Source organism: Bos indicus x Bos taurus, chromosome 15, assembly GCF_003369695.1.
Source record: "Bos indicus x Bos taurus breed Angus x Brahman F1 hybrid chromosome 15, Bos_hybrid_MaternalHap_v2.0, whole genome shotgun sequence".
Taxonomy (NCBI): Eukaryota; Metazoa; Chordata; class Mammalia; order Artiodactyla; family Bovidae; genus Bos; species Bos indicus x Bos taurus.
This window is the reverse complement of record NC_040090.1, coordinates 70,749,283-70,821,371: the sequence shown is the minus strand read 5'-3', so window position 1 is coordinate 70,821,371 and position 72,089 is coordinate 70,749,283.

Genomic DNA, 72,089 nt, shown 5'->3' with positions numbered 1-72,089 from the left:
ACTGGAAACATCTCAAACGCTAATTAACAAGAGTATGAATCAACAAATTGTTGTATATTAATTCAATGGAATACTCAGCAATATAAATATCTCAAATTCCCTGTGTTGATTAAAAGAAACCAAACAGAATGGATGCATGTATATGTACAGCTGAGTCCCTTTGCTGTCCACCTGAAACTATTATAACATTGTTAACTGACTATACTCCAATATAAAATAAAATAAAAATTAAGTGAATACTATATGGATTAATTTTTATGTTGAATAGTAGGCAAAGTTTAATCTGTGATGAAAGAAATCAGAATCACATGAAAAGAATTATATCTATGATAAAAGTTAACTAAGTGATGAATGTTAACTAAGCTTATTGTGATAATCATTTTGAAATATACACACAATCAAATCACTATGTTGTATACCTTAAACTTATAGGATGTTATTATATGCCAATTATACCTCAATAAAACTTGGGGGAAAAGGATAGGTTTCCTAAAGGGAACTAGGAAATTTCTAGGTGATAAAAATGCTCTATCTAGACTGGAATGTTTATTATACAAGCAGACACATTTGTCAAACTACATAATGTACATCAGACAACTTAAAGTTATCATGTACAGAGATTCAAAGTATATGTTAATTTTACCTACATAAAAAGAAAGTTCTATTTCTTCAAGAAGCCTCCTTTAGATGATCCTGTGCTATGCTGTGCTTAGTTGGTAAGTCATGTCTGACTCTTTCGTTACCCCATGGATTGTAGCCCGTCAGGCTCCTCTGTCCATGGGGATTCTCCAGGTAGGAATACCAGAGCGGGTTTCCATGCCCTCCTTTAGGGGATCTTCCCAACCCAGGGACTGATCCCAAGTCTCCTGTGTTGCAGGCAGATTCTTTACCATACGAGCCACCATGGAAGCCCATGAATACTGGAGTGGGTAACCTATTCCTTCTCCAGGGTATCTTCTCCAACCAGGAATCAAACCAGGGTCTCCTGCATTGTGGGCAGATTCTTCATCAGCTGATCTACCAGGAAAGCCCTTAGATGATCCTAATCAATTCTAATGAACAATTTGAAGTTACTAGTTTACTTCTCACCTCTAATAGAACCCAAATTGTGCTTTTGTGAGGCTTACATTCCTGTATCTTCATATATGAAATGATACAGTGATAGAATTGGAGTATATAAATTGATAATATAAATTTCTGGTATAAAATTGTATATGTCTAAAACTTGTTCAAAAGTTGAATAAGCCAAGTTGAATGATCCTAGACTGTTAGTATCAGCTATGTCATATAATTTTAAATATAATTTTAAATTTTATATGATAATTTAATACTACCAAAAATAAGCTTTGCTATGAGAATCATAATGGAGTCTGGTAATATATGACGGTGTATTTTCATCTGCCTTTTCCCATGTATGGAGAACATGTTGGTAATATGGAAAAAGGTGAGTAAAAGAAGCACATCCATCAAGAGTGACAAATAAAGTGGGTAAATAAGCTTTGAATTGCAGGAAACTCAAGTTTAGAAAACTAGATTTGTGGGATATGGTGTGAGAGACACCATAAGTGAAATATGTCTTTTCCATAGCCTTTGCTCTAATTGCAGGGAATATTAAGAAATATTCAACAATTATATTTTAATACAGGTATCAAAGATGTCCTTCAGATTTCCAGGAGACATTTGGTGGAAGTGTATAATCACACAAATCTGCTTGCTGCACAAGAACAACTTAACATCGTTTATGTTAATTCTATGAGATTTTGTGTGATCCTAAATTGTAATTTGACCTCGGTTTTATTTTGACTTGGGCTTTCCTGGTGGTTCAGATGGTCAGGAATCTGCCTGCAATGTGGGAGACCCAGGTTCAATGCCTGGGTTGGGAAGATCCCCTGGAGAAGGGCACGGCAACCCACTCCAATATTCTTGCCTGGAGAATTCCATGGATATAGGAGCCTGACAAGCTACAGCTATGTTCAGGACAGTATAAATAATTTTATTTTTGCATTTTATTCAACTTTATATAACACATTGTATAAAGAAATAAAGTTTGAGAAAAGAATGATGTATTATTTTACATTTAAACAGACTGTTGAATTGGTTCTTCATGTTTTGAAAACTTTTTTTGCCTCTTAGTACATCCTGTTTAGGGAGAAGGCAATGGCACCCCACTCCAGTACTGTTGCCCGGAAAATCCCATGGATGGAGGAGCCTGGTAGGCTGCAGTCCATGGGGTCGCTAAGAGTCAGACACGACTGAGTGACTTCACTTTCACTTTCCACTTTCATGCACTGGAGAAGGAAATGGCAACCCACTCCAGTGTTCTTGCCTGGAGAATCCCATGGATGGAGAAGCCTGGTAGGCTGCAGTCCATGGGGTCACACAGAGTTGGACATGACTGAAGCAACTTAGCAGCAGCAGCAGCAGCAGCACATCCTGTTTATTAAGTGAGAAAAGTGTGATTTGCCTGTATTCCTTCTATCTTTGTGTATAACTCTATTAACTGTATAACTAGGATCTTACAAGCATAAACTCTTATTATAAAACAATTAAGGAAGAAAAAAGGAGGATTAATATTATACCTTTTTGAACTTTTATAATTGGAATCCTGCAGTATACTCTCATTTTTCTTTGTTCAACATTGTATCTTCAACTGTGATTTCGTGACTAGTACTTGGTGGTTAATTTTATTGCTGATTACTATTCTATTGAAAAATATATACTTTACTTACCCATTCTCCTGTTGATGGGCTTTTGGGTTAATTCTAGAGGTTTTTTGTTTTTGTTTTTGTTTTTTTTTCCTATTACATGTGATCATGCTATAAACATTCTAAGTATTTTTTGTTTGCCTAGATGCATGCATCTCTTTGGAGTATATACCCAGTTATTAGATTGATTGGCCACAGGATATGCTCTTGCTTAATTATGGTGGTGGTGGTGGTTTAGTCGCCAAGTCGTCTCAGACTCTTGTGACCCCATGGACTGTAGCCCGCCAGGCTTCTTTGTCCATGGGATTTTCCAGGCAAGAATAGTGGAGTGAGTTGCCATTTCCTTCTCCAGGAGATCTTCCCAATTCAGGAATAGAATCTGGGTCTCCCGCATTGCAGGCAGATGCTTTACCGACTGAGCTATGAGGCAAGCCCACCTAATTATGATAGATAATGCTAAAGAATTTTCTTAAATGTTGGTAGCAATTTACACTCTCATCAAAGAATGAGAGTTACAGCTGCCTCACATCTTTGACCCTTTGGTGGGTTGAAGGACCACTGCAACTACCAGGAGGGCAATGGGAAGCCTTTCCACACATGGGCTTCCACACATGGGCTTGCCTCCAGGCAAGGCAGAAAGAGGTCTGCTCCAGCAGCTGCCTGGTTTCCTGCAGACCACCTCAGCAGGTACCCCATCCCTACCCCTACCCCAGCAAATACTCAGGCTTCGTCTCTCTCCATGTCACAGCACATGGCACTCTCCCCACTGGTAAATGGCGCTCTCCCCACTAGTTTGTTTTCTAAATCTGTAAGTCTGTTTTCTATATATATTTGTTTTGCTTTTAAATGCCACAGAAAAGTGATATCACACTGTATTTAACTTTTTCTCTCTGACTTACTTCACTAAGTATGATATTCTCTATGTACATCCACACTGCTGCAAATCACAATTTGTTCTTTTTTACTACTGAGTAGTATCCTGTTACATACATATATATATATGAAGAAAAGAAAATGTGGTTTATATATACCACATTTTCTTTATCCATTCATCTGTTGATGAGCATTTGGGGTTGCTTCCATATCTTGGCTATTGTAAATAGCACTGCTGTAAATATTGGGGTGCAGTATCTTTTTGAATTAGTGTTTTTGCTTTTTCAAAATACATAGCCACAAGTTGAATGGCTGAAAATATGGTAGTTCTGATTTCAGTCTTTTGAGGAACCTCTATTCTGTTTTCTATAGTGACTATACCAATTTACATTCCCTCCCACAGTGTACAAGGATACCCTTTTCTCCACATCATTGGTGACATTTGTTATATATAGACTTTTTGATGATAGCCATTCTAACAATGAGATGATATTTCACTGCTTTGATTTGTAAGTCTATCATTTTGTAGATAATCACCTATTTTCTGTTAAAATGTGACAAAACTTCTAAAAAGCTATGTATCACCAAGTAAGCCTAATAATAGCCAAATATCACATACTGATGATAAAATAATCTATATGTAAACTATTCCATACTGCACTAAGAAAATAATATGACTAATACCTAATATGCCATCTTAAAGCCATATCCTCCTGAGAAAATGGTGTAACAATAGGTAATTTCTCCAACCTTTATGCCCTACCACAGATTATGTTCTATTAGTTTTTATTGTTCTTGTTATCAGATATAAATGGAAGGAACCAGATGATTAATGAACTTTTGTGCACTTCAGTAACCAGAGTAATTCATAGTGGCCCCAAAAGACAATCATAATGTCTTAATACATTCTGTTTTTTTTTTTTTTACAAATTTTATTTAAAGCTATATCATGGGAATTTAGCCTAAAATACTCCATGAAAAAATTATTAGTCTCTTTAGGACTCTGTGTCAATTTCCCAACTAAATATGGACTTTTATTAATGTTCATTATGATTTCACATATGCATGAAGAAACTAATGTTTTATTGCAATTTTAATGGAGAAAAAAGTAAGAGCAAGTATCTTACTCAAAACAACCTAAGTGATAGTGGTACTATGAGGATAAAGTTATTATCATTTTCTAAAACTATACACTTATTCCCCATATTTCAAATTCATGCAATGAAAAGCACAGATAATCAATAAATGCTGACTAATTATGGTGATGATGCTACATGTCAGAGACAAGGCATTGAATGAAAGTTACATGTATACATGTTTATTTGACTGTGTGTGTGTGCATGCATTTGCAAGGACATTTTATAAAATGTAGGATCGAAATAGCTACACGAGATCTTTTCTAAGAGCAAATGTTTATTTGATCTATTCAAAAACACCAGTTCCTTTGAAAGCATCTCTATCAAAATAAACTACCATGATTGAAAATGTTTGTAGTAAGAATACACTTTTAGATAAAACCTCCAAAAGTTGCAATGAAAACAAACATTTTTCCCTAATCGGCTGAATACAAGTCATGTTTATTTTCTGAAGGAAAATGGATTATTTAGCAAATGCTTTCCAGCAGGAGCCCAATAAGGTGATAAGCTGATAAGTGATGGAGTTGGAAACAAAAATTAATTTTTGAAACCTAGTTCAAAATTGAATGTGATAAATCACATAGCCTTTCCAAAAAGGCCGACTTCTCAGAAACAGAATGAAATCAGTTTACTTAAATGAAGAAAGAAAACAATTTTTATTTATAGCTGCATCTATCTCTCCCAGCCCACTCCTAATGTCAGGGGGAAAGAACTGAATGTCAGTTTCAGGTACTTTCATACTTACAACGATAATAAGACACTACTTGTGATTGCCTACTATGTACCTTGTGGGGAGCAAGCTCCGCCCCTGGCAAAGGTCTTGAGGAAGGAGGCTTGGCATACGCAAAGGCGGGATCAAGCCTCAGGAGTCTCCCTGGAAATTCTTGAGCATCTACCCCCAAAATCAGAGTCTGCCTACTTTCTGCTTTTTGCTTTCACCTACACCTCTGACTTTATGGGGGGCTGTCCCCCACTACCTCTCTCTGAAAAAAGAGTTAGCTTACAGCTCCAGTTAATAATTCCTGGGTGTGACAGTGTTTCAACCTACAAACTCCTTTGGAAGTCCTCTAGCCTGCCTGAATAGGTTTTTCGGCCACATGTGATTGCTCAGAGCCTCCCAACTGTGAGAGGCATGAGATGTTCTAAACTGTCTAAATACAGATTCCTTTGAGCAGTTAAAAGATTGATTAGAAATTGTATTGGTGAAGGGATTTTCACTTGTTGGGCCCATGTTTGCTGCTAAGTTTCCATATCCCTGGCAGTGTATTGATTAATATAATTGGTGTAAGTAGTAGCTTTAATGTTTGTAACCTGGGACCCTTGAGTTAATTCTTTTTCTTGTTATAGCCCACCACACCTTTGCTCTGTAGGAATGCAACTTTATCTAATGCTTTTGGAGGGTGGCGCTTGACTTATCACCTTTAGAGAAAAATAAGTTTTCTGAAGAAAGGGTCTTAAAATGTTAACAGGCCAGAAAATGATGCAAATCACCTAAACTTTTGCATATGATAAGTTTGCAGGAAGAAAGCCTGGCTTACTGCATGACTCTACCCCTTCCCCCATTATCCTCTATGCATAACTTAAGGTATAAAAACTACTTTGGAAAATAAAGTGCGGGCCCTGTTCACTGAAACTTGGTCTCCCCGTGTGGTTCTTTCTCTTACCTTCTGGCTGAATTATTCAGCCTCTTTTCTCTACTGAATTTCCTCACTGAGCTATCCTTATTTCAGCCTCTTTTCTCCACTGAAATTCCTCACTGAGCTATCCTTATTCTATTACTCTGTATATCCTTAATTGATGTTTAATTAAGCAGTTGTTTCCTGATCCTCGCCGACGCCGTCCCCGCTTCGAATTCCCTGGATCCACCGGGGCTGGACCCCGGCAGTACCTGGCACTTTATTTCACATTAAAACCTAGAGCAGACTAACTACATTGCTGCTGACAGGACAAGGCCAGTTGTCATACTCTTAACTCTTACTGTACTGCTAAGTGGTTAAGCCTTGGTTTACTTGATATCTGAAAATGTTACCACCACTACCTCCACTTCCTGCCCTGATACCAAGCAGAACCCTATGGGCTCCTGGGCACAGAAGCCTTTCCATGTCCCACATTTCTTGATAACAGAAAACAGACTTCGTTCAGCCTCAAGGTCTTCCCTGAGCTCAGTTGAGCAGATTCAAATAGTTGCTAACTAGATACGGGAGGTGGATGTAGAGAAAAGCGTGGAAGAGTCAAAAGAAGCAATAGTTCAGCCTTGGGGCAGTCTTTGTTCCCCTTCAGGAGATATACATAATAATATATTTGAGGGGTTTTTCAGACCTTGAAACACCCACCAGATTATGTGCTATTCACAGGGCTTCCCAGGTGGCACAGATGGTTTGAAAAAAATCTGCCTGCAATGCAGGAGACCCGGGTTTGATTCCTGGGTTTGGAAGTTCTCCTGAAGAAGGAAATAGCAACCCACTACAGTATTCTTGCCTGGAGAATTCCATGGACATAAAAGCCTGGCCAGTTACAGTCCATGGGGTCACAAAAAGTTGGAAGTGACTGAGTGACTAACATTATGCACTGTGCTATTCACAAGCCCCTTAGACCACTGGAACCAGAAGACTGGATGATGTGAACTCGCAGTTACCTCACCACCAATGAATGAGAAGAATGTCCACAGACTGATCACTCTCTCTTTGAGCGATTATTATAAAACTCCTTGCTTCCCCCTCCAGGTTGGGACACATAGTTTTAAGGGTATTAGTTTATTGTGGGAAATTCTTAAAGAGATGGGAATACCAGACCACTTTATCTTCCTCCTGAGAAACCTGTATGCAGGTTGAGAAGTAACAATTAGAACCAGACATGGAAAAATGGACTGGTTCCAAATTGGGAAAGGAGTAGGTCAAGGCTGTATATTGTCATGCTAAATGACGTATTACATTTAGCAGAGTACATCATGCTAAATGATGGGCTGGATGAAGCACAAGCTAGAATCAAGATTGCCAGGAATAATATCAGTAACCTCAGATATATAGATGATACCCCGCTATGGCAGAAAGTGAAGAGGAACTGAAGAGCCTCTTGATGAAAGTGAAAGAGGAGAGTGAAAAAACTGACTTAAAATTCAACAGTCAAAAAACAAAGATCAAAGCATCCGGTCCCATCACTTCATGGCAAAAAGATGGGGAAACAACGGAAACAGTGACAGACTTTATTTTCTTGGGCTCCAAAATCACTGTGGATGGTGACTGCAGCCATGAAATTAAAAGACGCTTGTTCCTTGGAATAAATGCTATGACAAACCTAGACAGCACATTAAAAAAACAGAGATATTACTTTGCCAACAAAAGCCTGTCTAGTCAAAGCTATGGTTTTTCCAGTAGTCATGTATGGATGTGAGAGTTGGACCATAATGAAGGCTGAGCATTGAAGAATTGATGCTTTTGAACTATGGTGTCAAAGAAGACTCTTGAGAGTCCCTTAGACTACAAGAGGATCAGTCAGTCCTAAAGGGATTTCAACCCTGAATATTCAATGAAGGGACTGATGCTGAAGCTGAAGCTCCAATATTTGGCCACCTGATGGGAAGAGCTGACTCATTAGAAAAGACTCTAATGCTGGGAAAGATTGAGGGCAGGAGGAGGAGGGGATGACAGAGGATTAAATGGTTGGATGGCATCACCAATTCAATAGACACAAGTTTGAGCAAACTCTGGGAGATAATGAAGGACAGGGAAGCCTGGTGTGCTGCAGTCCATGGGGTCACAAAGTATCAGACAAAACTGAGCGACTGAACAAGTCCATTGTGGCCCCCTTTGCCTGTCAAAGCAATAAATCTATGCTTTTCTACTTTACCTAACATTCTACCTCACAGAATTCAGTATTGGGGTACAGAAGCCATTTTTTACTTCATCCCCACAATCTACACTATGGCTTCTCTTAAAGATTCACAGAAATCAAAATGTGTGATCTCAACCACCTGTCCATCATTATCTAAATAAGAACTGTTTAATTTCATGAAAAGGATATTTGTTATGATAATAACATTGTTTCTATTGATTTAAGATATGATCTGGGACACAAACAATGGGAATCTTTAAATGTGGACATCACATTTAATTTACAGACAATTTTCATGGGTCAAAAACTACTACTTTTTCTTTGAAATTTTTTACCAACCGAAGAAAGTGAAAGAAAATTAATCTTACTCTCAGGACATACAAAATCAGGCAGCATGCTCACATTGGCCACTGGGCTTCTGTTTGCCAAGCCGTGTCCCAGAGAACACATTGAAGGTTAGTAAGCAACAAATCAGGGAATCCATTTAAAATACAATTATAGAAATCTACACAATAGTTGATGGTAGTTTGAACTAACATTTCAGTGTAATGATGAAGGCAAGTAAATGAACGTTAGATAAATTTCAGTTAAACAGAAGAGACCTGGAGATATGTATCAATTTTGAAGAAACAATATTCTATGCTTTATTTTTTCCCCAGTGAAGATGGTTCACATTTAGAATGAAGAAAAAGTCTCTTAGGATATTAGAGAATTTCATGTAAGTTTCTTGTTTCTTTTTGTTTTTATTTTAATTTTGTTTGCAAATTACCCATGATACTGCTGATCTTGAAATTAGGGCCTTGTTTCTTGTTACAAACTATATAGGATCTAACCTTTAGGGATAAAGGAAATAGTTGGTATTGGGGAAGGTCTCATAGTGGACATGGTATTTGAACTGAATTTTGAAGGTGGAAAAGGAAAGACCTTGCAACTAGAGGGAATCAGCTCAAGCAAATATGTAGTTATAAAAATATGCTGTATTGGGGAATTTTCAAATAGCCCTCCAAAGAAAGAGCTATAAAAGAGTGAGGTATGAAAGATAATATTGAACTTGAGTATAAAATGATTTTTTTAGGCCCTGCTAAGGAGTTTCTGTAGTTTTGTTAGTTTAAATCAATTTTAAAGTACGGAAAATGCACTAAATACTAATAAGAAAAGAAAAAGTCTTCCTTTCCTAAATATCTGCTCTGGTGAGCTAAAAATTCATAAAGCTCATAGCCTGCCTGAAGGCAATAATAAAATAGAGCAAAAATACCAGTAAGACCTCATTATAGCCACTCTAGCATTTAGAACCTTATTTTATGGAACAAAAATGGAGCATTAAAGCCTCACCAGGACAATTTAAAATGCTGCTCTTTTTAATTTTGTAGCGCTTTTCTAACTATTTCAAAAATTGAGCTAGCTGATCAATTCGTGATAATGATTGTCATAATTTATAATATCAACATATTGACTTTGCATAAAACATCCCACCACCCAAATTTCCATAAATGAATATTCTACATTTAAAATATGTTATGTGTTCTAAAACATAAAGAACTCTGTTCTGTTTCTGTATATTTTGCTACATATCTTGATTTGCTCCTAATATTATAGCTGCATGTCTGAAATCAACATATCCAAGATGTATCTTAACATATTCCTATTCAAACATGTTGTTCTTTTTCTCTGGCAACAACAGTGATACACAAGACAGTATGCTACCAGTTATGTTAAGCTTTTTCTCACTTTTAATCTGATATTAAATTCTCCTGATTTTCTTCCTAAATATATATGCGTCAAACATTTTTTTTGTGCCTATCCTATTGCCTGTGATCTACTTCAGATCCTTTTCCAATGAAAAAATGCAAAAGCCTCCCTACTACTCATCTCCTTCATTCCTGCTTCCGTCAAGAGGCTCTTTAGTTCCTCTTCACTTTCTGCAATTGGAATGGTATCATCAGCATATCTGAGACTGTTGATATTACTCCTGGCAGTCTTTATTTCAGCTTGTGATTTATCCAGCCTGGCATTACACATGATGTACTCTGTATATAAGTTAAATAAGAAGAGTGACAATGAGCCTTGTTGTACTCCTTCACCAAATAATTTCTGCAAAAATAATCCTTCTGAAATACAAGTCATGGCATATCATTCCTTTGTTAAAACACTCCACTACTTTTGGCTCACTTAATAAATTACAAGATAGTACTGAAAGAGATGGATTTAATGTAACTGACTTGATCCTCATTATCAAGAATTTTATATCTTAATAGGGGGAAACAGAAGAAAACAAACAGATAAGAAAGCATACATGGCAATGAGGACTAATTTGAAGATAAAGCTGGGTGATTTTTAAGAGAATTACAGGGTGCATTTGACGCACTTCTTAGAGATTGTGTGACAGAAGATTGCTTCCCTGAGGAGGCCACATTTAAGTCAAAGTCTGAATGATAATAAGGAATTAGTCATGAACAACTTTGGAGACTAAAACTCCAGAGAAAACAACAGTGAGTTCAAAGTTCATCTGGGAGTAATGAATTTGTCATGTTTAAATAAAAGAGAGGGCCCATGTGACTGAAGCACATGAAGCAAGAAAGAGCATTATAAGATGATGGGAGAAGTAGGCAGGCACCATATCATGGAAAATCCTTCAGAACAGAGAACAGAATTTGGCTTTTATTTCTACACAATGTGAAGTTGAGTAGTTATATGATTAACATATATTTAATAAACTCTTCTGGCTAATAAGAGGAGAATGGATGCAAAAGGGGGGAAAGGGAATTATGGCCAAGTATCAAAGAATGGTGGTGTCTTAGATACACACAGTGAGGTGCAAATGAAAATATACAGATAAATATGAAGGATGTTTAGAGGTACACTCCATTGAAAGAGTGAAAGATGAGTGTGTAGCATGAGGAAAAGGAAAAGATCAAGAACAAATTCTAGATATTTGCTTATCTCATGGAGGAATTATAATGCCATTTATTCAGGAAAAATAGGTTTTTTGATAAGTGGGAAAATAAAATATTTTGAAATATAGTTTATTTAAATGTTGCATTAGTTTAATGTGCACAATGGAGTATGAAGTCAAGTGGGCCTTAGAAAGCATCACTATGAACAAAGCTAGTGGAGGTGATGGAATTCCAGTTGAGCTATTCCAAATCCTGAAAGATGATGCTGTGAAAGTGCTGCACTCAATATGCCAGCAAATTGGGAAAACTCAGCAGTGCCCACAGGACTGGAAAAGGTCAGTTTTCATTCCAATACCAAAGAAAGGCAATGCCAAAGAATGCTCAAACTACCACACAATTGCACTCATCTCACACGCTAGTAAAGTAATGCTCAAAATTCTCCAAGCCAGGCTTCAGCAATACGTAAACCGTGAACTTCCAGATGTTAAGCTGGTTTTAGAAGAGGCAGAGGAACCAGAGATCAAATTGCCGACATCTGTTGGATTGTCGAAAAAGCAAAAGAGTTCCAGAAAATCATCTATTTCTGCTTTATTGACTATGCCAAAGCCTTTGACTGTGTGGATCACAATAAACTGTGGAAAATTCTGAAAGACATGGGACTACCAGATCACCTGATCTGCCTCTTGAGTAACCTATATACAGGTCAGGAAGCAACAGTCAGAACTGGAAATGGAACAACAGACGGGTTCCAAATAGGAAAAGGAGTACGTCAAGGCTGTATAGTGTCAGCCTGCTTATTTAACTTATATGCAGAATCCATCATGAGAAACACTGGGCTGGAAGAAGCACAAGCTGGAACCAAGATTTCTAGGAGAAATATCAATAAGCTCAGATATGCAGACGACATCACCCTTATGGCAGAAGGTGAAGAGAAACTAAAAAGCCTCTTGATGAAAGTGAAGGAGGAGAGTGAAAAAGTTGGCTTAAAGCTCAACATTCAGAAAACTAAGATCATAGCATCCTGGTCCCACCACTTAATGGCAAATAGATGGGGAAACAGTGGAAACAGTGTCAGACTTTATTTTTGGGGGCTCCAAAACCACTGCAGATGGTGATTGTAGCCATGAAATTAAAAGACGCTTACTCCTTGGAAGGAAAGTTATGACCAACCTAGATAGCATATTTAAAAGCAGAGACATTACTTTGCCAACAAAGGTCCATCTAGTCAAGGCTATGGTTTTTTCCAGTGGTCATGTATGGATGTGAGAATTGGACTGTGAAGAACACTGAGCACCGAAGAATTGATGCTTTTGAACTGTGGTGTTGGAGAAGACTCTTGAGAGTCCCTTGGACTGCAAGGAGATCCAACCTGTCCATTCTGAAGGAGATCAGCCCTGGGATTTCTTTGGAAGGAATGATGCTAAAGCTGAAACTCCAGTACTTTGGCCACCTCATGTGAAGAGTTGACTCATTGGAAAAGACTCTGATGCTGGGAGGGATTGGGGACAGGAGGAGAAGGGGATGACAGAGGATGAGATGGCTGGATGGCATCACTGACTCAATGGACGTGAATCTGAGTGAACTCCGAGAGTTGGTGATGGACAGGGAGGCCTGGCGTGCTGTGATTCATGGGGTCGCAAACAGTCAGACATGACTGAGTGACTGAACTTAACTGGACTGAAAGTGATTAATTATTTGTTGCCGTTGTCAATCCCTAAGCCATGTCCAACTCTTTGCAACCCCATGAACTGCAACATACGAGGCTCCTCTGTCCTCCACTATCTCCCTGAGTTAGTTCACGTTCATTCAGTCTGTGAATGAGCCATCTCATCCTATGCTGCCCTCTTCACTTTTTGCCTTCAATCTTTTGCAACATCGGAGTCATTTCCAATGTGTCAGCTGTTCACATCAGGTGGTCAAAGAATTGGAGCTTCAGCTTCAGCATCAGTCCTTCCAATGAATATTCAGGACTGATTTCCTTTAAGATTGACTGGTTTGATCTCATTGCAGTTCAAGAGACTCTCAAGTCTTCTTCAGCACCACAATTTTAAGGCATCAATTCTTCAGCACTCAATTTTCTTTACTGTCTAACTCTCACATCCATACATGATTACTGAAAAATCATAGCTTTGACTATAAGGACCTTTGTCAGCAAAATGATGCCTCTGCTTTCTAATATGCTGTCTAGGTTTTTCATAGCTTTTCTTCCAAGGAGCAAGTGTCTTTTAATTTCATGGCTGCAGTCACCATTCACAGTGATTTTGGAACCCAAAAAAATAAAATCTGTCAGTGCTTCCTCTTTTTCCCCAGCTAATTGCCATAAAGTGATAGGGCCAACTGCCATGATCTTAGTTTTTAAATACTGAGTTTTAAGCCAGCTTTCTCAGTCTCTTCTTTCACCCTCATCAGGAAGCATTTAGTTCCTCTTCACTTTCTGCCACTAGACTGGTATCATCAGCATATCTGAGATTGTTGATATTACTCCCAGCAGTCTTTATTTCAGCTTGTGATTTATCCAGCCTGGCATTACACATGATGTACTCCATCAGTTCAGTTCAGTCTCTCAGTCATGTCCAACTCTTTGCGACCCCATGAATTGCAGCACGCCAGGCCTCCCTGCCCATCACCAACTCCCAGAGTTCACTCAGACTCATGTCCATCGAGTCAGTGATACGATCCAGCCATCTCATCCTGTCATCCCCTTCTCCTCCTGCCCCCAATCCCTCCCAGCATCAGAGTCTTTTCCAATGAGTCAACTCTCCGCATGAGGAGTTTCAGCTTTAGCATCATTCCTTCCAAAGAAATCCCAGGGCTGATCTCCTTCAGAATGGACTGGTTGGATTTCCTTGCAGTCCAAGGGACTCTCAAGAGTCTTCTCCAACACCACAGTTCAAAAGCATCAATTCTTCGGCGCTCAGCTTTCTTCACAGTCCATACATACATGACCACCGGAAAAACCATAGCCTTGACTAGATGGACCTTTGTTGGCAAAGTAATGTTTCTGCTTTTGAATATGCTATCTAGGTTGGTCATAACTTTTCTTCCAAGGAGTAAACGTCTTTTAATTTCATGGCTGCAATCACGATCTGCAGTGACTTTGAAACCCAAAAAAAATAAAGTCTGACACTGTTACCACTGTTTCCCCATCTATTTCCCATGAAGTGATGGGACCGGATGCCATGATCTTCGTTTTCTGAATGTTGAGCTTTAAGCCAACTTTTTCACTCTCCTCCTTCACTTTCATCAAGAGGCTTTTTAGTTCCTCTTCACTTTCTGCCATAAGGCTGGTGTCATCTGCATATCTGAGGTTATTGATATTTCTCCCAGCAATCTTGGTTCCAGCTTGTGCTTCTTCCAGCCCAGTGTTTCTCATGATGTACTCTGCATAGAAGTTAAATAAGCAGGGTGACAATATATGTACGCCATATATAAGTTAAATAAGCAGGATGACAATACAGCCTTATCATATTCCTTTCCCAATTTTGAACCAGTCCATTGTTCCATGTTTGTTTAATTCTAACTGTTGCTTCTTGACCTGCATTCGGGTTTCTCAGAAGATAGGTAAGGTGGTCTGGTACACCCATTTCTATAAGAATTTCCCACAATTTGTTATGATTGACACAGTCAAAGGCTTTATAGCATAGTCAATGAAGCCGAAGATTTTCTCAAATTCCCTTGATTTCTCCACGATGCAACAAATTTTGGGCAATATGATCTCTGGTTCCTCTTTCTCTTTGAAACCCAGTTTATACATCTGGCAGTTGTTGTATCATGTACAACTGAAGCCTATCTTGAAGGAACTTGAATCCTATCTTGAAGAACTTTAGGCATTACCTTACTAGCATATGAAGTGACCACAACTGTGTGGTAGTTTGAACATTCTTTAACACTGCCCTTCTTTGGGGTTGAAATGAAAAGTGACCTTTTCCAGTCATGTTGCCACTGCTGAGTTTTCCAAATTTGCTGACATAGTGAGTGCAGCACTTAAACAGCATCATATTTTATGATGTTAAATAGCTCATCTGGAATTCCATCACCTCTATTAGCTTAGTTCATAGTAATGCTTCCTACTACCCACTTGAGTTCACACTCCAGGTTACCTGGCTCTAGGTGATTGACCACACCATCATGGTTATCTTGGTCATTATGACCTTTTTTGTATAATCCTCCTCTGTATTCTTGCCACTTCTTCTTAATCTCTTCTGCCTCTCTTAGGTCCTTACTGTTTATGTCCTTTATTGTGCCCATCCTTGCATGAAATGTTCCCTTGATATCTCCAGTCTTCTTGAGGAAATCTCTAGTCTTTCCCATTCTGTTGTTTTCCTCTATTTCTCTGCATCATTCATGTAAGAATTTAATGCAGATGACTATCATGTCTACTATCGTGAGCAAGAATACCTTAGAAGAAATGGATAGCCCTCATAATCAACAAAGAGCCTGAAATACAATATTTGTGTGCAACCTCACAAACAGAATGATCTCAGTCCATTTCCAAAGCAAATTATTTATCATCACAGTAATCCAAGTCTGTGCCACAACTACTGATGCCAAAGGAGCTGACTAATTCTATGAGGATCTACAAGACCTTCTAGAGCTAATATACACACACAAAAAAAAGATGTCCTTTTCATCATAAGGGATTCAAATGCACAAGTAGGAAATCAAGAAATACCAAAATAACAGGCAAGTTTGGCCTTGGAGTACAAAATTGAGCAGGGCAAAGACTAATGGAATTTTGTCAAGATAACATACTGGTCATACCAAACACCTTTTTCCAACAACCCAAGAGATGACTCTACACATAGACATCACCAGATGGTGAATTCCACAATCAGATTTGTTCTTTGCAGCCAAAGAGGGTGAATCTCTGTAGAGTCAGTGAAAACAACACCTGAAACCGACTGTGGCTCAGCTCATGAGTTCCTTATTTCAAAATTCAAGCTTAAATTTAAGAAAATAGGGGAAATCCCTAGGTCATTCAGGTGTGACCTAAGTCATATCCCTAATGATTATGCAGTGGAGTTGACAATTAGATTCAAGGGATTAGATCTATTAGACAGAGTACCTGAAGAGCTATGGATGGTGGTTCATAATGTTTTACAGTAGGCAGTGACTAAAACCGTCCTCCCAAAATAGAGATGCAAGAAGGCAACGTGGTTGTCTGAGTGGCTTTACAAATAGCTGAGAAAAGAAGAGAAGTGAAAGGCAAGGGAGAAAGGGAAAGATATACCCAACTGGGGTTTCCCTGGCGGTTCAGATGGTAAAGAATCTCCCTGCAGTGCGGGAAACCCAGATTCAATCCCTAGGTCAAGAAGATCCCCTCAAGAAGGAAATGGCTGCCCACTCCAGTATTCTTGCCTGGAGAATCCCATGGACAGAGGAGCCTGGTGGGCTACACTCCATGGGGTCACAGAGAATAGCAAGCAGAGATAGAAGGCCTTCTTAAATGAATAATGCAAAGAAATAGAGGAAAGCACAGAGTGAAAAAGACTTCATTCACTTATACACACATCGTTTTTTTTCCAGATTCTTTTCCCTCATAGGTTATTACAAAATATTTAGTATGGCTTCTTGTGTGATACAGTTGGTCCTTGTTAGTTTTCTATTTTATATATAGCAGTGTTTATGCTAATTCCAAACTCCTAAGTTTTCCCTCCCCTCCCCTTTCTCCTTTGGTAAGCATAAGGTTTTTTGAACATCTTAGTTATAAAATATCTATTAGATTATCAAAAGTATATTTCAAATAGGCAATTGTATACACAGCTTTGGGATTCTACCGGGACATTTGGATGAAGATAAAATATGGAAATAATAGATGTAAAGAAATGTGAGTCCATGGGATAAATACAATTTCTGAGACAAGAGGGAAAAAAATCCCAGTTTTGAGCACTGGAACAGTCTAGTAATTAGGTTAAATAGAGGAGAAAATAATCTTACCCCTCTTTGTCTCCAGTACCTACCACAATACCAGGTAACCAGTGGTTACTGAGTTAAATTATTCCTTCTCCATGTCACAGTAAGAACAAGCTGTAGGATAACCTTGGCTATGGTACAAAACTTCTATTGCAAATTATCATTCTTGGGAAGACATAAAGATGAGGAGTAGGAAGACACTGGGCTCACCTTCCCTCAGGAACATGTCTAAAGCTCAATAGCACATTGATCTATTCTCACTGAAGTCACCATGGAGACTAACAAAACAGCTCTTCTACAACCAAGGCTATAAAGAACCATCCACAAGGAGTCTAATAGGAAATGAGGAGAACAGAACAGGTAATATGACCAATATTTTATAATAACTTTAAATGGAGTATAATCTATAAAACACTGAATTGCTATATTCTATACCTTAAATTAGTATATAACATTGTAAATTAACTCTACTTCAGTTTTAAAATAATAATGATTTTTTTAAACTATCATTCCTCTTACATTTCTTAGTAGAATTATCATTTTAGCATATTCTGATTTAGGAGATAAATTGTGTTGTTTTGAAATGTTACATTTTTCTATACCATTAATGAAGCCAGTACAAGGAAAAAATAATAGACTCTAATTCAAAAGCAATCCACCATATTTGTGCCAAATAACAAAAATCGAGCAGAAACAAAGATCATAATATGGGATGATTTTTCTTAAAACACAATTGAATGAATATATACAATGCAAAGTTTGTTCCAGAAGTCACAGATTTCATTTGTGCCTTTTTGGTATCCTTTTTCATTGTAGGTAACAATAAGTTACTTGCAAATCAAATAAATGCATAGTTACCTCAACAATATATTTACCTGTTTCTTATTCTAGAATTATAGACTGTGACCTCTTTCAAAATAAACCTTGCTGATACTCTTCAGACCTACAGCTGGCATAGAAGAGTCCCTCTATAAAAGTTAGGGACTTCCATTGTGGTCCAGTGTTTAAGAATCTGCTCCCCAATGTAAGGTAAATGGGTTTGATCCCTGCTCCAGGAAGATTCCAATCAGTTCAATTTAGTTGCTCAGTCATGTCCAACTCTTTGTGACCCCACGGATTGCAGAGGTCAGGCTCCACTGTCCATCATCAATTCCCAGAACTTATGTAAACTCATGTCCATTGAGTCAGTGATGTCATTCAACCATCTCATCCTCTGCCATCCCCTTGTCCTCCTGCCTTCAATCTTTCCCAGCATCAGGATGTTTTCAAATGAGTCCATTCTTTGCATCAGGTGGCCAAAGTATTGGAGTTTCAGCTTTAACATCAGTTCTTCCAATGGATATTCAGGACTGATCTCCTTTAGGATGGACTGGTTGGATCTCCTTGTAGTCCAAGGGGCTCTCAAGAGTCTTCAACACCACGGTTCAAAGGCATCAATTCTTCAGTGCTCAGCTTTCTTTATAATCCAACTGTCACATCCATACATGACAACTGGAAAAACTATAGCTTTGACTAGATGGACCTCTGTTGTAAAATAATGTCTCTGCTTTTTCATATGCTGTCTAGGTTGGTCATAGCTTTTCCTCCAAGGAGCAAACATCTTTTAATTGCATGGCTGCAGTCACCATCTGCAGTGATTTTGGAGCCCCAAAAAATAAAAGTTGTCACTGTTTCTATTGTTTCCCCATCAATTTGCCATGAAGTAATGGGACCAAATGCCATGATCTTCATTTTCTGAATGTTGAGTTTAAAGCCAACTTTTTTACTCTCCTCTTTCACTTTCATCAAGAGGCTCTTTAGTTCTTCACTCTCTGCCATAAGGGTGGTATCATCTGCATATCTGAGGTTATTGATATTTCTCCCTGCAATATTGATTCCAGCTTGTGCTTCTTCCAGCTCAGCATTTCTCAGGATGTACTCTGCATATAGGTTAAATAATCAGGATGACAATATACAGCCTTGACATACTCCTTTTCCTATTTGGAACCAGTCTGTTGTTCCATGTCTAGTTCTAACTGTTGCTTCCTGACCTGCATACAAATTTCTCAAGACGCAGGTCAGATGGACTGGTATTCCCATCTCTTGAAGAATTTTCCATAGTTTGTTGTGATCCACACAGTCAAAGGCTTCGGCGTAGTCAGTAAAGCAGAAATAAATATTTTTCTTGAACTCTCTTGCTTTGTCAATGATCCAATGGATGTTGGCTATTTGATATTTGGTTCCTCTGTCTTTTCTAAATCCAGTTTGAACATCTGGAAGGTCACAGTTCACATACTGTTGAAGCCTGGCTTAGAGAATTTAGGCATTATTTTGCTAATGTGTGAGATGAGTGCAATTGTGTGGTAGTTTGAGCATTCTTTGGCATTGCCTTTCTTTGGGATTGGAATGAAAACTGACCTTTTCCAGTCCTGTGGCCACTTCTGAGTTTTCCAAATTTGCTGGCATATTGAGTACAGCAATTTCACAGCATCATCTTTCAGGATTTGACATAGCTTAACTGGAATTCCATCACCTCCACTAGCTTTTTTCATAGTGATGCTTCCTAAGGCCTACTTGACTTTGCATCCCAGGATGTCTGGCTCTAGGTGAGTGATCACACCATCATGGTTATCTAGGTTAGGGAATTCTTTTTTATATAGTTCTTCTGTGTATTCTTGCCACCTCTTCTTAATATCTTCTGTTTCTGTTAGATCCATACCATTTCTGTCCTTTTTATTGTGCACATCTTTGCATGAAATGTTACCTTAGTATCTTTAATAAATAAATGTCTTATAAGGTTGTACAGTTTGTAGCACTTGAGTCTAGGTTCCTTCACTTAGTAATTATTCCAAAGAAATTGTTTAAATACAAGAAGTACACATCTTGGATGCTAAGAATCATCCACAGGACCTACAACTTTGTGGCTACTAATATCCTTGTGTCATGATGCCTCTTAATGCTAATACCATATTTCTGGGGTCCAGCTCCCGTGGATCCAGGGAAATTCGAAGGAGAGACGGCGTCGGCAAATACACTGGCTTTAATTAGATATTAATTAGAGATATAGAGAGTAATAGAATGAGGATAGCTCAGCAGGAAAATTCAGTGGAGAAAAGAGGCTGAGTAGCTTGGTTTACATGGAAAACCAATAAAACTTCAAGCCAAGAAGTTTGCACCACTTACATAGGCCACAGGCGTCCTTCCATTCTCCCAAAGGAGAGGAGACACTGAGGCCTCCCTGGTCGGATCTTAGAAGCCCAGGCAAAATTGGTAAGCTTGGCGGGCCTCTGTGCTCCAGATGGAAACTCAGCCAGAGGTTGAGAGAAAGAATGACATGAGGAGACCAGTATTTTGAGGAATTGATCCCATTTTTTATTTTTCCAGGGTCTGTTTTTATACACTGAGATGTTATACAAAAGTCACGTGGGGTCAGCAGTCCTGACTTTTATTAAAGTCAGGTGCTTCATACAGATGTATACAGAGGTCTTAGAGGTGTTACATCATCTTCTGGCCAGGAGGCCTGTTGACAATTTATGACCTCTCCTTGTGACAGCAGTCAGTCAACACTTATTTCTTCAGGTGTGATTATTCTTAAAACAGAGGCCACCTTCTGAAGGTACCAGATAAAGTTACATTCCTATAGGGTGGGGGTGTAGTGGGTTTTAATTAAGAAAAGAATTTACTTAGCCTAAGGTCTAATGTGATTAATATCAAAGGTTAATACTTATTTCTTCTATGTATTCATTAATGTGTATAAGGGCAGGGGATGTGGAGACTTAGCAGCAAACATTGGCTCAACAAATGATAAACCCTTCACCAATACAATTTTTAATCAGCCCACTATACTATACTAATAGTTTTCTAACTTCTCTAAAGAACCTGTTTTTAGAAGGTTTAAAGTATCTCGTGCCTCTCATGGTTGGGAGGCTGTGAGCCGGACAAGCCTGTCAGGCAGGCTAGAGAACCTTCTGAGGAGTTTGTAGATTAAAACACTCCTGTCACGCCCAGGAATTATTATTAACTGGAGCTCTAAGTTAACTCTTTTTCCAAAACAGGTGGGGGATAGCCCCCCGTAAAGTCAGAGGTGTAGGTGAGAACACAAAGTAGTAAAGTAGGCAGACACTGGTTTGGGGGGTAGATGCTCGAGAATTTCCAGGGGGACTCCTGAGGCTCGATCCCGCCTTTGTGTATGCCGAGCCTCCTTCTTCATGACCTTTGCCATGGGCGGAGTTCCTCACGTTGGCTCCCAGCACCATATGGACTCCTACAAGGGACATAAGTGTCACAGCTTTGGTTGAATTTGGTCTGGGCCCACTTCCACTGTCATGTGCTGTCCCAACTATGGGAAGATATCTTTCCATCCTGATCCAGTTTTATTTTCCTAGAACAATTGCTGAGCTTCTCTGCATTTGGACAGCCTTGATGGATTTAAAGCAGACGAGTTTTTCCCAGTGAATTTCTCTGTGATCATATCCCACAGCATCGCCTTTGCTACATGCTTAACTTTGGGCCAAAACCAAGATGGTGGAGTAGAAGGACATGTGCTCATCTTCTCCTGAGAGAATTCTAAAATTACAACACACTGCTGAACAACCATTGACAGAAAAATGTTGGATCCCACCAAAAAAAGATAGCCCACATCCAAGAACAAAGGGGAAGTCTCAGCAAGACAGATCCAAAGACCCCACAGAGACTGGGCCAGAACTGTGTTTGAGTGTCTCGTGTGGAGGTAACAGTCAGCAGTGGACTGCTGCAGGGCCAGGGGCTGCAGCAGACATGGGTATGGCACAAGCCCTCTTGGAAGAGGTCACCATTAACCCCACCATAGAGCCACCAGAACTTACACAGGACTGGGGAAACAGACTGTTGGAGGGCAAAAACAAAATCTTATACACACAAGGACCCAGGAGAAAGGAGCAGTGACTCCAAAAGAGACTGATCCAGACTAGTCCATGAGTGTCCAGGAGTATTCAGTGGAGGCATGGGTGGGTGGTGACCTGCTGCAGGGTTGGGGGCATTCGTCAAAGCCCTGTGTGCATGGGACCTTTTGAAAAAGGTCACCATTATCCTCATTACCTCCACGATAATTTGGCCTCAGGTCAAACAACAGAGAGGGAATACAGCCACAGCCATCAACAGAAAATCGGATTAAAGATTTACTGTCATGAGAAACGCTGGGCTGGAAGAAGCACAGGCTGGAATCAAGATTTCTTGGAGAAATATCAATAACCTCGGATATGCAGATGACACCACCCTTATGGCAGAAAGTGAAGAGGAACTAAAAAGCCTCTTGATGAAAGTGAAAGAGGAGAGTGAAAAAGTTGGCTTAAAGCTCAACATTAAGAAAACGAAGATCATGGCATCTGGTCCCATCACTTCATGGGAAATAGATGGGGAAACAGTGGAAACAGTGTCAGACTTTATTTTGGGGGGCTCCAAAGTCACTGCAGAGTGTGACTGCAGCCATGAAATTAAAAGACGCTTACTCCTTGAAAGAAAAGTTATGACCAACCTATATAGCATATTCAAAAGCAGAGACATTATTTTGCCAACAAAAGTCCGTCTAGTCAAGGCTATGGTTTTTCCACTGGTCATGTATGGATGTGAGAGTTGGACTGTGAAAAAAGCTGAGTGCCGAAGAATTGATGCTTTTGAACTGTGGTGTTGGAGAAGACTCTTGAGAGTCCCTTGGACTGCAAGGAGATCCAACCAGTCCATTCTGAAGGAGATCAGCCTTGGGATTTCTTTGGAAGGAATGATGCTAAAGCTGAAACTCCAGTACTTTGGCCACCTCCTGCGAAGAGTTGACTCATTGGAAAAGACTCTGAGGCTGGGAGGGATTGGGGGCAGGAGGAGAAGGGGACGACAGAGGATGAGATGGCTGGATGGCATCACTGACTCGATGGACATGAGTCTGAGTGAATTCCGGGAGTTGGTGATGGACAGCGAGGCCTGGCGTGCTGTGATTCATGGGGTCGCAAAGAGTTGGATACGACTGAGCAACTGAACTGAACTGAAATGAAATGAGCATGGCCCTGTCCATCAAAACAAGACCCAGTTTCCCCCTCAGGTAGTCTCTGCCATTAAGAAGCTTCCATGAGCCTCTTATCCTTCTCCATCAGGGGGTAGACAGAATCAGAACTGCAATCACAGAAAACTAACCAATCTGATCACGTGAACCACAGCCTTGTCTAACTCAATGAAACTATGAGCTACGCCAGGTAGGGCCACTCAAGACAGACAAGTCATGCTAGAGAGTTCCGACAAAATGTGGTCCACTGGAGAAGGGAAGGGCAAACCACTTCAATATTCTTGCCTTGAGAACTCCATGAACACTATGAAAAGGCAAAAAGATACGACACTAAAAGATTAACTCCAGAGGTCAGTAGGTGCCCAATATGCTCCTGGAGAAGACTGGAGAAATAACTTGAGAAAGAATTAAGAGACAGAGCCAAAGCAAAAACAACACCCTGTTGTGCATGTGACTGGTGATGGAAGTAAAGTCTGATGCTATAAAGAGCAATATTGAATAGGAACCTAGAATGCTAGGTCCATGAATCAAGGCAAATTGAAAGTGGTCAAAGAGGAATGGCAACAGTGAATATCAACATTTTAAGAATCAGCAAACTAAAATGGACTGGAATGGGTGAATTTAACTCAGATGACTATTAAATCTACTACTGTGGGCAAGAATCCCTTAGGAGAAATGGAGTAGCCTTCATAGTCAACAAAGGAGTCCTTTGATGCAGTACTTGAATGAAGTCTCAAAAACAACAGAATGATCTCTGTTCGTTTCCAAGGCAAACCATAAAATATCAGAATAATCCAAGTCTATGCCCCGACCACTAATGCTGAAGAAGCTGAAGTTGAATGGTTCTATGAAGACCTCCAAGACTTCCTAAAACTAACACCGAAAAAAGATGTCCTTTTTGTTATAGAGGACTGGAATGCAAAAGTAGGAAGTCAAGAGATACCTGGAGTAACAGGCAAGTTTGGCTTTGGAGTACAAAACAAAGCAAGGCAAAGGCTAATAGAGTTTTGCCAAGAGAATACACTAGCAAACACCCTCTTCCAACAAGAGAAGACTCTACACATGGACATCACCAGATGGTGGATACTGAAATCAGATTGATTGTATTCTTTGCAGCCAAAGATGCAGAAGCCCTATACAGTCAGCCAAAACAAGACCAGGAGATGACTGTGGCTCAGATCATGAACTCCTTATTGCCAAATTCAGACTTAAATTGAAGAAAGTAGGGAAAACCACTAGACCATTCAGGTATGACCTAAATCAATTCTCTTATGATTATACAATGAAAGTGAGAAATAGATTCAAGGCATTAGATCTTATAGACCTAGTGCCTGAAGAACTATGGATGGAGGTTTGTGACATCATACAGGAGACAGGCTCAAGACCATCCCCAAGAAAAAGAAATGCAAAAATGAAAAATAGTTGTCTGAGGAGGCCTTACAAATAGCTGAGAAAAGAAAAGACACAAAAGGCAAAGGAGAAAAAGAAAGATATAGCCATTTGAATACAGAGTTCCAAAGAATAGCAAGGAGAGATAAGAAAGTCTTCCTCAGTGATCAATGCAAAGAAATAGAGGAAAACAATAGAATGGGAAATACTAGAGAACTCTTCAAGAAAAGTAGAGATACCAAGGGAACATTTCATGCAAAGATGAGCACAATAAAGGACTGAAATGGTATGGACCTAACAGAAGATTCCAATGCTATGGGACAACTAAGCCCATGTGCCACAACTACTGAGCCTGTGCTCGAGTCCATGAGTCTCAGTTACTAAGTCCATGCACTGCAACTACTGAAGCCCATGTGCCTAAAGCCCATTTTCCACAGCAAGAGACAGCCCACATGCAGAACAGCCCAATGAAGAACCAGTACAGCCAAAAATAAATAAATGAAATTGTTCTTTAAAAATATTAACTTTAGCTTTCTTTTCACTTATTAATGTTTTGGAATTCATTCTCTCTCTTTCTCCCTCTTCTCTGTGTTTCTTTCTCTTTGTCTCTTCTTCTTCTCTCTCTCTCACTCTCTCACTCTGTCATTTTAACCACATTATTTACATGCATATGTTTGCAAGCTTCCCTGATAGCTAAGTTGGTAAAGAATCCACCTGCGATGTGGGAGACCTGGGTTCAATCCCTGGGTTAGGAAGATACCCTGGAGAAGGGAAAGGCTACCCACTCCAGTATTCTAGCCTGGAGAATTCCATAGACTATACAGTCCATGGGGTCACAAAGAGTTGGACACGACTGAGTTACTTTCACTACACACCCACAGGTATAATTCATAAATATATAGATGTAGATGTGACTATATAATTCTTCTCATTCTTAGGGGGAAAACATATATGTCACTAATAATTCTTTAATATGAAGCTACCTAGTGATAGAAATTGTACAGTTCTTGTTATCTCTAAAAATGGAAATTAAACTAAATATAATGGTGGCTCAATAATAATAAAAGAATATGAAATAAAGACAATATGGCTTATAGAATCTTTGGAAGTTTTAAGGCTTTATTGGCTCTGTGACGCACAAGAGTTTTCCCAAAAATAAGCAAAGTGGTATCTCAATCTCAATTTCTCAATTTAAAAAAGTAAGCATTTAGAATGCCTAAGTAACCCAGTTTCTCCTCAATTTGCAGCATATTTCCATCACAACCAAGTTTAACACACACATGTGCACTTACACACACGTATTCACTCCAATATCATTTCAACCAGTAGGCTATAATAAGCAACGATGACATTCCTAACACTTCACTGGTCCTGCTTGCTCATGGATACTCACACAAATTGGGCAAAGAGATCCTTACTCAGGAGATGTGGAAAATACAAAAGGTGTTACCAGTGCTTTGCATCTAGCTGTGCATGGATTTTACACAGTGACTAAATTTTAACCAGGAAAATCTCATCAGAAGTCTCATTATTGTTTTGACAGTTTCTTTCCAAAATGTTTGAATATATAGGTTTGGTGCTGTGAACTTGAATATACCCGAGAGTATATTCATAGCAACTCATAATTTTCCTCAAAGAATAGCAGCTAACCTTCAAATACATAGAGATAACTAGGAACTTATAGACTCTTGTGGTATGGATAAAGAATTTTAACCATGTCATAATTGCTCAAAATGTTATCAATTATTTTCAAAATAATAAAACATTCAATCATGTAGAAAAAAGAAAACATGGGCCATAAAATTAATCCCAGTAATGAATAAAAAAACATGACATAGAGGAGCATCATGTGACCAAAATAAAGAGATAAATTTAAAGCAGTTTATATTCTTGACATTTTGAATCAATTTCTACACAATACGTTTCATGTAAACCTCTTTTGAAAAGACCCTGATGCTGGGAAAGATTGAGGGCAGAAGGAGAAGGGGAAGACAGAGGGTGAGATGGTTGGATGGCATCACCAACTCGATGGACATGGGTTTGGGTCGACTCTGGGAGTTGGTGATGGACAGGGAGGCCTGGTGTGCTGTGGTTCATGGGGTCACAAAGAGTCAGACACGACTGAGTGACTGAACTGAACTGACTGAAACCTCTTTAGCTTTTTATGTTTTGTTCCAAGCAAGGTTAAGTGGAATTTTTTTAACCTAACAATAACTCTTCTTCACAAAATTAATATATAAACAAATTTGATATTCAGTTGTCTTTTCTGGGAGCTATAAAATTTTAAAATAGACTTATTAGCAAGAAAGGCAAGACGTATACATTGAAATCACAAAAAAAAGTATTATCAATTATTACTGACACTGAAGGGCAACCAAAAAGATCAACTGGAAACTAACCACTGAGGATGCAAAAAATGATGGTTTAAAATGGAAAGACAGAAAGAAAGAAGGTCAACATGGCTCTGTCAACAAAGGTTAAAGGTGAAACTGTAAAAAGTTAGTTTTTAGAAAGAGAAACATTTGGGCTACTAACAAGGGGAAAAAATTGTGGATATGGAAATAAAAATTAATTTCTATGGTTCACATGAATCATATCTTCATAATGTGGTCTCTCAAAATTCTGAGTACCAAGGTCAACATACACTGATCTTTAATCTGAGTATAACGGGGTAATTCCTACATCCTAAGGTTTATTTATACTCCATCACATGTTCAGCTGTTCCTTCCTTCATGCGTTTAACCATTCATCAGTCCATCCATCCAGCCATCTGTCCATTTGTTCACTCATTCATTCAGTTTATCAAATACCTAGTCAGTGTGTTAGTCATTCAGTTGTGTCTGACTCTTTGTGACCCCATGGACTGTAAACCACCAGGCCTCTCTGTCCATGGAATTTGCCAGTCAAGAATACTGGAATGGGTTCCCATTTCCTTCTCCAGATGATCCTCCCCATTCAGGGATCTAACCTGGGTCTCCCTCATTGCAGGCAGATTCTTTAGTGTCTGAGCCACCAGGGAAGCCCAAGGTCAATATACACTGATCTGTAGTTGCCAGTAATGCCACCTGTTATTCTCCACTAATATGTATTTAAAGATTCAATGACAGTCTTTCAACATTTTTTAAAAGTGTTCGGTCTTTCAAGAGATCATAGTTGTAGTAAAACAGAAACTGTTTTCCTGAACATACATTGAGTAGCACATAAATACGAACATATGTCAAAACTATGCTCAACAAAGATATAAATTGAGTCTCAAAATACTGTATGGATAGGGCTTCCCCAGTGGCTCAGTGGTAAAAAAAATTTCACCTGCAGTGTAAAAGAAGCAGTTTTCAATCCCTGGTTTGGGAAGATGCCTTGGACGAGGGCATGGCAATCCACTCCAGTATTCTTGCCTGGAGAATCCCATGGACAGAGGAGCTTGGCAAACTACAGTCCATGGGTTACAAAGAGTGAGACACCACTGAAGTGACTGAGCATGCTGTGAGCACACTGTATGGATTACATAAAGGACTTCAGAATTCATAGTAGAATGGTGATTCTCAGCTTATGGAACAGGTGAAGGAAAAGAGTAATATTTTTCAGCAAAGAAACTTTTCCAAATAGCAAATGAACAAGCATACACACCATCACACATGTGAATGCACACACACATACACACACATTCACACATATTAGATTTAGCAATATTCTCTTATTAACAGTCCTTTGATGTTTCACAGAAGCTGTTAAATGAACACCTACAGGGCAAGGAACTCACTGTGTCATCAGGTAAATCTTAGTTTTAAAAAAAAAAAAAGCCCTAATAGTAAGATTGGGCTCCCTGGTGGCTCAGCGGTAAAGAGTCTGCCTGCAATGCAGGAGATGCAGGTTCAATACCTGGGTTGGGAAGATCCTCTGGAGAAGGAATTGGCTATCCACTCCAGTATTCTTGCCTGGGAAATCCCAGGGACAGAGGAGCCTGTGGGCTATAGTCCATGGGGTTGCAAAAATGTCTGACATGATTAAACAACAATAGTTAGTAAAGTGTATATATATGTATACATATATATATAAAACAGTGGTCACAAATGTACTATTTCTGTACTATGAGTCTCTTTGTAATAAGACTATTCTTTCTTCCACATGACCTCATTAAAAATGTGAAGAGAACAATTAGGCTTCAGCAACAATTAAATAATCTTATCAACATTTTTTAAAAATACATTAAAGATGGAGAAATAATATAAAAAAGAATATATATGTATGTATAACTGAATCACTTTGCGGTACACCAGAAACAACCACAACATTGTAAATCAATTTTATTTCAATTAAATAAAGATAAAATAAAATAAACTACATCAAAGAATTACAAATTGTTTCTAAAGAAGTATGAACAATAAATTTGAGGATAAGGATCAGTCAGAGTTTGCTCAAAGAAACAGCAGAACATCACACACAAATAAACGTATATGCACATGTGTTTTACTAGCAGAATTTGACCTTGTACAATTGTATAAACAGTCTCTGTGATTCTGACACAGGCTAGGACTGGGACTCAGGACCCTTGACTGTTGTACTTACACCTGATCAAACATCTCCTCCAGTAACAGAATACAGAGAAACTATAAGGGACTGAAATAACTGTATACATGTGCAGTTGGAGCAAATTATGAATAAGGTACAAGAAGGCCAAAAACCCAGTTGCTACTTCTGAGGTATGGGGAACAAAAGCAGGATAGTGCGCATGACTAATGCACATACCACCACCAAGGGTGGGCTAACCCTTGAATCTGCCCCTACCCTCACCCCATTTAAGGGACCAGCTCAGGTACCCCTCAGAAGGTGAGCAAGGGAACTTGTTACTTGTTGTTGCTCCCTTATGCGACAGAATGATCTCAGTCCATTTCCAAGGCAAAACATTCACCTTCACAGTAATTCAAGTCTATGTTCCAACCACTAATGCCAAAGAAGTTGAAGTTGAATGGTTCCATGAAGACATACAAGACCTTCTAAAACTAACACTATATATATAATATATATATTATATATATATAATATATATATATATACATATATATATCCTTTTCATCATAGGGAATTGGAATGCAAAAGTATGAAGTCAAGAGATAACCTGGAGTAACAGGCAAGTTGGTCTTGGAGTACAAAACAAAGCAGGGCAAGGGCTAACAGAGTTTTGTCAAGAGAATGCATGGGTCATAGCAAACACCCTTTTCCAACAACACAAGAGACAACTCCACACATGGATATCACCATATTGTCAATACTGAGATCAGAGTGATTGTATTCTTTGAAGCCAAAGATGCAAAAGCTCCATACAGTCAGACAAAACAAGATCTGGAGCTGACTGTGGCTCAGATCTTGAGCTCCTTATTGCAAAATTCAGACTTAAATTTGAAAAAGTAGGGAAAACCACTAGGTCATTCAGGTAGACCTAAATCAAACCCTTTATGATTATACAGTGGAAGTGACAAGTAGATTCAAAGGATTAGATCTGATAGACAGAGTGCCTGAAAGAACTATGGACACAAGTTTGTAACATTGTACAGGAGTCAGTGATCCAAACCATCCCAAAGAAAAAGAAATGGAAGAGGGCAGAGAGGTTGTCTGAGGAGGCATTAAAAATAGTTAAGAAAAGAAGAGAAGCAAAAAACAAAGGAGAAAGGGAAAGATATACCCAACTGAACACCAAGTTCCAGATTACAGCAAGGAGAGATAAGAAAGCTTCTCAAGAGAACGATGCAAAGAAATAGAGGAAAATAATAGAATGGGAAAGACTAGATATTTCTTCAAGAAAATTGGAGATACAACGGGAACACTTCATGCAGAGATGGGCACAATAAAGAACAGAAACAGCATGGGTCTAACAGAAGCAAAAGAGATTAAGAACAGATGGAAAGACTGCACAGAAGAATTGTACAAAAAAAAGGTCTTAATGATCCAATAACCATGATGTTGTGATTACTTACCTACAGCCAGATGTCCTGGAGTGTGAAGTCAAGTGAGCCTTAGGAGGCATTACTACAAACAGAGCTGTAGATGATGGCGGTGACAGAATTTCAGCTGAGTTATTTCAAATTCTAAAAAATTATGCTTTTAAAGTGCTGCACTCAATATGCCAGCAAATTTGGAAAACTCAGCAGTGGCCAGAGGCCTGGAAAAGGTCAGTTTTCATTCCATTCCCAAAGAAGGACAATGTCAAAGAGTATACAAACTACTGCATAACTGTTCTCTTTTCACATGCTAGCAAGGTAATGCTCAAAATCCTTTAAGCTGGGCTTCAACAACTCATGAACCGAGAACTTCCAGATGTAAAAGCTAGATTTAGAAAGGCAGAGGAATCAGAGATCAAATTGTTAACATCTATTGTATCATAGAAACAACAAGGGAATTCCATTAAAAACATATACTTCTGCTTCTTTTATGATGCTAAAGCCATTGACTGTGTGAATTATAACAAACTGGAAAATTTTGAAAGAGATGAGAATACCATAATATCTCACCTTCTTCCTAAGAATCCTCTATGCAGGGCAAGATGCAACAGTTAGAACTGGACATGAAACAACAGACTGGCTCAAATTGGGAAAGGTATATGTCAAGGCTGAATATTGTCACCCTGCTTATTCAACTTATATGAAGGATACATCCTTCAAAATGTGGGGCTGGATGAAGCACAAGCTGGAACCAAGATTGCTGGGAGAAATATCAAAAACCTCAGATATGCAGATGACACCACCCTTATGGCAGAAAGTGAAGAGCCACTAAAGAGCCTGTTGATGAAGCTGGAAGTAGAGAGTGAGAAAGCTGACTTAAAACTCAACATTCATAAAACTAAGATCATGGCATCCGGTCCCATCACTTCATGGCAAATAGATGGGGAGACAATAGAAACAGTGGCACATTTCATTTATCGGGCTCCAAAATCACTGCAGATGGTGACTGCAGCCACGAAGTTAAAAAGACACTTGCTGCTTGGAAGAAAAGCTATGACAAACTTATATTAAAAATCAGAAACTTCACTTGGCTGACAAAGGTGTGCATAGTCAAAGCTATGGCTTTTCCAATAGTTATGTGTAGTACAGTTGGACTACAAAAAAGGCTGAGCATCAAAAACTGATGCTTTTGAATTGAGGTGTTGGAGAAAATGCTTGAGAGACCCTTGGACTGCAAGGAGATCAGTCCAGTCAATCCTAAAGGAAATCAACCCTGAATATTCATTGGAAGGACTAATGCTGAAGCTGAAGCTCAAATACTTTGGCCACTTGATAGGAAGAGCTGACTCATTGGAAAAGACCCCAGTGTTGGGAAAGATTGAAGGCAGTAGGAGAAGAGGGCAGCAAAGTATGAGCTGGTTGGATAGCATCCTTGACTCAATGTACATGAGTTTGAACAAACTCAGGGATATGGTGAAGGATAGGAAAGTCTGACGTGCTGCAGTCCATGGGGTTGCAAACAGTGGGACATGGCTTAGGGCCTGAACAATAGCAAGATAAGCAAGAACAAAAGCAATCTGTGAGGATATCCTAGAATCCATAAAGATGGACTGGAATGACCACCAATGTCTCATATCCTCAAAGCTCCAATATGAAGTTGAGTAGAGCTTCAGGAGAAGCTGCCACTCTGCATCATGTTACTCACCATACATCTATCCTAGGAGTCAGAGGAGCCTTCATCTGGCTGCTGCTCAGGCCAAGATGACCCATCAGATAAATGCCAGTGTGGCTTATAGCTAGTGCTTCTCATCCACCTGTCAAACCTCTTTCAAAATGTCTCTAGTGACCCATGCTAGCAACTATGCAGGGATAGGAATGATAGGAAACATAGTTCCAGCTGAACTAGGGTGATAAAATATAAATCTGCCACATCATTTGCTCATTTTTATTATTTAAAAAGATATATAGTCTTTATAAAAATATATATCCTTGCCAATTTTCTACAAAAGGAATAAAAATTATTTCATGGATGTTGAATGCTCTGTATTCCAAAAATGGTCCCTGTGTGAAGTATGAGAGCCCCCAAGTCATAGAACAGCAGGAGGGGGTGGTAGACATTGAGGAGGCCATGTGGAATACATAATCAATTTTACTATCTCTGCTTTATAGTTAAACAGACCTAGCCAGGTTAGGTGAGTTGAACAGAGACGCACTGCCTTTCTCAGTCAAGAGTCAGAAATAGAAGTCGTGTCTCCTTTCTAATAGTCCAGCTTTTTCAAATATGTTTCATATGTTTTGTAATTTATAAATCATATATATATTATTATTATGATTATTTACACTGCCAGTTTTCTTTTCCCTTCACTTGGGGAAAAGCAAAGTTTAATTTTAAGACTGCCTCTACATAATCTTTCCAAATCAAATATGTTTTTTTAATTCCCTCTATAGTAATTTCTTCCTCAGGTTTCATAACTTTTTGCCTTCTCTGTGTTTAACTTCTTCAGAATTTGAATTTATCAATTAAATTGACCCCTGTTTCTCTTTTGAAATCCATGTTAAGAATGAATTAGTGTCAATAAAAGCATCATGGTTTCTTGTTTGTTTATGGTACATCTACCTTTTGATTTGGGTAGAAATTATGCTTTGTATTATTTAGGCATAAAATTACATTGGAAAAGGAAGCACACCTTAATTAAATCTGATCTAAAGCCATTCCCCTGTACAAACTATTTTAGCACTGACGGTGTTTTCGCTGCATAAGCTGCACTACCATCCTTGTTCAATGCAGTAATGACTGAAGTAATACCTAAACATGGCAATTAGTGCAGAGAGACATTAATGTTTGAGCAAATAAAATCATATCCAGGAGAGGAAATAAAGCCTACCTGCAATGCAAAATATAACCAACATGCTCTTATTATAATAACAGAAGAATATTCTTGTAAATTTTTCTGGTTTACTTTCAAATCCATTCTTATTCTTATCTCCCAATATTTTAAAATCTCTTGACGTGCTGTGGTTGCAAGGGTGAAATGAAAAAATTAGGAGCTGCACAGCTGTTTATGGTTTTGGTTTATAGCTCTGGGACATCCCATCATGGAGACATTCTGTTCCAGTTCATTTTAACAGTAATTAAAAGTACCCCCATAACAAGGAGCTTGCTGTTAGAAGCAACTTCATTAGTTTGGGTGATTTTATTGGTTTCCGTTAGGGTGAAGAACTAGCACTAATAGTTGTAATTTAATAGGAAAATTACTGAAGCACAAAAGATTCCACTGAATCTTCAATGAGACATTAGACAGAATTTTCCTTTCCAAATAATGAAATATAAGAAAACCATGTTTACCTAAAAAATTCTTAAATTAATGCATATGATTAGCATCAAAAAGTCACTTTGCTTAAATACTTTTGTGTTGCTTAAATGAAACATAAGTATGCACACTGAAAAACACAGGTAAAATTGGCATGTGTATCCACTACAGCATTTTACTTTACACCTTATTTAAATTGAAGTGGAAGCAATACAGTTGGCCTTTGGAAAATCTGTCTTCCTCAAGTAAAGTTTAATTCACTTTTCTAAGCCTATTATTTTCTCTTGTTTCCATTCTGTTATTCCCTTCTCTTTTTTTCTCATACATCAGCTTCCAAAGCAGCAACATTTTCTCCATTACTAAAAGGATCAATGGCTCAATATTATCACCTCTGGTTCACATATGACTGTGTATCTGCAAAAAACTTTAAAATAATTTAGAAATTTTTTCTCTCACTTCCAGTGCAATGTGGCTCAACATTCAGTTCAGGTCAGTCTTATTGGACTCTTAGTGACCCCATGGAGAACAGCACACCAGGTTTCCCTGTCCATCACCAACTCCTTGAGCTTACTCAAACTCATGTTCATCAAGTCAGTGATGCCATCCAACCATCTCATCCTTTGTCCATTCCCTTCTCCTCCTACCTTCAATCTTTCCCAGCATCAGGATCTTTTCTAATGAGTCAGTTCTTAACATAAGTTGGCCAAAGTATTGGAGTTTCAGCTTCAGCATCAATCTTCCCAATGATTATTCAGGACTGATTTGCTTTCAGTTTGACTGCCTTGATCTCCTTGCAGTCCAAGGGACACTCAAGAGTCTTAGACAACACCACAATTCAAAAAGCATCGATTCTTCAGCACTCAGGTTTCCTTATAGTTCAACTCTCACATCCATACAAGACTACTAGAAAAACCATAGCTTTGACTAGATATGGGCCTTTGTCAACAAAGTAATGTCTCTGCTTTTTAATACGGTGGTCTGGTATTCCTATCTCTCTAAGAACTTTCCCCAGTTTGTTGTGTTCCACACAGTCAAAGGTTTTGTAATAGTCAATAAAGCATAAGTACATTTTTTTTAACTCTCTTGCTTTTTTGATAATGCAAAAGATGCTGACAATTTGATATCTGGTTCCTTTGCCTTTTCTAAATCCAGCTTAAACATCTGGAAGTTCACAGTTCAAGTACTGTTGAAAACTGGATTGGAGAATTTTGAGCATTACTTTGCTAGCATGTGAGATGACTGCAATTGTGTGATAGTTTGAACATTCCTTGGCACTGCCTTTCTTTGGGACTGGAATGAAAACTGACTTTTTCCAGTCCTGTGACCACTGCTGAGTTTTCCAGATTTGCTGGCATATTGAGTGCAGCACTTTGAAAGCATCATCTTTTAGGGTTGGAAATAGCTCAACTGGAATTCCATCACCTCCATCAGTTTTGCTCTTGGTGATGCTTCCTAAGGCCCATTGGCTTTGCATTCCAGGATGTCTGGCTCTAGGTGAATGATCACACCATCGTGATTATCTGGGTCATGAAGATCTTTTTTTAATAGTTCTTCTTTCTTTTAAAAATTAAAAAAAAAAAACTCCAAGGCGCCCTTCACACAACTGAGTTTCACCTCAGAAACTTGACTAAGTTTTCACAGTAAATACTGGAGAAAAAGATTCCTCAGGCAAGGAAAGAGAAAAAGGCACTATTATGAAAAACACCTGAACTTAATACTCTTAAATAAGGCTGCCAGCAGGTGAGAAACTATTTAAGCATGGCCTTAACTGCTGGCTTTTAAACCTGACTTGCCCATCTGCAGACCATACTAGTTATCCCGCCCCCCAAAAGAAAGAGAGAATGAGAAATACGTAAGCAATTTGCGGTGCAGATGTATAGGCTCATTAAAAGACTGAGGCTGTGACTTCTCCACTGGTCCAGTGGCTAACATTCCAGGCTCCCAATGCGTGGACCTGGGTTAGATCCCTGGTGAGGAAACTGGATCCTGCTTGCTGCAACTAAAGATTCCAGGGGCCACAACTAAAATCCTGCACAGACAAAAAAAAAAAAATAGTTCTTCTGTGTATTCTAGCCACCTCTTCTAATACTTTCTGCTACTATTAGGTCTATACCATTTCTGTCCTTTAGTGTATCCATCTTTGCATGAAATGTTCCCTTGGTATCTCTACCTTTCTTGAAGAGATCTCTAGTCTTTCCCATTCTATTGTTTTCCTCTATTCTTTGCATTGATCGCTCAAGAAGGCTTTCTTATCTCTCCTTGCTCCTTGCTATTGTTTGGAACTCTGCATTCAAATGGCTATATCTTCCCTTTACTCCTTTGTCTTTCTCTTCTCTTCTTTTCTCAGCTATTTGTAAGGCATCCTCAGACAACTGTTTTGTCTTTTTGCCTTTCTTTTCCTTGGGGATCATCTTGATTACTGCCTCCTGTACAATGTCACAAACCTCTGTCCATAGTTCTACAGGCAGTCATCAGATATAATCCCTTGAATCTATTTCTCACTTCCACTGTATAATTGTAAGGGATTTGTTTTAGGTCATACCTGAATGGTCTAGTGGTTTTCTCTACTTTCTTCAATATAAGTCTGAATTTGACAATAAGAAGTTCATGATCCAAGCCACAGTCAGCTCCTGGTCTTGTTTTTGCTGACTGTATAGAGCTTCTCCATCTTTGGCTGCAATGAATATAATCAATCTGATTTTGGCACTGACCATCTAGTGATGATCATGTGTACAGTTTTATGTTGTCAAAAGAGGGTGTTTGCTATGACCAGTGCGTTTTCTTGGCAAATCTCTGTTAGACTTTGTACTCCAAAGACAAATTTGCCTATTATTCCAGGTATCTCTTGACTTCCTACTTTTGCATCCCAGCCCTCTATAATGAAAAGGACATCTTTTTTGGGTGATAGTTCTAGAAGATCTTGTAGGTATTCATAAAACCATTTAACTTCAGCTTCTTCAGCATTACTGGTTGGGGCATAGATGTGGATTGCTGTGATATTGAATGGTTTGCCTTGGAAACGAACAGAGATCATTCTGTCATTTTTGAGGTTGCACCCAAGTACTGCATTTCAGATTCTTTTGTTGACTATGATGGCTACTCCATTTCTTCTAAGGGATTCTTGCCCACAGTAGTAGATACAATGGTCATCTGAGTTAAGTTCACTGATTCCAAAAATTTGGATATTGACCCTTACCCTCTCCTATTTGACCACTTTCAATTTACCTTGGTTTTTCCAGTGGTCATGTATGGATGTGAGAATTGGATAGTGAAGAAAGCTGAGCGCCAAAGAATTGATGCTTTTGAACTGTGGTGTTGGAGAAGACTCTTGAGAGTCCCTTGGACTGCAAGGAGATCCAACCAGTCCATTCTGAAGGAGATCAGCCCTGGGATTTCTTTGGAAGGAATGATGCTAAAGCTGAAGCTCCAATACTTTGGCCACCTCATGCAAAGAGTTGACTCATTGGAAAAGGCTCTGATGCTGGGAGGGATTGGGGGCAGGAGGAGAAGGGGACGACAGAGGATGAGATGGCTGGATGGCATCACCGACTCGATGGACCTGAGTTTGCGTGAACTCTGGGAGTCGGTGATGGACAGGGAGGCCTGGAGTGCTGTGATTCATGGGGTCACAAAGAGTCAGACATGACTGAGTGACTGAACTGAACTGAATTTACCTTGATTCATGGACCTAACATTCCAGTTTCCTATGCAATATTGTTCTTTACAGCACCGGACTTTAATTCCATCACCAGTCACAACATCCAAAACTGGATGTTGCTTTTGCTTTGGCTTTGTCTCTTCATTCTTTCTGGAGTTATTTCTCCACTGTTCTCCAGTAGCGTATTGGCTCAACATTACCTGCAGTGGTTTTGAGATGACAAAGTAGATCCAGAGAGGAATTTACTCATAATTTCAATGCAAATTACTAATCTGAGATGCAATCTTCTATTCTTTTTCTTAGACTACTTCATGACACCACCATCATCTGGAAATGATGCTCTTTAATTATAATAAAGAAAATGTTTTAAAATTTCCAAATGTCTGTAATTCATAATGCCTGACCTCTAAAAGATAGATGCAAATATAGAAGAAAGTGTATATTTTGGCTTCAAGCTGGTCCTCCAAATACAAAATTATAACCATCTATCAAAGGTGTGTTTCAGTAATTATCATCTACACACTCCGTGGTACAGAGACTATGTCTATTGTGCTTATTTCTATGATTCTAGTATATAGCACAGTGCCTAACTGTAGCTAATTTTCCATAAACATTGGTTCAATGAATATTGGGACAAACAACCCTACTGACTTTAAGTAGCCAGAGTTTCTCACACTTTCCTCAAAGTGTGGTGTCTGAACACTCTTCCCACTTCATTTCTATATTTTACATATTAAATCACTCCTTATTCCAGCCCAATTTGCATCCTCTCCAACCTCCCCTTCTCTATCCTGCAGGGCTAAAGAATAGCAGATTCTCTCCCAAGTACCTTTCCTCATCTCTATTAGAAGATCTTTTACTTTGTAATTTCTCAAGTCTTGTATTAATTGGCATCTGAGATGCTGAGTGTAAATCCAAAATTTCCATCGTAAATTGAATGATTTAGATGTTACCAGAAAAATGTAGGGAAAGGGTAAGTATTTGGAGGAACAAAATCCCTCCTTGTGGGTGAGTACTGTTTCCTTAGGAAGTGAGTGGAGATTTAAAGTCACATAAAAAAACAAAAAGAGAAAAGAGAAAGAATTGGGACTACTTAGGAGAATATATTTTGTGAAGAAACTAACTCCTTAGATCATATTTTCTATATATGTAACTTTTAATGTTCTAATTCCCTTGAAATTATCACAAGTCTTCAGTAAAGAATTTCAAATACTTTTAGAGAACTTATTACAATAGTTTCAATATACTCAAAGAGATAAGGCTGTAAACAGGAAAGGGAGAATTTTGCCTTCCCCATCTTCACACTGATCTCAGTGGAGGAAAAAAAAAAAAAAAATCTCAAAGTTGGTCTAAGAAACAAACGCTAACTAGTGTACTGGGAATGGCAGTTCTCAACAGAACTGGAAGAATATCTCTAGTGTGTACACCTCAAAAAAATAAATAAATAAGCCAGAAAGTACTAATTTTCCCTTTTAAAAAGTATTATGCTCCTTTGATCATTTGGTCGTGTGTGCACAGTTGCATCAGACTTGGCCCCATAGACTGTAGCCTGCCAGGCTCCGCTGTCTACGGAATTTTCTGGGTAAAAATACTGGAGTGGGTTGCCATTTTCTCCTCCTCTTCCCAAAACAAGGACCCAACCCACCTCTCCTGCATTGGCAGGCGAATTCTTTACCACTGCACCACCTGGGAAATGCACATTGTGTTATAAGACCTATGAAAAAGGCAGCATATGAAAAAAAAGAAAAGTCTAGGGCTGAAGACAGACAAGCAAGGAGAATTCACTTGTAGCTGAGTGTCCACCCTGAATGTTAGCAAAATGGAAGATTATATCACAATGATAACAATAATAGCAAATTCATCTTAACATAATTTAAGGTGGTTTAATAAGCAAAAGAAAATAGGCAAGGAGTGGCTCATAGTTAAGTTCACATGAACTATTAAATAACAAAGAAAATTTTACTCTTAATTGCTGAACCTTTAGAGCTAAAGTGGTAAAGGTAGTTCATTAGTATAACAGAAATTCTAAAGTGTGAACTTAAAATAAGTTCCTTGCATATTCATACACTGCTACATAATATGTCAAGGGATGACATAGTAAGTCCATGTATTTATTGGCATATGAATCTAAGAATTTCAATAATAAGAAAAAAATTTACTAAAGCTTTTTATTCTCTCAACCATTCTCCAAATTAGTCCAAACTCCAAATATACCTTCCAAATTTTTAAATTGGATAGAACAGTTACTGCAACACTAATACTTACATAATGAGTTATCTTAAAACATAATGACATAAAACAACTAAGTATTTATTTTTGACTCATGAGTCTGCAGGTCAGCTGATATTTGCTATAGGAAACTGGGCTTTGAAGACTTGGCTCCAGGCTGTGGGTTGGATTCAGATCTGCTATATGTGTCTGGGGTCTTCTTTTGCCCAGTGGTTACCTAGATCATCTCAGGTGAAGGTCAGGAGCTCAAGACCTTCATGGGTTGAGCTCAAGCCCAACCATGTAAATCCTTTCAGGCCTCCATGCAGGCTGCATCTCTAACATACTTTAAACAAAGAAAGCCACATGACCAAGTCCTGCAAAAATATTATGACATAAATATTTCTTGATTGATAATTAAATATACTACAGTAAGGAAAGAATTTACCAGTGGAAATATCTGTGTTGCAAGCTCAGTAAGTGAGGATAATTGGAACTGCAGGTAAAGAAGAATCTCTGAAAGTGTCAAAGAGCAACATTCCTTAAAATGGGCATATGTATCTCTAGAAAATTTCAAGAACATTTAAAGTAAAGGTTATAGTAAACAGTAAATGAAATAGAAGTTACATTAATGCAGTACATATGCCATGAACAAAGTAGGACTTGTCGCACTGAGGGAATAAAGATGAAAAGCACCGGAACTTCTCTATAAGTTGAGGGTACAGGGAAGCAGTGAATTGTGATCTCAGATCTGGACCTGAAATGGCAAACAGTATGTCCCAAAAGATGGGTGAGAGCAAGTGGAAGCATCAACATCAGTTCTACATGGGTTCTCAAGGCAGGATAAATAGTCAAGCATGCATGATTTTGCAATATAATAGGTGCAAATCTCTGGAGGGATATGGAAGACGACATTTGTTACCACAAGGACTTCCTACATAGAGGTCTGTGAGAAGGTTGAAGTTCCAAGAGATTGTCATTGTGTGAGACCCCATTTCAATTCCAGCTTGAAAACAATGAAAATACCATGCTTATTTTAATTTATATCCAGAAAATACATTATTTCAAATCACTGACTTGAGGGGAAAATATTGGGGCAGATTTCAGGGCAACTTTTTTAGGATAAAACTAGAAGTCTATAATTTTATCCATAGATAAATGGACGAGGCGAAGAATTAAATTATTTTCCTGGATAGCTTAAGCTTATATCAAGTTAACCCAAGGGTTCTTTTCCTGACTGCTATGAAAAGATTACCTTGTCATTGTTATCCTCATCATCATTCAGTTCAGTCATTCAGTTGTATTTGACTCTTTGCGACTGCATGGGCTGCATCATGCCAGGCTTCGCTGTCCATCACCAACTCCCGGAGCCTATTCAAACTCATATCCTTTGAGTCAGTGATGCCATCCAAACATCTCATCCTCTGCCATCCCTTCTCCTCCCGCCTTCAATCTTTCCCAACATCAGGGTCTTTTCCAATAAGTCAGTCCTTTGCACCAGGTGGCCAAAGTATTGGAATATCAGCTTCAGCATCAGTCCTTCCAATGAATATTCAAGACTGATTTCCTTTAAGATTGACGGGTTGGATCTCATTGCTGTCCAAGGGACTATCAAGAGTCTTCTCCAACACCAACATTCAAAAGCATCAATTCTTCAGCTATCAGATTTCTTTATAGCCCAACTCTCACATCCATTCATAACCACTGAAAATGTCATAGTTGGCCTGGATGGAACATTGTTGGTAAAGTAATGTCTCTGATGTTTAATATGCAGTCTAGGTTGGTCATAGCTTTTCTGCCAAGGATCAACTGTCTTTTAATTTCATGGCTGCATCACCATCTGCAGTGATTTTAGAACCCCCAAAAATAAAGTCTCTCACTGTTTCCCCATCTATTTGCCATGAAGTGATGGGACTGGATGCCATGATATTAGTACACTCTTCTCTTTAACTTTCATCAAGAGGCTCTTTAGTTCTTCTTCACATTCTGCCATAAGGGTGGTGTCATCTATGTATCTGAGGTCACTGATATTTCTCCAAGCAATCTTGATTCCAGCTTGTGCTTCATCCAACCCAGCATTTCTCATGATGTACTCTTCATATAAGTTAAATAAGAAGGGTGGCAATATACAGACTTGACATACTCCTTTCCCGATTTGGAACCAGTCTGTTGTTCCATGTCTGGTTTAACAGTTGCTTCTTGACCTGCATACAGATTTCTCAGGAGGCAGATCAGGTGGTCTGGTATTCCCATCTCTAAGAATTTTCCACAGTTTGTTGTGATAAACACAGTCAAAGGCTTTGGTGTAGCCAAAAAAGCAAAACTAGATGTTTTCTGGAACTATCTTGCATTTTCCATGATCCAACAGATGTTGGCAATTTGATCTCTGGTTCCTCTGCCTTTTCTAAATCCAGCTTGAACATTTGGAGGTTCATGGTTCACATACTATTGAAGCCTCGCTTGGAGAATTTTGAGCATTAATTTGCTAGTGTGTGAGATGAGAGCAATTGTGCAGCAATTTGAACATTCTTTGGCACTGCCTTTCTGTGGGATTGGATGAAAACTAACCTTTTTCCAGACCTGTGACCACTGCTGAGTTTTCCAAATTTGCTGGCATACTGAGTGCAGCACTTTCACAGCATCATCTTTTGGGATTGAAAATAGCTCATCTGGAATTCCATCATATCCACTATGTTGTTTGTAGTGATGTTTCCTAAGACCCACTTGATTTCACATTCCAGGATGTGTGGCTCCTGGTGAGTGATCACACCATCGTTGTTGTCTGGGTCATGAAGATCTTTTTTGTATAGTTCTTCTGTGTATTCTTGACATCTCTTCTTAATATCTTCTGCTTCTCTTAGGTCCATACATTTCCTGTTCTTTATTGTGCTCATCTTTGCGTGAAATTTTCCCTTGGTATCTCTACTTTTCTTGAAGAGATCTCTAGTCTTTCCCATTCCATTGTTTTCCTCTATTTCTTTGCATTGATCACTGATGAAGGCTTTCTTATCTCTCCTTGCTATTCTTTGGAACTCTGTATTCAAATGGGAATATCTTCCCTTTACTCCTTTACCTTTCTCTTCTCTTCATTTCTCAGCTATTTGTAAGGCCTCCTCAGACAACCATTTTGCCTTTTTGCATTTTTTTCTCTTGGGGATTGTCTTGATCTGTACAATGTCATGAACTTCTGTCCATATTTCTTCAGGCACTCTGTCTATCAGATCTAATCCTATTTCTCACTTCCACTGTATAATCAAAAGGGATTTTATTTAGGTCATACCTGAATGGTCTAGTGGTTTTCCCTACTTTCTTCAATTTAAGTCTGCTGCTGCTGCTGCTGCTATGGCAATAAAGAGTTCATGATCTTAGCCACAGTCAGCTCCCAGTCTTGCCTTTGCTGACTGTATAGAGCTTCTTCATCTTTGGTTGCAAATAATATAATCAATCTATTTTCAGTATTGATCATCTGGTGATGTCCATGTATAGAATCATCTCTTGTGTTGTTGGAAGAGGGTGTTTGCTATGACCAGTGCATTCTCTTGGCAAAACTCTATTAGCCTTTGCCCTGCTTCATTCTGTACTCCAAGGCCAAATTTTCCTGTTACTCCAGGTGTTTCTTGACTTCCTACTTTTGCATTCCAGTCCCCTAAAATGAAGAGGAAATCTCTTTCTTGGTTTTAGTTCTAGAAGGTCTTGTAGGTCTTCAAAAAACTGTTCAACTTCAGCTTCTTCAGCATTACTGTTGGGGGCATAGACATGGATTACTGTGATGTTGACTGGTTTGCCTTGGAAACAAACAGAGATCATTCTGTCATTTTTGAGATTGCATCCAAGTACTGAATTTTGGACTCTTTTGTTGACTATGATGGCTATTCCATTTCTTCTAAGGAATTCTCACCCACAGTAGTAGATATAATGGTCATCTGAGTTAAATTGACCATTGAAGTCCATTTTTGTTCACTGATTCCTAAAATGTCAATGTTCACTCTTGCCATCTCTGTTTGACCACTTTCAATTTGTCTTGATTCATGGACCTAACATTCCAAGCTCTTATGCAATATTTCTCTTTACATCATCAAACTTTACTTCCATCACCAGTCACATCCACAACTGGCTGTTATTTTTGCTTTGGCTCTGTCTCTTCATTATTTCTGAAGTTATTTCTCCACTCTTCTCCAGGAGCCTATTGGGCACCTTCCGTCCTGGGGAGTTCATATTTCAGTCATACCTTTTTACCTTTTCATACTGTTCAAAGGGTTCTCAAGGCAAGAATAATAAAGTGGTTTTCCATTCCCTTCTCCTCTGGACCTTATTTTGTTAGAACTCTCTGCATGACCCATCCATCTTGTATGGCCCTACTTTGCATGGTTTACAGTTTCATTGAGTCAGACGAGGCTGTGGTCCATGTGATCTGTTTTGTTAGTTTTCTGTGGTTGTGTTTTTCATTCTGTCTGACCTCTAATTGATAAGGATACACTTATGGAAGCTTCCTGATGGGAGAAATTGACTGAGGGGGAATCTGGGTCTTGTTCTGATGGGCGGGGCTATGCTCAGTAAATCTTCAATCGAATTTTCTGTTGATGGATGGTTCTGTCTTTCCTCCCTGTTGCTTGACCTGAGGCCAAACTATGGTGGAGATAATCAAAATAATGGGAGATCTCCTTCAAAAGGTCCCAAGCATGCACTGCTGAACTCACTGAAGCAGGGCACCACCAACCTATGCCTCTGCCACAGACTCCTGGACACTCATGGGCATGTCGGGTCAGTTTCTTGTGGGTCATAACTCCTTTCTTTGGGTTCTGGTGCACACAAGCTTTTGTTTGTGCCCTCCAAGAGTCTGTTTTGCCAGTCCTGTGTAAGTTCTGGTGGTTCTATGGTGGGCTTAATGGCGACTTCCTCCAAGAGGGCTTATGCCATATCGAGGTCTCATGCACCCAGATCCCCTGCTTCAGGCCACTACTGACCTGTACCTCTACAGGAGACACTCAGACACAGTTCTGGCTCACTCTCTGTGGGTTGGGCATGCATTTTGTGCCCTTTCCAGGTCTGAGCGGCTCAGGTGACCATGTGCTTGGAGAGTGCACTCTCCCAGGTGGGCCGTGTGTCTTAATCACCTACCTGGCCCCAGCGGCTCAGTTTCCTGGGTGCATTGCGAGAGCACCATCTCAGATGTGCTGTGTCTCCTCTGGAGAGCTGATCTCAAGCTGCAACCCTCCTGGCAGATATAAACCATCCAGGATCTCTGGAAGATGTGGTTAGAATCTGGGAGCCTGCTCACAGTTTGGTGGAAGATGCCATCTCTGGCGCTGAGATTGTAGCAGCCCCTTGCCTTCTGGCTCTGGCTGTCCCAAGCCTGCCTCTCCTCCTCTGGGCACAAAGGGACCAGTATGCAGCTGGCTAGCTCTCCTTTGGTATTCGCTCAATCCTTTGTTCTGTGAGCAGGCCAGGCTGAGCATTAGGTTGTTAGGTTAGAGCTTTTTGCAGGAAAGTTATCTTTTCCACAGTTGCGGTTAGGCATGTATTCTTTGTGTTGTTGTTTTTGGTGTTTTTTTGTTTGTTTGTTTGTTTGTTTATGTTGCTCTCTGAAATTTTAAAACTCCCCACAGACCCACCTGTGAGAGGGTTTCCTATTGTGTGGAAATTTCTCCTCCTCCATGACTCCCTCCCCAGGACAAGTCTCTGTCCCTAACTTTTCTGTCTCTCTTTTTGTCTTTTATATTTTGTCCTATTTCCTTTCAAAGAGAATGGGCTGCCTTTCTGGATGCCTGAAGTCTTCTACCAGTGTTTAGAAGTTGTTTTGTGAAAGTTGCTCAGCTTTCAATTGATCTTTTGATGAATTTGTGGGGGAGAAAGTGGTATCCCGATCGTATTCTTCCACCATCTTTGTATCCCAGATGAGCCCCCAAGATGATAGCTTACAGTGAATGGTGTCGGATTCATGATCTCCAAAGAAGAAGATTTAACATCAGGACCAGGGACCAGGTTTGCTCACTCAAGAGCTTTTGGACAGAAGAGTTTTGTTAAAGTATAAAAAGGGACAGAGAATGCTTCTGAGATAGACATCAGAAGAGGGATGGAGAGTGCCCACCATCCCTAGTCTTAGCAAGGGAATTATATACTTTTTAATTGGTTATTACAATAAATCAAAAGAATGTCTCAAGGTTGTAAAGACCTTACTAAACCCACTCCCATTATATACATTTTAAGATAACAGGATTAGTCAGAAGTTTTTCAGGAAGGAGAAACATGTCCTTAAGCAGGATATATTATTGTTATATAATCCTTACTAAGGAATGTAGAAAAAAAAGTTTGTCCTTTCCTCTTTCTTGAGAATTCCAGACCCCTATCTCCTTCTTGAGAGCCCCAGACCCTTTTCTTCTCCTTGGGGACCCCGGACTTCTTATCGACCTGCCTAGAAATTGACTCTCTCATCCTCCCTCCCCTTTTCTTTTAGGAGAATTATGTTGTCAAGGGAAAGGGGCAGCGTTTTTGTTCCACATCTACTTCCTGCTGTTGAGGAGTGTGGGGCATAAATCGTTGAGGCAACATATTCTCCTAACCCTCATATTGAGGGTCTCTGATTAGAGGCCCCAAGTAACAGTTGGAGGAGGCTGTGGCACTCATAGGAGCCTGGACAACCATTTGTAACTTAAAAGCTTTCTGATAGTTAGAAACAAACCCCATTTTACAGTTACAGATGTAAGACAAAATAGTCATTAAACCAAGTTAAAACCTAATCAAAACTAAAAGTCACATTACATCCATAGTTAAGGTCCAACTCTGTGTGGCCCCATAGACGGCAGCCACCAGGCTCCCCCATCCCTGGGATTCTCCAGGCAAGAACAATGGAGTGGGTTGCCATTTCCTTCTCCAATGCATGAAAGTGGAAAGTGGAAAGTGAAAGTGAAGTCGCTCAGTCGTGTCCGACAATTAGTGACCCCATGGACTGCAGCCTACCAGGCTCCTCCATCCATGGGATTTTCCAGGCAAAGTACTGGAGTGGGGTGCCATTGCCTTCTCCAATAGTTAAGGTACAATATGTTATAAAAGCCAAATGATATTGTATTGAACAGATAACCCTAATGGCTGCGTCAGTAATATGAATTTCTCAGCCCATTCATCAGTAAGAGATGCCAGAATAAGTTTAAAGAGAAAAAAAAAAAAAAATTAACATAACACAAAGTTGAGAAATTATACCAAAGTAATATGTAATAAAGATTCTACAAGGCTGGATTGTGTTATCTGAATAGCAAAACAATAAAGAACAATGTTTTCAGAAAGTGATCTTTGATCCTTGCTCAAAACATAAAAAAAAAGAAAGAAATCTGTAAGTCTTCAAGTCTGGTGTTGTTCCATCAATTCACTCAGTCATGTCCAACTCTTTGCGACCCCATGGACTGCAGCATTCCAGGCTTCCCTGTCCTTCACCATCTCCCTGAGTTTGCTGAAACTCATCCCCATTGAGTCAGTGATGCTATCCAACCATCTCATCCTCTGTTGTTCCCTTCTCCTCCTGCCTTCAATCTTTCCTAACATCAGAGTCTTTTCTAATGAGTCAGTTCTTCCCATCAGGTGGCCAAAGTATTGAAGCATCAGCATCAGTCCTTCCAATGAGTATTCAGGATTGATTTCCTTTAGGATTGACTTGGTTGATCTCCTTGAAGTTCAAGGGACTGTCAAGAGTCTTCTCAAACACCATATTTCAAAAGCATGAGTTCTTCAGTGCTCAGCCTTCTTTATGATCCAACTCTCACATCCATACATGACTACCGGAAAAACCATAGCTTTGACTAGATGAACCTTTGTTGGCAAAGTGATGTCTCTGCTTTTTAATATGTTGTCTAGGTTTGTCATAGCTTTGCTTCCAAGGAGGAAGTGTCTTTTAATTTCATGGCTTCAGTCACCATCTGCAGTGATTTTGGGCCCCATGAAGGATGAAATAGCTCAATTCTTGTAAGTATACAAATTCAATAATTCATGTCAAATATAAGAAAGAGCTGGTTTCAATAAAACCTTAACAGTTTTATTACAGCACCTGGGCATGCTCCATTGTTCTGTTGTGTCTACTACTTGCAACCGCATGGACTGCACCCCACCAGGCTCTTCTGTCCATGGGATTCTCCAGGCAAGAATAGTGGAGATGGTTGCCATTTCCTCTTCCAGGGTATCTTCCTGACCCAGCGAATAAATCCACATCTCCTGTGTCTCCTGCATTAGTAGGTGGATACTTTATCACTGAGCCACCTAGGAAGCCTTTACTCCAGCAAAAGATAATTAACATATTTACTCCAAAAATAGAATGAATAGATTAAAACTCAAAATAAGTACACATTAAATCAAATTTTCAAAAGTTATGAAAAGATTCAGGAATAAAATATATTCATAATTATTTTATTGATGAGATGGTTGGATGGCATCACCAACTCAATGGACATGAGTTTGAGTAAATTCCAGGAGTTGGTGATGGACAGGGAGGCCTGATGTGCTGCAGTCTGTAGTATGGTAAAGAGTTGGATACGACTGAGTGACTGAACTGAACTGCCTTATTTTCTTTAACCTTTCTTTATTAGCCACTCTCTTGTTACCATAGGTATAACTATTGCTTGAATTTTCGAGCCAGCTTTTCCTCCTCTGCATTCAGATCAGCACATCTTCTAGATTAACCCTCATGTGCTCTTCCTGGGGTTTCTTTCAGATTGTTCCTTTTAGGACCACTCATCAACAACTTTAATCTCCTCATGTCTCTTTACTTCCTGTTTCATCCATACATTTTCTTAATGCCATTTTTTCTTCACAATCTGGATCAATTCCATATCATTTACATAAGGTATCAAAGAACCCTTTTTATATATCATTTTTCCAATGTTTATGAGTTTCTTAACCACTTTAAGGTGATTTTTTTTTCCTTAACACTACACCTCTTCCCACAAATGAGTTATTACAAGCAACAAATAATAACAACAGCAAAATTGTTCTGACGATTCCTACAAACCAAGCATTTTAGCTTCATCGTTTATATCTTTCTGTATTAATCAAAGCTTACTCACTGGAAAATAAGGGAAGCTCAACTCTAATTATCTTAATAAGAAATGTGTTTTAGTATTAAGCTAAGACATCTAGGAGTGGAAGCAGCCTCAAGCAAGTCTGGAGGTAGATATTAAATGATGTCATAGGTGTTTCTCGCTCTCTCTCTCTCTCTCTCCCCCCATCTTTACTTCCCTTTATGTATTGGAATTATTTGCTCTCACTACAGACAGAGTTCATTTATGAAGCTAGGTGGGATGCACACTGTCACATTCCCATTTTCATTATCCAGCTTCCAACCTCAACAAAAAGATATAAAAAGAAGGCAACTTTATTGCTGTAATTATTATTGGTCCAACATCTATATACCCATGTCAATACCAAGAAATTCTCTGATTAGTCAGCTTGGGTCAGTGCCACATAGCAGACTTTGACCCATGCATGATGGAGAAGGAACATATGCTATCTCAACTGATAATCCCATTATACTATGGAATAGAGTTATCAGATATAAAAGAAAAAGAGGGAAATGCTGAGGATTCAATATCAACATTTGACAACTACATTTCACTTTACAATCATCAAGTATCTACGTACATTCTGTCTCATGAATACAATTACAGAATATTTTTGTCTGTTAAAATAAACTATTACCCATTTTTAAGACAACCAGAATCAGAAGGTCAAGCAAGATGGTGACATAGGAGGCTCAGCTCCCTTTCCCCATGCATGCACTCAGTGCACAACTACGCATGGAGCAATTCTCTCTGAAAGAGATCCAGAAACCAGTTGATCAACTCCTAAACATTAGGCAACAAGGAAAATAACCACACTGAAATGAATAGAAAACACATTCTTGCCATAAACTCCACTTCAGCATACCACCATAGGAGGGACTCCCCAATTCCCAGCTTTTCCCTGCAGAGCAAAGGTTTTGGATCCCACATCTAGTATCTCAACTTTTAAGACTCCCACCTGAGGGACAATACCCCAAAACACCTAGCTCTAAAAACCAAAAAGGCTTGTGTCCACGACACAAACAGGACTATATCAAACTGTTTTTAATGGCTATGTGAGCACTAGCCATGGCTGTGCCCCTGGACAGACAGAAGCATCCATCTCCCAATCTTCCACTGAAAAAGGTGCTGACTAAAAAAAAGCACACAATGTAAGAGATGTGACTTCAATCTTACTTGGTGATTTACTGAGGACTGTAGCCCAAGAAAGAGCTTCTCAGATACCTCTGATGAACCGTTCTGAAAAGATGGGGGAGGCATCAGCAGACATATGATTTTGGTGAAAGGGGTATGTGCAATCAAGCATACATCTCTGTAGAAGGTTGCTGCTGGTCAAGAGGAGCAGGTGTCTTTATTAATAAATTTAGTGATTTTCTACATATAAAAGACAAGGAAATAGGTTCACACAAGTGTTTCCTGAAAATGTTTATCTATTCTGCAAGCTTTCTCAGAGCACAAAGTGCGTTTTTCCTAATTTCCACCCTGAACTCCTTTCAGAGTGTGTTAATGATCACTGCAGGGGTTAGTGATTTAACTCTTGCAGGATCTCAAGGCAAGGGTCATTTTTTGCTGTTGTCACAGGATTATCTGAGTACTTCAAAAGCTGCTGCTTGAGGGCCGGCTTCTTCTTTAGCATTTAACAAAAGGCTGTCTACAATTCTCCATGGAGATAAAAGCCAGGGAACACCTCATTCCCCTCCTCCTTCCAGCCTGTTCCAAGTCACCAGTATCATCCTGAAGGAGCTTGTACAAAAGTCTGAGTCCTAGTTTTTATTACTACAGCCATGAAAGATGCGTCCCAAATTGCCTGACAGATAGCCAACAGGGTTCATTCCTGTATACCACAGAAATGCAGCAATTAAAAAAAAAAAAAAAGTAGCAGTTATTACTGGCTATCACATCAGGGGTCAACACAGAGAAGGCAAAAATATCCATCCTGATGTGATAATTTAAAAGCTGCTATCTAAGGGCCAAGATTCTAATCAGCCTTCCTCAAGGTACTAACTGTGATCCTCCCCTTTGGGACAATGATAGGTCTTGGCATATCCTCAGCTACAGAGAGTAATTAAAATCAAAGGAGGTCATCTGGGCTATCACAAAGTTTGGAGACACAACAAAAAGAGCACAGGCTGGTTGATGAGGTTCATCTTCTACATGAGACTACTCTTGTCAAGACTGGAAAGGGTGGCTGTTTTATCTAATGCACAAAGCCAACAAAAAGAGCCAATGAAAATGAAGAAACAGATAAATAGATTCCAAACAGAAAAACAAAATTAATCTCCAGAAATAGATCACAGTTAAACAGAGATAAGTGATTTAATTGATAGACAATTCAAAACAATCATCATAAAGATACTCACTGAGTTAGGAGAGCAATGCATGAACAAAATGAAAACTTCAACAAAGAGAAAATATAAAATATCCTATACAGAAATCATAGAGCTTAAAAATACAATAACTGAACCAGAAAATTTAATAGAGATTTCAACTACAGACTAGATAAAGTGAAAAAAGGGATCAGAGATCTCAAAGTCGTAGTATTACTATAGATAGTCAAACCCATCCAATCACAGGAGCAAAAAGAAAAATAGAATGAAAAAGAGTAAAGATAGCTTAAAGGACTAACAGGACAACGTCAAGTGGCTCTATATATACATTATAAAAGACACAGAAGAAGAAGAAAGAGAAAGAACAGAAAGCTTATTCAGAGCAATAATGCCTGAAAACTTTCCTAACCTGAGCAATGAAACAGACAGCTATATATGAGGAGTCCAAAATGCCCCAAATATGAGGAAGCCAAGGAGAAACATTATAATTAAATTGTCAAAAGTTAAAGGAGAATTACAATTAAATTGTAAAGAGTTAGAGACAAGAAGAGAAATCGTAAAAGCAGCTAGAGAAAAACAGCTTCTTATATAAAAGGGAATCCTCATTGACCATCAGCAGCTTTTTTGGGAGAAACTTTGCAGGCTAGAAGGGATTGGTGTAATATATTCAAAGTGATGAGAGAATAAAAGCTACCAACAAAGAATACTGACAATCAAGTGGCTCTTCTAAATTGAAGGATAGGTAAAGTTTCTCAAACAAACAAAAGCTGAAGGAGATCCTCACTATAGACTGAACTTATAGGAAATGCTGAAGGGGGTTCTTCATATGAAACAAAAGATGCTAATTAATAACAGGGAAACATGACAGGATAAACTCAGTGGTAAACACATTGTTAAATTCAAAACACTCTAAGATTGTTCTGGTGGTGGATAAGCCACTTATAACTCTAGTATAAAGGTTAAATGACAAAAGAATTAAAAATAACAGTAGCTACAATACTGGATACTTACCTGTGATGGATTCATTTTGATATTTGGCAAAACTAATACAATTATGTAAAGTTTAAAAATAAAATAAAATTTTTTTTAAAATGGCATTTTTTAAAATTAAAAAAAAAAAGGAAATAAATGCTGACATCAAAAACATAAACTACGAGAGAGCCTGTTTAAAAATGTAGAACTTTTGTATGCATTTAAAATTAAATTGTTATCAGCTTAAAATAATGCTTACATTACTTGTGGTTACCACAAAGCAAAAGCCTACATAGAGCAGATACATAAAAGCAAAAGAGAAAAGGAGAAAGCACACTTCTACAGGAAGTCATCAAATCCCAAAGAAAAAGAGAAGAAGAAACAACAGGGGAATTACAAAGCAAGAAGAAAAAAAAATGAAGGCAAAAGTCTATACCTATCAATAGTTACTTTATTTGTTTATAACTATCACAGTCATTGTTGTGGTTTATTAGAGTGAAAGGATATAGATTAAAAGCAACAAAAGGAAAGGCTCATTGGGCAGATTTCAGAAGAAATCAAGCATAAATTTCCAAGAGTCCTCTTCCAGTGGAGTCACATGTGTAGTTTTCCCAACAATAATGCAAAGTGACAATAGACACAAAGTGTTGTCAACCAGAGAAGTACTCGTAATTACTTTAAATGTAATTGGACTGATTCTCCAGCTAAAAGACATGGAGTAGCTGACAGACAAAAAATAAAGACCAAATTATGTGCTGGCTATAAGAGATTCACTTCAGCTTTAAAGACACACATAGATTTAAAGTAAGGAGGTAAAAACAGATATTCCATCCAAAGTAAAACCAAAGTAGAGTAAGGTTAGCTATATTTATATCATACAAAATAGACTTTAAGTCAAAGGTTATAATGATAGACAAAGAAGGTCATCATACAACTATAAATAATTCAGTTCATCATTTGTAAGAATTTATGCATCCAACATAGGAACACCTAAATATATAAAATAAACATTCATAGATCTGAGGGAGAAACAGATAGCAATACAATAATTAAGGGAAAGATTTCAATACCCCGCTTTCAACAATGGATAGATCATCCAGAAAGAATCAATAAGGAAACACTGGACCTAAATGACATATTAGAGTAGACTTAACAGATAAATGTAGACCATTCCATCCAACAGCAGCAAAATGCAAATCAAAACCACAGTAAGATATCACCTCACAACTGCTAGGTGGCTATTATCAAAAAGATAAAGAGATAACAAGTATTAGCAAAGATCTGAAGGAAAAGGAGACTTTTGTACACTCTTGACAGGAATGTAAATTGGTATAGCCATTATGATAAACAGTATAGAGGTTCTTCAAAATATTACAATAGAAATACTCCATGATTCAGCCATCCTGCTTTTGGATATACAGTCTAAGGAAACAAAAATAATTATCTTACAGAGGTTCTCTACTCCCATGCTCATTACATTATTATTCACAATAGAAACTGTATGGAAAAAACAAAGTGCCCCAGTTGAAAGAATTGATTAAGAAAATATACACACTGGAATATTATTCAACCTTCATAAAGAAGGAAATTCTGTCATTTGCAACAACATGGATGAAACTGGATGGTACTATGCAAAGTGAAATAAGCCAAACAGAGAAACAAAAACTGCATCCTACATGGTACCACTTATATGTGCAATCAAAAAACAAAAACAAAACATAGTTGGGACTGAGGGAAATAGGGAAAGATTGGTAAAAAGGTGCAAACTTTTAGTTGCAAGATGAATAAGGTCTGAGAACCTAATGTAAAACATATTGACTACAGTTGATAACACTGTATTGCATAACTGAAATTTGCTAGGAGAATAGAACTTATATATTCTTACACACACACAAAGAGATAGCATCAGAGGTGATGGATGTGTTAATTAACTCAATGTAGGGGAATCATTTCCCAATGTATATGTATATCAAGTTATCACATTGTACATTTTAAATATCTTACTATTTTATTTGTCAATTATACATCAAAAAGCTAAAAGAAAAAAGAAAAGTAATTAAGGGATGATGATGCAAACTTTCAACCAAAAACTGTATCCAATATAAGTTCTGTAAAAGCTTATACATACACTTTCTCCTCCTGAGTTTCTCTGTTAAGAAATAGGAGTCAAAAACAAATAGACATCAAAAATAAACATTACTTTTTGTATGTAATGTGGTTTTAACTCTGAGTTAAAAACTTGCTATTACTCTCCCATGAATTAATCAGAATTGCCCACAGAGACCTAGGAAAACCCAGGCAACAGCAAGATCTTCCTGGCAAGTATAGGACTTATATATCTCAGCTTACCACATGTCCAAGAATAAATCAAAACAGATGTTCTCCAAGATCAAGAAGATCCCATATAGAGAAGAAAAGAAGATGAGCCATCCATGTCCAGTGTGTTCAGTCAATCTCATTTTAATTAGTTGGTTCTTCTGCCCATGAAGGAGGAATGATTATGGGGACAAAGAGAATCCAGGAATGTTTTTATTCTAATGATAATTTCTCCACATGGGTATATGGAACTGGGAAATAATTCCTCACTCCTAACAATGAAGAAAAAATATTGCTCTTCCAAGAACATCAACCTATGATTAAATGCTGGAAAGCCATAGTAAAGGGAAATTATAAAAAAAAAAAAAAAAAAGAATGTATCAGTAAAGGTAGAGTAATTTATTCTAGGGAACAAATAACCTGAAAAAAAATCTCAACAAGCTAAAGCAGTCTTCATTTTATTTCTTGATTCCTCTCCATTTCCATCATTGGTCCACTTGTAGGTTGGCTCTGATTCCTGTCATTGCCATGGCTAGGGAGTCCTAGGAATTAGCTTAGGTGTTGAATATCCATAGGTGTTTGTTTCCTCAATTTAGGATTTCTCCATATGACTACTGCACTAAAAGTATGAAAATCCATCAGTCTTTTCAATTTTTGGCAACAGCAAATAACTAAAGCCATGAAACTTAGAAGATCCTCACATTAGCAAGAAGAGCCTCTTTACCATAATCCTAGTGAGCATGCTAAGTGCCTTCAGTCGTGTCTGACTCCTTGTGACCCTATGACTGTAGCCTGGGCTCCTCTGTCCATGGGATTCTCCAGGAAGAATACTGGAGTGGGTTGCCATGCCCTCCTGCAGAGTATCTTCCTGACCCAGGGATCAAATCCATGCTCTTATATCCCCTACATTGACAGGAGGGTTCTTTACCACTAGGGCCACCTGGGAAGCCCCACATAATAGACGTCCGGCTAGCTACTTCAATCTTGACCTCCCACAAAAAGTTGCTGTGTTGAGGCATTGTGCACCTTTATTCCAAATTGCATTCTAATGTAAGGTGCGTTACCATGAGAGAAATTATAAACTCTTGTCACAAAAAATACACATTGAAAGATATTAGCAAAAGCCTAAACTATCATTTCTTCCCCTCCTCTGGCTCTTTTGAGGTCCTGTTCTTATTTCCTACTATGATTTGCACATTCCTTTATTTAATTGCACAAGATTCAGAGTGAGAAAGAGAATTTGAATTTTGAAAATGTTAGGTTTGTGATTACCTGGCCCTCAGTTGTCTGAGGTAGCAGCCACAGGCAGTAAGTATTACTCTTTACAAAGTTAAATGCATCTTCTTTCTGCATTCAGATTTTTCAGTTATACCAAAGGTTGTCTGTTTCTTACTGGAACTTATCAAAACCCTGGAAATTTTGCCTTCTGCTAGCATTTTAAGGTTTTTCTAATATGTACTTGAGAACCCCACTTCTTTAAGTCTAATTTCCAAAGTATGAGAGATGATGTACTAAAATACTGCTTGCTTTGTTTGTACAAAAGAAGCTGCCAACCAGGAAATGCATGATCCTCACTGTCCACAACCTTAGCTCTATTCAGTCAGCTCTGTATTTCAGGTTCTTATACTTGTAACACTTCTAGGTAGCAATTTATAATATATTTACAGGAAATAAATATAAATACAGTAAGCTAAATAATGAAGGGTTTTTTCTATTTATTTGGTATGCTTACAAATCCAAGATATGGTTAGTTTTAGGTAAAACTGGGTCCAGGTGCTTAAAAACATTGTCAGAATCTGTTTGTCTCCCTCTCTCATTTGTAACTTTTCTTGGTATTGTTTTCATTCTCTATCCTCCATGGACCTTGAGAAAAGATCCAGCAACTGTTTCAAGTTAATAGTAGCCATCTCTGCAAACCCAGAAGGAGGAGCTTCTTAAGGCCAGCAAACATAAATCAACTCCTGGAATGGTGTTTGTTAACCTCTGGGGTAGACAGAAAAAAAACCCAAAGATTCCTAATCCCTAGAATTTGTAAATATGCTCCTTACATGATGAAAAAAGTTTTTAAGATGTGATTAAGGTTAAGAGAATATCCTGAATTAATCCCAGTGGGCCCAATACAAATCACATGAAGTCTTAAAATGGAAGAAGAAGGTGGGTAAGTAGGTCAGAGAGATGGTAAATGTGAGAAAGATTTGATGCCCAATGGCTGGTTCTGAGATGTAGGAATCTACATACAGGGACTAGCAAGAGGTCTCTGGAGCTAAGTAAAACCCTATGCTGACTGCTAGTAAGGAAAGTGAATTCTGCTAACATCTGAATGAGCATGGATGTGGATTTTTCCTAAGGCTATAGAAGGGAACACCTTAATTTTAATTCAGTGAGATCTGTGCACGCGTGCTAACTTGCTTCAGTTGTGTTCAATTCTTCATAACCCTATGGACTGTAGCCCACCAGTCCATGGGGATTCTCCAGGCAAGAATACTGGAATGGGTTGCCATGCTCTCCTCCACGGGATCTTCCTGATCCAGTGATCGTACCCATGTCTTAGGTATCCTGCACAGGCAGGTGGGTTTTTTACCACTAGCGCCATCCAGGAAGCCCACAATTTCTAATCTATAAAACCATATCATAATAATTACACATTGTTTTAAACTAGCATAATTTGTTATGGCAGCAGTAAATGATGAATATACCTGGTTAAGTCATGAGCCTCCAACTCCTTGGACAATTACTCTTTGCCATAGGGACAGGTCAAGTCAAGACTATCTACATATCCCTATAGAGATCCCAAGAGATGCACAATGTTATTACTGAAAACTTGATTCCAAGTACAAGAGATAGGAGAAGTGGGGAAGAAATGAAGCCCAGATGAAGCAAAGAAATACACTCCCACTTTATTATGCCATGTTGTCATTTAATCTATTACCATATGTTGCTACTATCTTCACAGTAGTTTTCTGAAATGTGGCTTTTTCTCTTCAACTCTGCCAACAAATAGTTGATCTGCATTGATTAGCAGTATTTTTAACATGAGCATAAAATGATTATTCAAAAAAGAGCATTGTTACACATTCTCCAGTTTTTATACTTCTTAATATTCAAAACGATCTTCATTTATATATATATATATATATATATATATATATATATATATATTTCATCTATTTTCCAGATATTATAGAATTAACAACCAAAGCAAATCCTCAAATTTAGAATAATCAATCTGAGAGTCTTAGGTCTCTTATGTGGAAATCATAGCCTTGTAATACTAAAACTCTTGTTAAAAATCCACTATGAATGTGAAAGTCACTCAGTCATGTCCAACTCTGCAACCCCATGGACTATACTGTATAGTCTGTGGAAATCTCCAGGACAGAATACTGGAGTGGGTAGATGTTCCCTTTTCCAGGGGATCTTTCCAACCTAGGGATCGAACTCAGGTCTCCCACATTGCACGAGAATTCTTTACCAGCTGAGCCACAAGGGAAGCCCATAAATCCACTATAGCAGTGGTAAAATAAAATACGTCCCTTCATACAACTTCTGAAAGAGTCATTTGCTGTGCCTCTTCCCTGGTGTACAGTTTCCACAACAAGGCCTAATACAGTGCTACCAGTATGGCAGGAGCTCAGCATATGTAGCAGATAAAGATAATGATGGTAATAATGATAAAAATCAAAAGAGTCTTGTCTGCTATATTGTCCCTTAGCCATACAGCCACATTTCAAATTCTAAATAATGTTAAATCTTGCCTCATTGGAAAAATATACAGTCATGGATTTCCAACCAGAGAACTTCAAAGGCATTATCATCACTAGTGCAGAACTTTTTTTATGTAGTCATAAACCTAATATAAGTCAATTAGCTCTAGTACTTTAATAATGGTTCCACAAATCACATTTACAGCCAACCCCACATCCAGTGTGATACAAAGAAATACCATTTAGAAAGACAAGTTTTGACACCTTCATATGATGGCATTGCAGGAACTGTGGGGGTAATTAATTTTTACTTGTCCTGTGATGAATCCAAGCAAAACTCTAAAAGCCATTTGGCCAATTACAAACTCTTTAGGGTAATGAAGCCTTTGCAGAAAGCTTGAGTTTATGTTGCTGGTATGATCAAAGCTTTAATGAAATTGCTGCATGGCAGAAACTACCGGACTATTAAGAGAAAACTACAAAAATAAATGAGTGCCTAGCTCTGAATTTACAAAAAAGGGGAGCCTTCTGGTTTTCTTTGATTGTCTATTAATTTCTCATGATAGAACCCCATGTGGCATTGCTCTGACAAATTTCACTGAAGCATGTTTTCTCTTCTGCAAATTAGTAAAGCAAAGTCCTGCATGTGATCTTCCTAATGGGGTTTTGTATCCCACTGTTCTTTATTATTATTTTAAGAGGAGTAGGTGTTTTTCTCATTCTCAAGAGTAATGATTGGACTAGTTGGAGTTCTTTTATTGATATCACAGTATATAACCCAATAGGTGTCAGGAAGAATTCATGCTGTGTTGCAACTCCACAAGTATCCATCCACCACTAATACTTGTGTTGTGGTGTTTTAAAACTCACAGTGAAATCTAAATGGTACAGTAAACCAAGAATTTAGTGAGAGACTTAACTTTCCATTCTTCCTGAATAAAACCATTACTGCCTTGAGTGTCATATAACTCTTTAAAACAGACATTCTTAATAGCTCATTCACAAGCCAGCCCAGTTAGTCATTTTCTTTCCCATACTTTCTTTGAGAAATACAATGGAAGTACTGATTAAAGATGCAAAACACTATGAAAATAAAATATGAACCTATAAAAAATTTGATCAGGAAGCAGTAGTTGATGCTACTTTCAAAATAGACACAGAATTTTGCAACTTTCCCCTACCTGTCCAAAGAGATCCCAAGTGCAAGCCACCATCATAAATTACTAGGATTATTTAAAGAACCTCATAATTGATCACATGCTTCAGTCCTGCTTCCCTCCTCAAAAAGTCAATTCTCAATAGAGCAACCAGAGTGATGCTGTACTATGCTGTGCTTAGAGGCTCTTCAGTGTCCAACTCTTTGTGACCCCATGAACTGTAGACTGCCAAGCTCCTCTGTCCATGGGATTCTTCTGTCAATAATATTAGAGTCCGTTGCCATTTCCTCTTCCAGGGGATCTTCTCGACCTAGGAATTGAACTCACATCTACTGCATCTCTTGCTTTGTCAAGTATTCTCTACCACTAGTGCAACCTGGGAAGAATGATGCTATTAAAATGCAAATCAAATCATGTCTCTCTTTTGCCCAAAACCACACGATGATTCACTATTTCATTGGGATAAAAGCTAGAGTCTTTATGATAGTCTGCAAGGTCCTACATAATCTAAATCTCCTTACCCTTCTCCTGTGTCTTAGCACCCTCCTCTTCAGTCAATCCAAGCCAATCAATCAGGGCTTTTTGCTGTTTCTCCAAAAAGCAGGCATGCTTCTGCATTGCTCAACATTTCTTTTTCTCTGTTTTATACATGGCTAATTCTCTTATTTCTTCTAGGTCTTCTCTGAGATTCATTTTTCAAATAGTGAAAGTACTCCTGAGCTCCCCATTATAAATTTCAACTGCTATTTTTTGCATTTTCTCTCACTCCTCTGCCTTAGCTTTGTCCATGGCACTTATCATCCTCATCATAATATAAATTTTTCTTAATCATTTTGTTTATTATCTCTATCTCTTCCACTTCCCCACTAGAAAGTAGATTCCACAAAGAAGAGATTTGTTTTTAATTCATCTGTTTTATTTACTGAGGTATCCATAGTAAATGAATATAATCAGCAATAGGAAATCTATAGCTATAGCTCCTACATTTCTTTACTGTGGATCTCTCTACATACAAGATAAAAGCAGCTCAAATAAAAATTCTACGCTCAAACTAGTTATTAATGCCAACAATACACCCAGCAATCTGGGGATACAGTGATAAGAAGAGTGACCTGTTGGCTGCTTTTATGGATACATATTCAATGGATTCATACAGCAGTAGAAAAATATACTGAATTATTAATTTTTGCTTCTGGTTATTGAAAAAGATAAGAAGAGTAGAAGATATTTTACCCTTCCTGTGTCCTAAAAAGTCAAGGTTTTCTTCTTTACAGAGTGTGATTGACTTTTGTATTATGCAGCTAGAAACAGAAGTTGCCAGTAATTCAGGAAAAAAGTCTTCTCTATTATTCGAGAACTAGAGTCCTATTCAGAGGAAGGAGAAAGACCTGATTCTGAGAGTTAGAAGGAAAATAGGTGATTTGCAAACAGTGCACATTTCCATGAGTAGTGTAGACATGTCCTTCCTGCATTCGCTTACCAACATTCAGGAACAGATGAAGGGCATGGTTGGCAATTAAGCACCAAAGTCCTGAGAATGAATGAAGTTGTACACAGCCCAATTTTCAGACAATGGAGAGGGCTAAATTAATGAGTATCTTTAAGCACACTCAAGCTAGCAGTGGTGTCCAGGCAATGGCAAACGACAAGCCTGACAGTGGCATTGAGCAACAGCTGGAGCAAAGTAACAAAAACAACACCAAGGAATAAAAAGAAGTTTCTAATTCACTTTATAAATACTCTGCTAGCTTCTTTCCAATGCCAGGTTTTTACAAAATCTTGGCAGTGAGAAAGCACTTCTAAAACTAAAATGGAGACCTAATTTTTCACCATGTTAGAAATTGGGGCCTCAGGACTTGCCAAGTGGTGCTTGTGATAAAGAACCCATCTGCCAATGCAGGAGACATAAGAGACTTAGGTTTAATCCCTGGGTGGGGAAGATCCTCTGGAGTAGAAATGGCAACCCATTCCAGTATTCTTGCCTGGACAATCCCATGGACAGAGGAGCCTGGTGGGCTATGGATCCATGGGGTTGTAAAGTGTCAGATACAACTGAAATGACTTAGCACACATGGGACCAAATTTAAATTAATTTAGAATAAATAAACTAATATTTCCTTCTGTTTTTCTTAAAGATTACAGATAGTTTTATACTTGCCGCTTATTGTGACATACTCGACATTGCTAAAAATATTCCTACAGATCATGGCCGCACTATGGACTAATTATAATCTGCATAATTTGAGCTTATTGGTTTTGAAACCTGAGCAAAGACCACGTCAAAAAAAATAATTCAGACAGGTAAGAAGTGAATATATCACTTTTAACTTTAAAGTTAACAATTAACCTCCAATTAAAATAAATAAATTTATATTTTAAAAAATAATAAAGTTAACAATAATATTAAGAAATAACAAGTGGATCATGCTGAGATTCAGTTTAAAGAGAGAAATTTATGAATGTTTACTAACACCCTTTATGAATGAATGAATGCCTGTATGCTCAGTCATGTCCAACTCTTTGTGGTCCCACGGACTGTAGCCCACCAGACTCCTCTGTCCCTAGAATTTTCCAAGCAAGAATATTGGAGTAGGTTGCCATTTCCTTCCCCAGTGATTGGATCTGTTTCTCGTACATCTCCTGCATTGGCAGGTAAGATTTTTACCATTGTGCCACTTGGGTTTCCCACCCTTAGATAGATATAAACTGAGGGCAGACTATTCAAAAGGTCAAGGAAACAAAAATATCACTGAAGATTATTTTTAAGGTCCGTTTTTTCAAGCTTTGAATTTCTAAGAGTGAACATTTTCCTGAAGAAGGAAGTAGCAGATGCCAAGGATACGGGAACACTGTACTGTCTCAAGCATGAATGTAAGCTCAGTTAAAATATAATGTTTTAAAACAATGTGTTGCAAAAATACCTTCAGCCTCCAATATAAAAATGAATTCATAGAAATGATAGTATCTTCTGGGGATGAAAAGCCAGTTCCAAAAGAGGAGATATTTGAGTCTTGGAGAGGGTCCATTATGCAGGGGCTTTAACAGCAGCTCTTTTTTGTTTGTTTGTTTTTTGGCTGCAGAGTGTGGCATGCAGGAACAACCAGACGAGTCCTTAGCAGTAACTCTTAACCAAAGCCAGGGGCCTGCTACCTTTAGAAGCAGATTGCTATATGGACCCAATTTCTAAGGGTTCTATTACAGCTCTCAGTGTGGCTGGCTGAATTTGCTGACCAGGGGACGAACCCATGACCCCTGCAGTGGAAGGGCAGAAGGGCAGAGTCTTTTCTTTCTTTCTTTTTTTTTTTTTTTTAAAGGAAGATAATTGTTTTACAATGTTGTGTTGGTTTCTGCCATACAACAGCATGAATCAGCCATAAGTATACATATGTCCTCTCCCTTTTGAACCTCCATCCCATCCCTGGGTGGGATGGTCATCACAGAGCACCAGGTTGAGCCCCCTGTGCTATACAGCAACTTCTCACTAGCTATCTATTTCACACATGGTAACGTATATGTTTCAATGCTACTCTCAATTCATCCCACCCTCTCCTACCCCCACTGTGTCCACAAGTCTGTTCTCTATGTGTGTGTCTCTATTCCTGCCTTGCAAATAAGTTCTTCATTGCCATTTCTCTAAATTCCACATGTATGTGTTAATACACTGTATTTGTTTTTCTCTTTCTGACTTATTTCACACTGTATAACAGGCTCTAGGTTCATCCACCTCACTGGAACTGACCAAATTTGTTCCTTTTATGGCTGAGTAATACTCATTGTATATATGCACCACATCTTCTTCTTGAATATCTAGGTTGCTTCTATGTCTTAGCTATTGTAAATAGTGCTGTAATGAACATTGGGTACACATGTCTTTTAGAATTGTGGTCTTCTCAGGGTACATGCCCAGTAGTGGGATTGCTGGGTCATATGGTGGTTTTATTCCTGATTTTTTAAGGAATCTCCATATTGTTCTCCATGGTGGCTATATCAACTTACATTTGCATCAACTGGGAAAGAGGGCTCCCTTTTCTCCACACCCTCCCCCTACAAACATTTATCGTTTGTAGATTTTTTGATGATGGCCATTCTGATTGGTGTGAGATGATACTTCATTGTAGTTTTGATTTGCATTTCTCTAATAATGAGTGATGTTGAGCATTTTTTCATGTGTTTATTGGCCATCTGTATGTCTTCTTTGGAGAAATGACTATTTAGGTTTTCCAGAAGGGCAGTCTTAACCACTGAACCACCAGATGAGTCCTTAGCAATAACTCTTAACCAAAACCAGGGGCCTGCTACCTTTAGAAGCAGATTGCTATATGGACCCAATATCTAAGGGTTCTATTACAGCTCTCAGTGTGGCTGGCTGAATTCTCTGAGTACTTTAGATCCAGCTTTGACCATATTGAAAACCAGAGAGCAGTACAGATCAGCTTCCTGAATAACTATCCAAATGAAAATGAAAATGTGCATTTAAGTGATGCTTAAAAACTGATTCAGAGATCACTGGCCACAAAACACTCAGAATCACTTAGGCAGAGAAAAAAGGGAATGTTCAGGAGCAATGGCCCAGACTTTGCCAGCTAGAGCAGATGGCAACTGAACAGGCAGTAAAAAGCCATGGCTGTTCCAAATGTCATTCTGTAGGTCCCCTAAGAGCTCACTGCAGAAGGAAGGCAAATCTGGTACCCTGACAAGTAAGATCTGCTATCAGCATTATGCCTGAGAAACCACACACGTACACACACACACATATACACATGGCCCTATGAATCAGAAAAGGAAACTTAAACACAAAGTGAAGGTAAAAAGGGCACCGCTTAGGTGCAAAGGTAGAACATCACAGAGATAATCACTCACACTACGTGTTCAAGAAGCTGAAGTACCTCTTTGGCTCTGTGTATTCATAAAGATAATGCTAAATAAGAACTGTAAAGCTAAAAAATATTTGGTGGATATTGATAAACCAGAGAGGGGTGAAGGTAAAGTAGTCCAAAGTAGTTCTGAAAAAAATTAGACTTTTGGCATCTATTTTCTTCTAAATATGACCCCGGAACTAGAGAAGGAGGAGGCCAAAAGACCCTCCAAATTTAAAAAATGCTAATTTGGGATAAAGACTGGTCATGGCAGAATTATGCCCCTCCAACTCTTATGGCAGAAAGTGAAGAGGAACTAAAAAGCCTCTTGATGAAAGTGGAAGAGGAGAGTGAAAAAGTTGGCTTAAAGCTCAACATTCAGAAAACGAAGATCATGGCATCTGGTCCCATCACTTCATGGGAAATAGATGGGGAAACAGTGGAAACAGTGTTTATTTTGGGGGGCTCCAAAATCACTACAGATGGTGACTGCAGCCATGAAATTAAAAGACGTTTACTCCTTGAAAGGAAAGTTATCACCAGCTTAGATAGCATATTGAAAAGCAGAGATATTACTTTGCCAACAAAGGTCCATCTAGTCAAGGCTATGGTTTTTCCAGTGGTCATGTCTGGATGTGAGAGTTGGACTGTGAAGAAAGCTGAATGCCGAAGAATTGATGCTTTTGAACTGTGGTGTTGGAGAAGACTCCTGAGAGTCCCTTGGAGTGCAAGGAGATCCAACCAGTCCATCCTAAAGGAGATCAGTCCTGGGTGTTCATTGGAAGGACTCATGCTGAAGCTGAAACTCCAATACTTTGGCCACCTCATGTGAAGAGTTGACTCATTGGAAAAGACTCTGATGCTGGGAGGGACTAGGGGCAGGAGGAGAAGGGGACAACAGAGGATGAGATGGCTGGATGGCATCACCAACTCGATGGACATGAGTTTGAGTGAACTCCGGGAGTTGGTGATGGATAGGCATGGCCTGGCATGGGGTCACAAAGAGTCGAACATGACTGCGCAACTGAACTGAACTGACTGAACTGAACCATGAAAGGATTCATGGCAGGACAGCCCATGTCAGATCCAAGGAGGATAAGAAATAAGATCTCCAAATATAAACAGGGGCTGGAGAGCTTGGACAAGGGAAATATAGATGGCACAGCTGTAAACTACATCTAAATTAGTTTCCCGAGAGATTTTAATTCTAAGACATCTAATTTTATTAATATGAAGGAGAAATCTCCAAATGAAATCAGCTTATCTAACTTTATTCTTGAAGGTAATCATATGTACTCAAGTTTTAGAATATTCAGGGAGAATATAAAACATATCTGAACACTGCTTTAGTGATGAGAATAACTGCTTAGGGAAAGCAGAGGCAGAGTATCTTATGCATTTATAAAGAGAAAACTCAGTGGGGAAACTATTTTTAAAGCACAGAACATTCAGAGAAGTATTTATTTAGACAAAAACAGTGTTTTGTTCTCCCTGCTGTTAAGAGGCAAAAATAAGAGGTATGGGACCTTCCTTGTTCTAAATCAATGACGGGACCATGTGTCCAGAATCTAGGCTCCCTAACCCAAGTGTTAGTCACTTTGTAGTGTCTGACTCTTCATGACCCCATGGAATGTATCCCACCTGGCTCCTCTGTCCATGGAATTCTCCAGGCAAGAATATTCGAGTATGTAGCCATTCCCTTCTCCAGGGGATCTTCCCAACCTAAGTGTCGAACCTAGACCACACTGCAGGTAGATTATTTACCATATGAGCCACCAGGGAAGCCCCACCCTCCCAACCCAAGGACCTTGAAAAATACCACATGGCAGGACCAAGCACATGAAGGAAAGTAACCTCCAGTTCTTTCCATCAGATTTTGTTTGAGAGTTGGTGGTTCATCAGAAGGTATTAATATAAAAAGTACTTCAAAACTATGGTGGGAAAAAGGGATTAAATTTATAAGAAAAGATTGAGATTCTCCAGGACAATAAGGAAAGAAGATACCAGACTTCCAGGCAATAATGATGAACCATGCCTGATCTGCAGAGATAAGAGGTCAAGGTGGGTTACTGGTGAGGGCTTCCCCTAAACACTAGGCCTGGAGAGTATCTATGGTGTTCTCTGATAAGAATTTATAATCATGGAGAAGACCTTAGGGAAGGAAAATTTTAAGTCCACTCTGAGGAAAGTGGGGAGCCAGACTGGACAGTGGTATTGTGTAAGATATATTTAGAGGTGCAAACTATTATATAAAGAATAAGTAAGATACAAGAATTTACTATACAACACAGGGATATAGTCAATATACTATAATACCTTTAAACAGAGTATTATGTATAAAATTATGTATTATGTATTGAATCACAGTATTGTACACTGGAAACCAATATAATACTGTAAATCAATTATAAAAAAGTTATAGTACCTATGTGACCACTGAAGACTAAGGATCAGAGATTTACCCCACTTTCAAGACAACCACAAGCAAGCACAGCATCAGAAAAGAGGAGGGAGATCCTTAAAATGAGTGAGATGGAATTCCCCACTACCCTGGAGTGAGGACTCAAAAACAGATTTCATTTGTTTAAGTACAAAGAAAGTAAGCTGCCATAGAGCTCCCAGAACTTACACAGGCTTGTGGAAACAGACTCCTGGAGGGCACAAACAATCCAAGAAGAAGATATAACAATTATAAATATATATGCACCCAACACGGGAGCACCGCAATATGTAAGACAAATGCTAACAAGTATGAAAGGAGAAATTAACAATAACACAATAATAGTGGGAGACTTTAATACCCCACTCACACCTATGGATAGATCAACTAAACAGAAAATTAATAAGGAAACACAAACTTTAAATGATACAATAGACCAGTTAGACCCAATTGATATCTATAGGACATTTCATCCCAAAACAATGAATTTCACCTTTTTCTCAAGCGCACATGGAACCTTCTCCAGGATAGATCACATCCTGGGCCATAAATCTAGCCTTGGTAAATTCAAAAAAATTGAAATCATTCCAAGCATCTTTTCTGACCACAATGCAGTAAGATTATATCTCAATTACAGGAGAAAAACTATTAAAAATTCCAACTTATGGAGGCTGAACAACACACTGCTGAATAACCAACAAATCACAGAAGAAATCAAAAAAGAAATCAAAATTTGCATAGAAACGAATGAAAATGAAAACACAACAACCCAAAACCTGTGGGACACTGTAAAAGCAGTCCTAAGGGGAAAGTTCATAGCAATATATGCATACCTCAAGAAACAAGAAAAAAGTCAAATAAATAACCTAACTCTACACCTAAAGCGACTAGAAAAGGAAGAAATGAAGAACCCCAGGGTTAGTAGAAGGAAAGAAATCTTAAAAATTAGTGCAGAAATAAACTTAAAAGAAACAAAAGAGACCATAGCAAAAAATCAACAAAGCCAAAAGCTGGTTCTTTGAAAGGATAAATAAAATTGACAAACCATTAGCCAGACTCATCAAGAAACAAAGGGAAAAAAATCAAATCAACAAAATTAGAAATGAAAATGGAGAGATCACAACAGACAGCACAGAAATACAAAGGATCATAAGAGACTACTATCAACAATTATATGCCAAGAAAATGGATAACGTGGAAGAAATGGACAAATTCTTAGAAAAGTACAACTTTCCAAAACTGGACCAGGAAGAAATAGAAAATCTTAACAGACCCATCACAAGCATGGAAATTGAAACTGTAATCAAAAATCTTCCAGCAAACAAAAGCCCAGGTCCAGATGGCTTCACAGCTGAATTCTACCAAAAATTTAGAGAAGAGCTAACACCTACCCTACTCAAAGTCTTTCAGAAAATTGCAGAGGAAGGTAAACTTCCAAACTCATTCTATGAGGCCACCATCACCCTAATACCAAAACCTGACAAAGATCCCACAGAAAAAGAAAACTATAGGCCAATATCACTGATGAACATAGATGCAAAAATCCTTAACAAAATTCTAGCAATCAGAATCCAATAACACATTAAAAAGATCATACACCATGACCAAGTGGGCTTTATCCCAGGGATGCAAGGTTCTTCAATATCCGCAAATCAATCATGTAATACACCACATTAACAAATTGAAAAATAAAAACCATATGATTATCTCAATAGATGCAGAGAAAGCCTTTGACCAAATTCAACATCCGTTTATGATAAAACACTCTCCAGAAAGCAGGAATAAAAGGAACATACCTCAACATAATAAAAGCTATATATGACAAACCCACAGCAAACATTATCCTCAATGGTGAAAAATTGAAAGCATTTCCTCTAAAGTCAGGAACAAGACAAGGGTGCCCACTTTCATCATTACTATTCAACATAGTTTTGGAAGTTTTGGCCACAGCAATCAGAGCAGAAAAAGAAATAAAAGGAATCCAAATTGGAAAAGAAGAAGTAAAATTCTCACTGTTTGCAGATGACATGATCCTCTACATAGAAAACCCTAAAGACTCCACCAGAAAATTACTAGAACTAATCAGTGATTATAGTAAAGTTGCAGGATATAAAATCAACACACAGAAATCCCTTGCATTCCTATACACTAATAATGAGAAAACAGAAAGAGAAATTAAGGAAACAATTCCATTCACCATTGCAACAGAAAGAATAAAATATTTAGGAATATACCTACCTAAAGAAACTAAAGACCTATATAAAGAAAACTATAAAACACTGGTGAAAGAAATCAAAGAGGACACTAATAGATGGAGAAATATACCATGTTCATGGATTGGAAGAATCAATATAGTGAAAACAAGTATACTAACCAAAGCAATTTATAGATTCAATGCAATCCCTATCAAGCTACCAACGGTATTCTTCACAGAGCTAGAACAAATAATTTCACAATTTGTATGGAAATACAAAAAACCTTGAATGGCCAAAGCTATCTTGAGAAAGAAGAATGGAACTGGAGGAATCAACCTACCTGACTTCAGGCTCTATTACAAAGCCACAGTCATCAAGACAGTATGGTACTGGCACAAAGACAGAAATATAGATCAATGGAACAAAATAGAAAGCCCAGAGATAAATCCACGCACATATGGACACCTTATCTTTGACAAAGGAGGCAAGAATATACAATGGATTAAAGACAATCTCTTTAACAAGTGATGCTGGGAAAACTGGTCAACCACTTGTAAAAGAATGAAACTAGAGCACTTTCTAACACCACACACAAAAAATAAACTCAAAATGGATTAAAGATCTAAACGTAAGACCAGAAACTATAAAACTCCTAGAGGAGAACATAGGCAAAACACTCTCTGACATACATCACAGCAGGATCCTTTATGACCCACCTCCCAGAATATTGGAAATAAAAGCAAAAATAAACAAATGGGACCTAATTAAACTTAAAAGCTTCTGCACAACAAAGGAAACTATAAGCAAGGTGAAAAGACAGCCTTCAGAATGGGAGAAAATAATAGCAAATGAAGCAACTGACAAATAACTAATCTCAAAAATATACAAGCAACTCCTACAGCTCAATTCCAGAAAGATAAATGACCCAATCAAAAAATGGACCAGAGAACTAAACAGACATTTCTCCAAAGAAGACATACAGATGGCTAACAAACACATGAAAAGATGCTCAACATCACTCATTATCAGAGAAATGCAAATCAAAACCACTATGAGGTACCATTTCATGCCAGGCAGAATGGCTGTGATCCAAAAGTCTACAAGCAATAAATGCTGGAGAGGGTGTGGAGAAAAGGGAACCCTCTTACACTGTTGGTGGGAATGCAAACTAGTACAGCCACTATGGAGAACAGTGTGGAGATTCCTTAAAAAACTGGAAATAGAACTACCTTATGATCCAGCAATCCCACTGCTGGGCATACATACTGAGGAAACCAGAATTGAAAGAGACACATGTACCCCAATGTTCATCGCAGCACTGCTTATAATAGCCAGGACATGGAAGCAACCTAGATGTCCATCAACAGATGAATGGATAAGAAAGCTGTGGTACATATACACAATGGAGTATTACTCAGCCATTAAAAAGAATACATTTGAATCAGTTCTAATGAGGTGGGTGAAACTGGAGCCTATTATACAGAGTGAAATAAGCCAGAAAGAAAAACACCAATACAGTATACTAACGCATATATATGGAATTTAGAAAGATGGTAACAATAACCCTGTATATGAGACAGCAAAAGAGACACTGATATATAGAACAGTCTTTTGGACTCTGTGGGAGAGGGAAAGAGTGGGATGATTTGGGATAATGGCATTGAAATACGTATAATATCATATATGGAACAAGTCGCCAGTCCAGGTTCGATGCACGATACTGGATGCTTGGGGCTGGTGCACTGGGACGACCCAAAAGGATGGTATGGGGAGGGAGGAGGGAGGAGGGCTCAGGATGGGGAACACATGTATACCTGTGGTGGATTCATTTCGATATTTGGCAAAACCAATACAATATTGTAAAGTTTAAAAATAAAAAAAAATAAAAAAAACCTTGTGCACACCAGGAGAAAGGAACAATGATCCTACAAGAGACTGACCCAGACTTGCCCGTGAGTGTCCAGGAGTTACTGATGGAGGTGTGGGTCAGTGGTGGCCTGCTGCAGAGTCAGGGACACTGAGTGCAGCATGTGACCTTTTGAAGGAGATTGAAATTTTTTTCATTAACTCCACCATAGTTTGGCCTCAGTCAAACAACAGGGTGGGAACACACCCCTACTCATCAACAGAAAATTGGATTAAAGATTTACTGAGCATGGTTCCAACCATCAGAACAAGAACTAGTTTTCCCCTTAGTCAGTCTCTGCCATCAGGAAGCTTCCATAAGCTTCTTTTCCTTATCCATTAGAGGGCACTCATAATGAAAACCACAATCAAAGGAAAATAACCGAACTGATAACATGGACCACAGCCTTGTCTAACTCAATGAAACTATGAGCCATGCCGGATAGGACCATCCAAGATGGATGGGTCATGATGGAGAGTTCTGACAAAACGGAGTCCACTGGAGAAGGGAATGGCAAACCACTTCAGCATTCTTGCCTTGAGAACCCCATGAACACTATGAAAAGGCAAAAAGGTGAATTCCCCAGGTTGTTAGGTGCCCAATGTGTTACTGGAGATCAGTAGAGAAATAATTCCAGAAAAAAATGAAGAAATGGAGCTAAAGCAAAAACAGCACCCAGTTGTGGATGTGACTGGTGATGGAAGTAAAGTCTGATGCTGTAAAGAACAATATTGAATAGGAACCTGGAATGTTAGGTTCATTAATCAAGGCAATTGGAAGTGGTCAAACAAGAGATGGCAAGAGTGAACATCAGCATTTTAGGGATAAGTAAACTAAAATGGACTGGAATGGGTGAATTTAATTCAGATGACCATTATATCTACTACTGTGGGCAAGAATCCCTTAGAAGAAATGGAGTAGCCATCATAGTCAACAGAAGAGTCTGAAATGCAGTACTTGGATCCAGTCTCACAAATGACAGAATGATCTCTGTTCGATTCCAAGGAAAACCATTCAATATCATAGTAATCCAAGTCTATGCCCAAACCAGTAATATTGAAGAAGGTGAAGTTGAACAGTTCCATGAAGACCTCCAAGACCTTACAGAACTAACACCCAAAAAAGATGTCCTTTTCATTATAGGGGACTGGAATGCAAAAGTAGGAAGTCAAGAAATATCTGGAGAAACAGACAAATTTGGCCTTAGAGAACAAAACGAGGCAAGGCAAAGGCTAACAAAGTTTTGCCAAGAGAATGCACTGGTCATAATAAATACCCTCTTCCAACCAAACAAGAGAAGACTCTATACAT